The following is a 72,089-nucleotide window of genomic DNA, read 5'->3' as shown; positions in this document are numbered from 1 at the left end:
ATTAAGATCCTCCAGACCCTTTATTAGCTTTGTTGTTCCTTCCTGAGGACTGGTGCCCAGAACTGGACAGCATACTCCAGGTGAGGCCAGACCAGAGTCTTGTAGAGTGGGAGAATTTATGGCTTTATCCCTGAAGTTAATACCCTTTTAAATGCATGCCAATATTCTGATTGCTTTGTTAGCAGCTGCTTGGCATTGCATGCTATTGCTGAGCCTATCATCTACTAGGACCCCTAGGTCCCTTTCCATCCTAGATTCCCCCAGAGGTTCTCACCCTAGTGAGTAGATTGCATTCATATTTTTACAAATTTTCAGCTATGGTTAATAAACTTGTTACAGAAATCTGGCTCTGCATACAGAGTTCTATCAACAGAGAATTTTCCTGCATCCCTTAGGATGTGCATGCTAGCTTCTAATAAGCCAGAAAATTGCACATCTAAAGGCATGACAGAAATATTGTCTAAGTCCACTGAAAAAAAACTTGGATCTTCTGTCCTCCTGTTCTGTACACTAATGATGATTTGTGGGTCTGTCAGCCTGCGATCAAGTGGGAATGAAGGACACCATTTTTTTTTCTTATTCCAAAGCTGCATTTTTTTTTTAAATGTCCGGTGACTTTAATCAGGAAGGTAGAGAGAAGCTCAAGAGGATTTCTCACATTGGGAAGAGGGTCATATTGAATGTCTCTCTATAAATAAATGCATTAACAAGTATACAGTGATAATTTTTCTGTCCCCACAACTTGATCATATTACAAACATTTTTAATTTTTTTTTCCAGATGGCAGAGCCTCCATTATAGCATTATAGCCAAAGACGCAGACCTATGAACTTATAATTTAATCCATTGTGTTTCTATTCTCCTCTCTTAATTTTATTATTGTTTTTATATATATATATATATATATATATATATATATATATATATATATATATATATATATATATATATATAAAAGAAGCCCACCCCCGCAGAGCATTCAGTTATGTCCCATAGATCAGCAGAGATTTCTGCCAGTTATTGGTGTATTCCTGCTAGGGTAACATCTGTGCAAGAAATTCTTGTCGAACAATGGGCAAGGCGAGGACTAAGCATCTTCTACTAGTTAGTGTGTTCACCTTCTGAAGATTCTGGTGGAACATTTTCATTTCTTCCTCAAAGATATGACACATTCGCTTCATTTGTTTTATTCTAAAGTTTATTCCACCGCTATAGGCTTATACTCAACATTGAGCTATTATAGCGCTTTTCTCGCTGAGGGCTCAAAGTACTTGGAGATGGCATTGGCCAGGAATCAAACTGGGGTCAGCTGTTTGGAAAGCAGCTATGCTTGCCACTGCACCACTAACGCAAGGTAGCATGTCTTTGGAGTGTGGGAGGAAACCCATGCAAGCACAGGGAGAACATGCAATCTCCATGCAGATAGTGTTCTGATCAGGATTTGCACCGAGGACCCCAGTTCTACAAGGCTAACCACTAAGCCTCTGTGCTGCCCATATTTGGCCTCTGTTCTCTAAGACCCGGCCCCGCTGAATGGGGTAAGTCAGTTACATCCATTCAAAACGCATAGGAGGTGTAGGATGTCCAATAGAGCTTAGCAATGTTGCCTTCAACTATAAATTTTTTCATGGAGGGCTCAGTTGACATTGTCTATCCTATTCTCTCGCACACCTCCACAAGATATACAAACTTAACCTTGGATACAATATCCTGTATATAACTCCTATATACCACATGTATTGATTACAACTGTTGATTGTAAGCAGATATGTTATGTTATCTAAATAATACTGCCGGGGGAGGTTGAACGGGTCAGGAGTTTTCTTCCCGGCTCTGCCTAACCACTCCTCTATAAAGGAACACGCTCAATTCCCAGTTGTTTACTGGTGAGCATTTTAGCAAAATCTTGCTACTTGCCTTTGCTTGGACTGAGGTTACTACCTCTTATTGTGACCTCTTACATTTCTGGTCTATCTGATCTTCGCTACCACTTTCTATTTCTAGTCCCCCCCACCCCTCCTTGGTATTCCAACCCATGAACATGGACGTACTCAGAGTAGTATCACTTAATGCGAAGGGGCTTAATGTCCCTGAAAAAAGATAAATACTCCTACAGGACATGCACCGTTTCCACGCGGACATCATCTTTGTGCAGGAAACTTATTTCAGAGATGACAAACTATCAATACTTAAGAACAAGTTCTTCCCTTTGACATACCACTCTACATTCCCGACAGCAAAGACTAGGGGTGTATCCATCCTACTATCCGTGTGAGTACCATGGATACATCTAGACACAAAGACAGACCCAGAGGGACGCTTCCTATTCCTCAAAGGCATGATTGGTGGCGTCAAGGTGACACTGGCGAATCTTTATGTCCCTAATAGTCAACAAGACCTTTTCATTCGTTTACGACTTGGATCACTCCTCGAGTTCATAGAGGGCCACTTAATCCTTGGGGGGATTTCAACATTTCATTGATCCCAAATTCCCTTCATAACACACAACTGGTAGATGTCTGGCACCTATTTCACCCCAGTGAACTAGACTATACTTTTTTCTCCACACCACATCAAATATACCCAACTACACTCTGTATGAGACACCTCCATAGGTTCTATTACACGGTCAGACCATGCCCCGGTAATTCTTTCCTATGCCCTCTCTGGCAACCCCACAGCTCTGAGTAAGACATGGAGACTGAGTGAGAGTCTCCTACAGGAACAAGGCATGTTAGCAGAAATCACTAAAGAAATAGGGCACTACTTCCAAACCAACGACACCACTGACAGCGACACAGGCACTGTATGAGAGGCGCACAAGGCGGTAATCAGAGGGCTACTTATTAAACACGGAGCTAGGATTAAACACCAACGTACCATCCAACTGACCACCCTCTTAAATGACCTGCACTTGCTAGGCACAAACATGCCCCATCATAATCTTTAGAAAGAGGACTTGACGCCCTACGTAAACAAATTACAGACCTCCTACACAATAGAGCCAAGACGACAATCCAGGTCTGTCGCAAACGATTATACGAGTCAGGCAACAAGTGCGGAAGATTATATTTGAAAATGTTGGATAGAGATTAGCTCCCTAACTGAAAAATTTGGTACCAACATCCCAAAGTTTAAGATAAATAGAAAAGCTTGGAGATACGGGACTTTAAAGGTACCTGAATAGTATAAATATCACATAATAGTCAATTAAGATATCAAAAAGATTTTTTATTTACACAAAATTAAAAAAGAAGAGAAAGGCAAAAAAATGCCTGCAATCATGTCTACTAACATAGGCCTATACATATAACCTATTGCAAAGAGACAAAAAGTGACAGCATTTTAATGCATAAACCATTCTGTTCCCATTTTTCGACATGTTTCCCCTATGTGACTTCTTCAGGAAAGGGATACAGACTACTTTTACTGAATGCATGAGAAAATATGATCCATTTTAGATGTATATATCTTAAAAGAAAAACAGAAATTAATACATGAAAAAACAAGCAAAGACTATATACAAAGGAAAGGAGGGCGGGGTTCCGGGCACCCCGACGCCAGTCATAGGAGCCAATGCATAGAACGCCGTATCAGGGATAAGGAAGCCCCCCCCCCCCCGGTGGTAGCTATATAGGAGGCGGGGTCTCTCTCCACACCAACTCAGGGAATGCACTTCTCTCCCTCTCCAGGCAACTAGGGGGGAGAAAGAGGAACAACTGGAGTCCGTCCCGCGTCCTCCGTGGCTAAAATCTTTATATGCCTATTCTGAAAACTAACCCCTGCAGTACAACATGTAGTCAACATTATCAAGGAATCAGTAATGAGGTGAGAATGTTAGTCATCATATCCTGAAATACAGCTGTAGTGAGATAAAGTGACTGGGACAGTCAAAAATATTGAGGCACTAAGACCCCCGCTGAGCCTAAGGGTATAGGGGAGCGAGCAGCATGTCACCGACTTCCAGGCAGCGACTGCACTGCAAAGAGTCCTGGCAAGTAAATTCCTCACTGGTAAAGAAATGTGAATGAAATACACCTTCTCAAGGAAGGAAAAAACATGTGGGAAACCGGCCCACAAAAAAACATTGCTATGACAGCTGTCACATTGCTTCTAGTGCACCGACACTTACCCGCCACCAATGACGTCTGCTAGCAGGGCTCCGCGGCATGAATATGTGTCTCCAGGTACTGTGATGGCAGTTACATTAGGTAACAAGTGTAAGCCCTTGTACACACGGTCGGATATTCCGATGGACAATGTCCAATAGGACCGTGTTGTCTGATAATCCGACAGAGCGTGGGCTCCATTGGACTGTTTCCCTTGGAATATCCGACGGACCAAGTTTTACAGCTTGGCTATAAAATTTTCCGACAACATGATCCGATCACGTCAGTTCCCATCGTGTGTAGCCTAGTCCAACGGACAAGGTGCCACGCATGCTCACAATAAAATTCTGAGATGGAAGCGCTCGCTCAGGTAAAACTACCGCTCATAATTGATATAACACATTCGTTACGCTGCAATGTTAAAAATTCTTTCATGCAGCGCATTCTCTTTTTCTTTACAATGCTGCAAGAATGAAGTTGTTTTGATGCTCATATTCACACACACTTCTCCCAAACGTATTTATTCTTTTTACTCATTTCAGCAATACAATATTTTAATTTGTCACATCTACCCAATCCTTTTTTTTTTTTTTTTGTGGTTGTTTTTTTTTAATCAGCATCTCCTTTTTGACAGTTTGCTCATCTTTGCATTTTTTTGGTGTGTTTTGTGTGTCAACTTACCACAACACCATTATTATCTTTTTAATTTATTGTTTTCTTTTTTAATCTACAGGAGGTTGTTTGGTGTTGGTGCCCCTTGTTATTCATTTGACTTTGTATTTTTGAAATATACCTGCCTACTCACAAATAAACTGTCCTTTTTGAAGTAAAACACATACGCAAGTATTTCTTGAACCAAAAAAAACTTTATTTAGGTTTCAGTAACAAATAAAGAGGGAGGCAGCGCTGGAGAAACTGGGGAGATTAGCGAAGCCTTTGGCCCCCAGGGCACACATCAACTATTTAAACGCAAAAATTGGTGACCTGAGGAGTACATGTCTGAGGGAGAGCAGTCTGGTCCTGAAGTCCAAGAAACCCGGAACAGCAGCAGATGACATCTATGTTCCCAGGCTGTGGTACTACAAGAGGCTACATCTTCTGTCAGACCAGACTGAACCCAGGTTATCACACTCTGGTCTTCCTTACACGCTTCCTTCCAGGCTGTGGCTGTGGTGCTGGAGGTGTGGCAGAAGGAGGAGGAAGGGCATGGGCCAAATCACACAAGTGTGTTGCTTGTGTGATTTGGCCCAACAACCCCTGGTTGAGGGTGTGGATAATTAGCTCCTCACAGAAGATCTGTTGCCCCTCCTCCATTTTCTGGAGTTTGCAGGCAGCCAAGGCGGCAAAAGCCTCTTGATAGGTGGGGTGGCTTTGAGGGCCACTGAAGCCTCCCGATGAGCTTCAGAGCCTACTCCTCCACATTCCCCCCCTTTCTGGCCCTTTTGCGTGGAAGGTGGAGGGGAGGGACCTGTTATTGAGTCAGGCTCCTCCGCCCGCCCACCGCTTGGCTGCCGCTTACCCCTGCCTCCTCCTGGCTGCCACTTTCCACAGCCACCTCCTGGCTGCTGCATTCCACACCCTTCTCCTGGCTGATGTCTTCCTGTGTATGAAAAAGGGACATCGTTTTAGTTTTTGGTTCATCAAACACGCACACAGTTTTCAGCTCAAGACTGTTGAAAATTGTTAAAAAATAGAAAAGACTATCATTCTGAACCCAGCATTTTTCATTCTTGGCCCAAAGGTTTTGGCCACTACTGTCTATTGATATGTGAAACACTTTCTAAAATCAGCAATTAGAGAGAAAAAAGTTAACATCATTCATTTTTACTCCCAAAATATGTAGAACAATACTATACCTGGCTTAAGCTGGGCTCCCCCAGTTCTTCCTGAGTGGAAGGCCCAGGTTGGGCGTCGGAAGACTCAGCAGGTGTGGAATGTAGCATAGAAGGACGTGTGGAAGGAAGGGTAGAGAGTGATTCCCTAACATCAGCCTGGTCTGACAGAAACTGCATCCTGTCATAATACCACAGCCTGGGGACATAAACTTCATCTGCTGCAGCTCCAGTTTACATGGACTCCAGCACCTTCCTGCTCTCCCTCAGATATGTACTCCTGAGGCCACCAATTTTCACTTTTAAATAGTTGATGTCTGCCCTGGGGACCACCGGCTTCACAAACTCAACCAGTTTCTCCATCGCGGCCTGCCTCTTTAGTCTGTTACTGTAATGTGGATGCGTAGCTTGTCACAGACAGGGCAGCTCCCTGTACTTATCGATGAACAGAGGGAGGAAACTGTGGTCATTAAACCCGTCCATAATCTCTGCAAGACACAACACAAACCCTAATGTCAGGCTAAACTTGACTAAATCTTGTCCCAATGCAGGCTTCAATCTAGAAGCAGTATAGGCTAGTGATGTACAAAGTTAAAAATTGTACCTTTGTTTGCACGATCGGCACGTCAGCTCCTCCCTCTGTTCACAGATCGTACGTACGACACACATGTGTTGCGTTTTATATACAGTGCACATGTGTGAAACTCCGCCCGCCCCTGACGTTCTTTCTAGACTATTCCCCGCCCCTTCTCTTTCGGCGCGGTGGGGAGAGCACATGGCCGAGACAATGCAGGTGCGCAATCATAGTTCCACTAACGAGGAGGAGGGCGAGAAAAGCCCAGAGCCTGAAACATCCCGTTCCCGGGGTAGAAGATTTAAGGCCTCAAATATGTCTTTTGGAGAGATGTTGGAGATTAGGGATGGCCGAACGGTTCGCCCGGCGGTCGTTTCGCGGCAAATTTCGGCTGTTCGCCGTCCGCCCGATCGGCGGACTATTGCCGCCATTCGCCGGCGGACTTCCGTGTTTACTGTGTAAAAGAACTTTAACCTATGATGACACATCCATCATGGGGTACAGGACAGCCAATTGAGACATTACAGCACGTGGACACTTGGACATTCCCCCTAACTTATAAATAGACCCGATCCGGCGGCCATTTTACATTCTTTCTTTTGTCACTATAGGGAGAGGTTGCTGTGTGGAGCAGGGAGAGATTGCAGTGACCCAAATCGCTAGCTATTTGGTCCACAAAAGTTATTTTCAGGACTGGTATAGGTGTTAGGTGTAGTTCAGGATAGAGGTTTGAGGCACTGCTGTGCTACTGATTGTTGCAGCAGCCTGTCTCTTGTCAGTGTAGAGAGAGGGACAGTACGCTGTGTGCTGCAGGGACAGTCAGTTTAATCATTAGCTGTTACTATTAGGTCCACAAAAGTGCTATTCAAGTTATTGTTCCAGCAGCCTCTGTTTTGTCAGTTTAAATAGGGACAGGCAGGAAGGAAGCTGTGTGTGAGGCAGTGAGGGACAGTCAGTTTAATCAGTAGCTGTTACTATTAGGTCCACAAAGGTTCTTTTCAGGACTGGTATGGTAATAGTCTTGTACACGTATAATATTCTTTCTTCCAAATATAGAAAGAATATTATACTTGACTGCTGCCCTTCTGCTGCAGTAGTCCTTTATCAGTATAGGGACTGAGGTACAGTCTGCTAATCATTCACAACCTACTTGTTTCACAAAGGTCCTTATAAGGACTGGTAAGGTCTAGGGTGCTACAGTACATAGGGTTGAGTGAGGTACAGTCTGCTATTCCTTAAGGACTGGTATAGGTCCACAATACATAGGGTTGAGGTGCACTACTGCTGACTGCTGCCCTATACTGCAGCAGTCCTTTATCAGTATAGGGACTGAGAGTTTTGTCACAGGGTCATTTAAAAAATGACAGGCAGAGGAAGAGGCAGGCCCTTCCGCAGGGGTGGTAGGGGTAGGGCAGGAGCAACAGGCTTGAGCCAAAGTGGGAAGTTGCAGAAGGTGCGTTCAATTACTTTAAAGGACGCACCAGACTTGGTTGAGTGGCTCACTCAGCCTTACTCTTCTGCACCCATCTCATCCTCTCGATCTGCACCCTCTTCTTCACTCTCTGCTATGTGCACCCCCAAAGACACTACCACCAACAACACCACCACCACCACATACCTTCCGCTTGAGTCACAGGAATTATTTTCCGATCCATATCAAGACATTTCTGATGCGCAGCCACTCTTGGTATTGGATCAGGAAGAGGAGGTAGCAACAACCGCTACTCAGCAGTCTGACGACAGTACACAGATCAGCCCAAGGAGGAGGTTGGTCCCCGGTGTTGCTGCCTTCTCCGAGATCTCTACTTATAGCGGTGGGGAAGGTGACGTCGATGATGACGTGTCTAGTGATGTCACGTGGGTGCCCACAAGAGAGGAAGAGGGAGATATGGACCAGCAGATAGGGAGGAGAAGCAGGAATAACTTGCATTGCACAGAAGGGACAAAGCAGACTGCAAATGTATCGGGAGCGAGTCATCGACCATGTACAGTCACATCTGGCGCTCCCAGGACACCGGCACATGGCTCCGCAGTGTGGGCTTTTTTTAACGTGTCCGCTGCTGACAATAGCGTTGCCATCTGCAATCTTTGCAGTCAACGCATTAGTCGCGGTAAGCCCAACACTCACCTAGGGACAACCGCCTTAAGAAGGCACATGAGCAGCCATCACCGAGCCCAGTGGGAGCAACGGAACACACAAAGCCACACTCTAGGCTCTCACTGTCCAGCCTCGTCTTCTACTTCTCCTTCTCCTCTCTCCTCACAATTGTCCTCCACTCCACCTTCCATCACGCCAAGCTCACGTTTTTCTGACGGCTGGCTTGTCAGAACTGATAGCCCGCCAACTACTGCCATATAAACTGGTGGACTCGGAGGCCTTTCGAAAATTTGTGGCCATTGGAACACCACAATGGAAGGTCCTAGGAAGGAAGTATTTCTCAGAGAAGGGCATCCCAGAGCTATATGGCCATGTTCAGCGGCAAGTGAATGTATCTCTGGCACACAGTGTTGGTGCCAAGATGCATCTGACCACAGACACGTGGTCTAGCAAACACGGGCAGGGAAGATATATCACTTTTACTGCCCACTGGGTGAACCTTCTGACGGCCGTCAAGCAGGTAACCCGTGGCACCCGTGTATATTTGGTTTTACCGCCATGGATTGCATGCAGGCCTGGCTCTTCTTCTCCTCCTACTCCATCCTCCTCCCTCTCCTCCTTGGCTAACTCCTCCTTTTCCGCTGCTAGCGTCTCTTCCGCTGTGCCGCCCAAGCTCCCCAGAACCTATTCGACATGCCAGGTGAGACGTTGCCATGCCGTGCTGCGTCTGTTGTGCCTGGAAGCCAAGAGCCACACTGGCCCGGCACTCCTTTCAGCTTTGCGTTCACAGGCAGATCAGTGGCCAACACCGCTCAATTTGACAGTTGGTAAAGTGGTGTGTGACAACGGTGCCAATCTGCTTAGCGCATTGAAACAGGGCAAAATTACGCACGTGCCATGCAAGGCACACGTCTTAAACTTGGTCGTGCAGCGATTCGTTGTCAAATACCCTGGGGTCCAGGACATCTTGCGGCAGGCAAGGAAAATCTCGGCCCATTTCAGAAGATCTTACACGGCCATGGCTCGCCTTGCTGACATTCAGCGGTGACACAATCTGCCGGTCAGACGTCTTATTTGTGATTGCCCGACGCGATGGAACTCAACCTTCTATATGCTTGATAGGCTGCTCCAGCAGAAACGTGCAGTTAATGTCTACCTGTGTGAACTCTGTGGCAGAACAGATTCTGGGGAGCTGGGTTTTTTTTCACCGCGCTAGTGGCTGCTCATGCGCGACGCATGCAGACTTCTGCGGCCATTTGAGGAGATCACCAAACTGGTCAGTCGCAGCCAATGGCGCCATCAGTGACATGGTACCTTATGCCTTCTTTATGGAGCGTGCATTGCGTTGTGTCATTGATCAAGCTGTGGAGGAGCAGGAGCGGGAAGATGAGGAGGTCGCAATGCTGGATGAATTCCCAGGGGGGGCTACTCTATCTGAGACAAGTGAACAACAGGAGTCTGAAGAGGAGTCAGAGGAGGATGGTGCCGGGGCGGATGAGGAGGAGCAAGAAGAGCATGCTTTAAACCTTTCTGGGATCCCTGTTGTGCGTGGATGGGGAGAGGAGAATGAAGAGGACGACATTATCCTGTATGATGAGCAGGAGCCAGGCCACCACACCGCTTCCAGTTTAGTGCAAATGGGGGCATTCATGCTCCAGTGTTTTAATAGGGACCCCCGTATAAAAAGCATAAGGGTCAAGGACCAGTACTGGGTGGCAACGTACTTGGACCCCCGGTACAAACACAAAATGGCGGAAATGTTACCGCCGTCACAGAGGGCTGTCAGAATGGAGCACTTCCAGGCCTTGCTTCGAGAAATGCTGCATTCTGCTTTTGCATGCGCTGGCAGAGGAGCAATTCCCACTCCCACAGAAGGAGTTGCGGGTACCAATCCAACAGCGCCTGCAAGAAGAGGCCGGTTTGAAGATGTGTTGGTGACTTCGGATATGAGGTCATTCTTTCAGCCGACCCATCGACAGGTGTCACCCGGATCCAGCATCAGGGAACGCCTAGACCGTCAGGTGTCCGTCTACATCGGGTTAACGGCCGATGTGGACACTCTGAGGAGTGATGAACCCCTGGACAACTGGGTGGGCAGGCTTGACCTCTGGCCAGAGCTTGCCCAATTTGCAATCGAACTGTTGGCTTGCCCCTCGTCCAGTGTCCTGTCCGAAAGGACGTTCAGCGCAGCAGGGGGGATCGTGACCGATAGGCATACTCGCCTAGCTCATGACAGTGTTAACTACCTCACATTTCTAAAAATGAATTAGGCATGGATCTCTGAGGAATTCAACACATGTGACCAGTAGACCATGTATACGTCTATAAACAATTTTTTTAATCGAGCACACAGACCTTCTTTAATAATTTGGCTCACTTCCTTGTCCAAAAAAAGCACACCGTACTATATGCCCGTACCCTCCTGTTTGAAGAGGTTGAGCTGTGTCTTATTTTTACTGGGGCTGTTCATTATGAGGGGCTCCCACCATCCCTGTGCTGACTTCCTCCTGGGGCTGTACCTCTGCTGTGCCTATTATGAGGGGCTCCCACCATCCCTGTGCTATGCTCATTATGAGGGGCTCCCACCATCCCTGTGCTGTGCTGACTTCCTCCTGGGGCTGCTTATTATGAGGGGCTCCCACCATCCCTGTGCTATGCTGACATCCTCCTGGGGCTGTACCTCTGCTGTGCATATTATGAGGGGCTCCCACCATCCCTGTGCTATGCTGATTATGAGGGGCTCCCACCATCCCTGTGCTGTGCTGACTTTCTCCTGGGGCTGCTTACGGTGCAGGTGTCAGTGCTGTATATGACGGTGCTGGTGTCAGTGCTGTATATGACAGTGCTGATGTGAGTGCTTTATGTCACGCTGCTGATGTCAGTGCTCTCTATCATGGTGCTGGTGTCAGTGCTGTATATCACGGTGCTGGTGTCAGTGCTTTATGTCACGCTGCTGATGTCAGTGCTCTCTATCACAGTGCTGGTGTCAGATCACTCTCACGGTGCAGGTGTCATTGCTGTATGTCACGCTGCTGTCAGTGCTCTCTATCACGGTGCTGCTTTCAGTGCTCTCTATCACGGTGCTGCTGTCAGTGCTGTATATTGCGGTGCTGGTGTCAGATCACTCTATCACGGTGCAGGTGTCATTGCTGTATGTCAAGCTGCTGATGTAAGTGCTCTCTATCACGGTGCTGCTGTCAGTGCTGTATATCACGGTGCTGGTGTCAGTGCTCTCTATCACGGTGCTGGTGTCAGTGCTCTCTATCACGGTGCTGGTGTCAGATCACTCTATCACGGTGCAGGTGTCATTGCTGTATGTCACGCTGCTGATGTCAGTGCTCTCTATCACGGTGCTGGTGTCAGATCACTCTATCACGGTGCAGGTGTCATTGCTGTATGTCACGCTGCTGATGTCAGTGCTCTCTATCACAGTGCTGCTGTCAGATCACTCTATCACGGTGCAGGTGTCATTGCTGTATGTCACGCTGCTGATGTCAGTGCTCTCTATCACGGTGCTGGTGTCAGATCACTCTATCATGGTGCAGGTGTCATTGCTGTATGTCACGCTGCTGATGTCAGTGCTCTCTATCACGGTGCTGCTGTCAGTGCTGTATATCACGGTGCTGGTGTCAGTGCTTTATGTTACGCTGCTGATGTCAGTGCTTTATGTCACACTGCTGATGTCAGTGCTCTCTATCACGGTGCTGGTGTCAGATGACTCTATCACGGTGCAGGTGTCATTGCTGCTGGTGATCATCTCCTGCACCCTCTTCTTTGCCTACCCTGACCTTCCCTCTCCTCCATTGCCTTCATGCGCTCCACAGTCCTGAATTGTCACAACAATTTCACATATAAAAAAAGAATGCTGGTAGTTGTCGATCCCAGATTCACCTCATACTTGTGTTATGTCATTGGCCATGTGGTGGGACTATGTTTGCACAGCTAGTAATTATTTTATGGCTGCAAATGTGACCTGTAGGTTTGCAAAGTTCGCCTCCCATTGAAGTCAATGGGGCCCGCCGCGAACGTTACGGTTCGCAAACTATCGGCCGCGTTCGTGAAACGTCCCGTCGGAAGTTCGTCCATCACTATTGGAGATGGGGACATATTGAAGAGGACCGACTATGATGGGAAGTATGGACCTTACCCAAACCCAAAAATCAAAAAGGCCAAGATCATGACTAAAGTTGTGAAGAGTCTTCAGGAGAATTTTGGGGTACGACGATCCAAGGATCAACTGAGAAAACGCTGGTCAGAAACTGAGGGAGCACGATCAGTACAGAAGGATCAAGCGAGTTCTTCAAAAAAGTAAGTAGCTGTCTTGTGTTCATATGATTATTATTGCTTGCGTACTGCTCCATGTGCTTTGATTTAATGTTGTACAGTTTAAAATGGGCACTTTCAAGTTCATGGGTTCAATCGTTCGTAATAAACATTGTTCGTTAGCCCACTCCCAAAACGATGTTTTCCCAAATTACTGTTCACTACATTTGTTCACACTGCAGGGAAGTATTCCTGCTTTAGAAAGTGCCCAAAATAATGTTCTCACCTTTGAACTCGGCCAAAAAATACAATTGTACGACACTTTCAACAATGTTTCATATTCCTATTTCTGCCCTCTGTGTACTAAGTATTCCTTTTTTACATTCTCATAGGGGAGAGAAGACTCGGGACGTCTGAGGACACCAGGGACCCCACACCTCCCAAAGAAGGGGAAATTCCAACACCAGAAGCAGAGGAGGAGGAGGAAGGAGAGATTGTTGAAGTTGGACAAATTGTCACCACAACAGGTGAGTGTCGGAGACCACAGCTTCCGGTAAGCTAATCAATGTATGTTTGCCTATTTATAATACATGGTGTGTTTATTTTTGTTTTTTAGTTGATGTGGAAGAAGAATCATATTTTACCAGTGAAAGTGCCCAGATCCTCATTGGGGAGATAATGGGGTGCAATCGCGATTTAGAAAATATACAGAAAAACATCAATGATGTTCAACAGAAAAAGAAGAACATCATTGATGTTTTGGGGAGAGTCTGAAACACCCCAAACTAGCTAGCATAGTTTTTTATTTTTTCAAAAAACTTTTATATTTTCCAAAAGCCAAATTTGGAAGATGCACGCAGTGTGTCAACATGTACTATCTCCCATCATGGGGGATCAATGTACGTGTTTTGTGGCAAGTGGCTGAGATGAAGGGGTTGCACCCCCAAAACATGTACATTGATACCCCATGATAGGAGATAGCACATGTTGACATTAGGCATGGGATCAGGAGGAAAATGGCCACTTTTGTATTCTCAGTGTGTGCATCTTCCAAATTTGGCTTTTCCAGGAGTGACACCCCATCCGATGAAGGCAATATCAGCACAGTTTGTACATACTCATGTCTGATATTGTCTTCACTTTTCAAAGTTGAACTTTGTAAGTTCCTGTGTACTGTATGTTATGCTTTGATACATGCCTGTTTACACAAAAACGGAAAGTTATAAAAATGTTACCCAAAATAATGTTTTCTATATACCAAATATGTTGGTTTGTTAAAACCCTTTTCTAAACGCACATGTGAATGTGCTTTGAGTAAAAAGTGAAATTATCAACAATGTGTGGCTTCCTTTTTCAATGCGCAAAAGCAGGATTTGGACTAAAGTTGTTGGTTTCTGTGGCAATGGGTGTTATTTACTAAAGGCAAATCCACTTTGCACTCCAAGTGCAGTTTTGCTTATTTGGACGATCCACAGCCCAGATTGGCAATCACACCTGCCCCAAGTACAAGCAGTGGTAGATTCCTTTAGGGAAGCAGGTCTCACGGCCACCCCAAAAAAGCATTCTATAGGCCTGGAGGAGGCCAAATACCTTGGGTACATTATTGGCCAGGGACTGGTCAAGCCTCAGACCAATAAGGTTGAGGCAATTCAAAAATTGCCACAACTGGTAAACAAAAAACAATTTTGGGCCTTCCTGGGCATTACAGACGGTTTATACCCAACTTTGCAACCATTGCCGCCCCTCTGACCGACCTGACGAAGTGTAGAGGGTCAGTCATGGTTAAATGGAATCCTGAAGCCGAGGCGGCATTCTAGAAATTAAAGCAGCCACTTTGTGTATTACCGTGCTAGTGACCCTGGACTTCACAAAGGAGTTTGTGGTACAGACGGACGCCTCTGAGGTGGGACTAGGGGCTGTACTATCCCAGAACAGAGACGGTGAGGAACACCCAGTTGTATACCTAAGCCAGAAACTGAACAAGCATGGAAAAAAATATTAAATGGGTCTTAGACGCCCTGAAATATTATTTGTTGGGGAGGTCAGTTAGGCTGATCTCCGATCATGCTCCCCTGAAATGGATGTGTGACAACAGAGAGAAAATGGTTGCTTGACAAGGTGGTTCCAGGCTTTACAGCCCTTTAAATTTACAGTAGAGCATAGGCTGGGCAAGCTTCAAAACAATGCAGATGCCCTCTCCTGTATGTACTGTATATTTGGGACAATTGCTCAACTGCATGAGGCTTGAGCAAAGGGGGGATATATGTGATGGTATGCGAGCGGAGGCCATGGTTATATTTCACATCGCGTTTGTTCTATTTTCAGAGACTGAACCAGAATCCGGCCCAGATTTTTCCAACCTCTGTGGCAGGCTTGGTTCCGGTCTGGGTCTTGTGGTCTACTTGTGTCCATGCTCAGGTGGACTTTAAATGACCAGGAAGAGAGCACAGCAGTGCTCTGGCCTGAAACTCAGAAGGGAATCAGAGAGAGGAGCCCTGTTTGGACTGAAAACGTAGGTTTGCTTTACCTCATGTTTTGTGGGTGTTGGGGACCAGCCCCACACCGTATAGAGAGCAGTGTACTGTTTCGTTTAGCGATGGGCGGCAAGGATTTTGTTTTATTTTTATGACTTTGCAAGCCACCTGTAAATAAAGCTGGCAACCCGCCAGGTTTTAACCACTTGAGATCCGCGCTATAGCCAAATGACGGCTACAGCGCGGATCTCCTTTGCCTGGACTACGTCTATTGACGTCGTACCGTGCACGAGCGGCCTAAGGGGCGCGCGCGGCGCGCTCTGTGATCGGCGAGTCCATGAGACTCGCCTGATCACCGATCCGTGCAAGGGGTCGATCCCGACCCCTTATCACGTGATCAGCTGTCAGCCAATGACAGCTGATCATGTGATATAACGGAGCCGGTAATCGGCTATTATTCCTCCTCGCGCTGACAGCGCGAGGAGAAAAAAAAAAAGCCAAGCACCGGCGGCCGTGATCGGGACATCTGTCCCGATCACGCCCAGCCCTGCTAGTGCCCACCTGCCCCCTGCCAGTGCCCACCTGCCCCCTGCAGTGCCAAATTTTTAAAAAGTAAGTGCCCCCCGTCAGTGCCACCCAGCAGTGCCCACAGTGCCACCCAGCAGTGCCCACAGTGCCACCCAGCAGTGCCACCCAGCAGTGCCCAGAGTGCCACCCAGCAGTGCCACCCAGCAGTGCCCACAATCTGCCTCAAAGGTGCTGCACCCCAGTGCCACTTATCCGTGCCCATCAGTGTCATCTACCAGTGCCCAGCAGTGCCGCCCATCAGTGCCCAGCAGTGCCACCTATCAGTGCCCATCAGTCCCATCTATCAGTGGTACCTATCAGTGCCCATCCGTGCCACCCATCCGTGCCACCCATCCGTGCCGCCTTATCTGTGCCCATCGGTGCCGCCTTAACTGTGCCCACCAGTGCAGCCTATCAGTGCCCACCAATGCAGCCCATCAGTGCCCACCAATGCAGCCCATCAGTGCCCACCAATGCAGCCCATCAGTGCCCACCAGTGCAGCCCATCAGTGCCCACCAGTGCAGCCTATCAGTGCCGCCTAATCAGCGCACTTCAATGAAGGAGAAAAATTACCCGTTTGCAAAATTTTATAACAAACTATTAAACATGATTTTTTTTTTGCATCTTTTTTTGTTTGTTTAGCAAAAAATAAAACTCCGAGCTGTAACTAAATACCACCAAAAGAAAGCTGTATTTGTGGGAAAAAAATGATAAAAATTTCATTTGGGTACAGTGTTGTATGCCCGCGCAATTGTCATTCAAACTGCATCAGCGATGAAAGCTGAAAATTGGTCTGGGACTGAGGGGGGTTTAAGTGCCCAGTAAGCAAGTGGTTAAAGAAACTGCCTGTACGCTGACCTTCATTCTGAGAAAAGGTGATCCCCATGAGCTAATCTCCCCACAAAATATATTATATATACACTCACGCACACACACATATTACATGATGGCACAAAACAGTTGTAAATGGTTATAAACATGCAACGTCTACACTCTCTACTCCATATCAATAATAATTTAAGTAAAAATTGTATAGTTGCAAAAAGTTCATATAGGATCCTGTAAACACTATCATATATAAGAAATTGCATATGAAGTCTTGTAAACACATATTTGATTTGAACACGGCATCTAAATAGCTTGACGCATTTGGGGATTTAATCCACTCTTCAGGAGCAAACACGTGATGTATATCTGTAATGAAATGCATAAATTCCTATACAGTCTGGCATAGTTAAAGGGAAAAACAAAAAAGATAGGCTGAGGAAACCCCCCTATATAACTTACAAAGCAGCTGTGTATTGAAGGTATGGCACTGAGAGCTGGGATCCCCTTGTGGGCATCATTAACGGGAACTGTGGCAGTGTGATCCGCCACAACAACCCAACATGAAGCAACATCCAAAATGGATATATATCCATGAAATAGTAATCCTCTATGTGACCAGGGATATTGCCAAAACATTTCTCTGGTGGGCTTCTGTAAAAAGTATTTATATATTTTTTAGTCCATAGTGTGCAATATAACCCAATACTCCTTGTTAGTGTAGGGTAAGTGCAGGTATAGAGGTAGTGGCATTAGTGAAACCCGAAGTGAAGTGTGAAGGAAAGTGAGGTAAAGGGTGAAAGAATATGCCACCAAAAATAACTAGATAGACCAATTAAAATGAATGCCAAGAAAGGCAGATAGTAAAATTCATAAACTAAAGTAATACCTGATATTGAGACATAAAAACCGTGATCTGAAGTGGTGCATAGTGTCCAAAAGAAGAGAGAAAACAGGCAAGGTACCTGGGCCACCTGGGAAGGATATGGGCACAGCCAAAGCACACTCCCAACGTCACACAAGCATGCGGCATGAGAGGGAGGTGCCATCACCTGAGCGGCTATGCTACCCAGCAATTGGTGCCAAACCTTCTTCTCATGTTGCCCGCAGATGTAAAAAGCGCAGGCGTTGTGGCATCATGGAGGGTGACGCCGCACGTCCAGTGCATAGGACGTGGCGTCAATGCGCAACACATGGGCACTTACTCACCCCGTGTTAGATGAAGGCGGAGGACATGTGCACATCGCAGCTCCCGGAACAGAAGAGAACCCAGCCGGCTCACAAAACCAGACCACATGACACCAACAAACACAGCATGAGATAGTGGCTACATATCTATTCAGTAAATAAAATTGACTTCACACTCCCTAGCTTATGTCATAACCCTTGCAAAGAGGCAAGGGGGGAAACAGAAGGAAGCAATATTGGGCCAACTGTAAACATGATATGCATGCTCCTTATGTCAGACCTAACCAGGGTTTTTTTTCTCAGAGAATATGTGCAGGAACTTCCCCTTTTCCGAGTCACCCCTTGTCTCCGCCCCTACCCACCTCCGAGCCCTATTCCTAGGTTCCACCCCGTACCCACCTCCCAGTACTGCCTCTTTTAAAGAATACAAAACCACATATAATTTTGTGGTTCTCAGTCATTTGTATGGAATTTGGTAATGATAGCAAGAAAAGCAGTAAAATAGATCCCCTGCAGCCAGTAACAATAGGGCCCCCAGGTCAGCAACAACAGATCCCTCTAACAACAATGGACCATACGCAACAAAATTTCCCCGCAGCCAGCATCAATTGACTCTCCGTCAGCCAATAACAATAGATCCCTCCCTCAACAGTAGATCTCTCCCAGCAACATCTGATCCCCCCCCAGCAATATAAGACCCACCCTCAGCAACAATAGGTTCCTCACCAGCAACATTAGACCACATATTATCCGTGCTGGAGGTGCCGGAACTGCGTTCCCACTGAAAAAAAGCCCTGGACCTAACCAAACATAACCAATTACTTTCAACCCTAATTTGGCACTAAAAGAGGAGGATTTGGGGAATTTAAATGAAGCAGTGACCTAGTAAAGTCATATGCATCCATCCCTGTCTATGAGAAAAAGGAAAAAGGATACCATGGACTTTGGGCTCGTTCATACAAGTGCTTGTCTCTGAAGAACAAGTCAAGTTCTGATTGCTCTTCAGAGAGCATTAGATAGATGGTGACGAGGCGTTTTATTGCCTCCTTACCACCTGCTCAACACCCTGAATCCTGCACTAGTGCGCTGCAACCCTGTATATTGCACAGTGGTCCCAATCACTTAAATAGGTCACGTTCTGCAGGCACTATACTCACGGAAACTGATGGGGTATAATTCCCATGGTGGCCTTGAAGCAAAGCATAAAGATCTACATCTCCGCTACTTAACTTCAGAAAGATAACAGATTATTTGTGGTGCCTATTGGGGCAAGAAGAGAACAAGCAGCATTAAAGAGCACAATAGGCAGGTGGATTGTGCATATTATACATAAGGTTTACCAGTTTTAGTTTAGTGCTCTTCCTGACGCTCAGGAAGGGAATGCACACGACAAGAGGAATTTCATCATCGTAGGCGGCTCTGACAAAAGTCTCTCCAGAGATAATCTGCAGGGCAGAAAGCTGGTCTTCTTTCTCCACGTGTATGTCCCACTAGAGCTTGGATCCAGCCAGTCTCACCTCTCGAGATTTTGGGAGGAAGACCTTGCAACTTTCTGTTTCATAAAGGCTAATTCAACTTTTGATTTCAGCAGCATTTCCCTCCATAGTAGTGAGTTATTTACCATGTGTATGCTGTCATAAAGGCACCAGGAAATCAAAAAATGTAATACTTTTCCATAATTTTCCTTTCCTGGTGCCTATCCATGGCAGCATACTTCCATCCCCTGTTCTTGATCTTGTGGCTGATTTGAGTCTAATTATGGGAATTGCTTTCTTTTAGAGAGTTTTATAGAGTCCAGTAGGTTGGATGTGGACGAAGCAATCATGTATATGCTGCCATGGATAGCCTGCCTGCAGTTAAAGCAAAGCTCCGCCCAAAAGGTGAAGCTCTGCTTATTTTCATTCTCCCCACCTCAACTGCCACATTTGGCACCTTTTTTTGGGGGGGGGGGGGGGTCAAAACCAGGTACCTACTCCCTGTTCTGGCACAGATCAATTCTGCGACCTGAGCCAGAAGTTTGGCCCCCCCATTCCTTCCCCCACTGTCTTCTGGGACATCAGAAGTCCCTGAAGACCACGGGACCATTTGTAAGGTCCCTGAATCCAAAGCCGAATGAAGAATCAGTTTGGGTGAGGACAATGGTGGATCCCTGGAAAGGTAATTGTCCTTATATTAAAAGTCAGCGGCTACAGTATTTGTAGCTACTGATGTTTACTTTTTTGGGGGAGCCTGAAGCTCCTCTTTAAGCAGCAGCAAAGCCCATGTGAAGTGTGCACTGTCTGTCTGTCCTGTAGGGCTATATAAATCCAGTTCCTCATTTGGAGGGGCTATCTCTCTTTTGGAACCAAATCCTCTGTCCTCGGTTCCTCCTCATTTGTACCTCTGTTTGGTCTGGTGCTTATCCAGTCTCTAAATTGGCTTTTCTCAACATTTTTACCACAGAGGAACCTTTTGAAATAATTTTTGGGTCTTGAATTACCCCAACTAAAATCTATTTTTATGGGTCAGTGGGAAGATTGTCATTTCATTGGTGGTCAGTGGGAAAAATGCAACATTTACACACAGCTCAACAGATGTTTGGTGTCATGTTGCTGGTTCTGCCAAGTGGCATTGGAACCGGAACTATGTAGGTACCAACAGGTGAGAAGTCAATTAGCCACAGCTCAAGGACTCTGGGGAACCTTGTAGATCGATCCACAGAACCCTGGTTGATTGGTTCACCATTTCAGCAATCAATTTAGATCTTCATAATTCTAAATGAAATAATTGCTCAAATGATTGTGTTTGTCATTTTGAAAAGAAAATATAGAAGAATGTAGTGATGAAAAAACCCTTGTGCATTTAACCCGTTTTACATATTCATTCTTTGTGGTGTTCCTAACTGAGGGCATGATAACTTGTGTTCTGTACCTACAATTTTTGTACTTTAAAAAGGTATCTCTATTATTTCAAAAAGTTGAAAAGAATGAACATGGTAGTTGCATTACCAACAAACCGCTGAAATTTTAGTTATCTGGCCAACAATATTTTTAATACTTTGAGTTACTGACCCACAGCAAGCATGTAAAGTCAGGACTGATTTTCATGCTTGTTCCAAGTCAATAGCAAAAAGTTTTGAGGTTATTGCGTATTAGCAGTATTGTCAAAACACAGGTTCACTTTAAGCAGTACCTGCACTGAATGACTAAGACACCACTGCAGGTGTAAAGCTAGTCAGGTTTCAAAGCTTTTTAAAGCTACAGGTTTGCGGTGACCCTAAAAGAGCGACATATTTTGCCTCTCTGAGAGTGGAATCCTCTAGAAAGTGACTGCTACATGTGAGGAGGGGGGAACTAGCTGTACTCAAATGTCAGAAGCGTTTGCACAGCTGACACCAGTTGCTGAAAACAGAACATGGCAGCACTGTCATAAATTCTCTATGAAGCCTTGTGGCGGCTTAATATAGCTCTGGCCTCAGCTGGAGTGACTCTTGTCTGATGGTGAGGAGCTCTGTAAAGGTACCGTAGCATCTTATTTCCTTCACGTTCATTGTTCAGACAGCACTGATAACATGACAAAGTCCAGCCGCGATTCAGACTTGGACGAGTTCTTTGAGGACATTGATGAAGATGAAATCTTGGCTAATCTTTCCCCAGAAGAGCTGAAGGAGCTTCAGAATGAGATGGAGGTTCTGGCGACTGATACAGATTTACCAGGGGGAATGACACCAAAGAACCAAACAGATAATGCTTCATCGGGCCAGTCTGACCTCCAATCCCAGGAATCTTTTGGGGACATCGATGAAGATGAAATTTTGGCCAATCTCTCTCCAGAGGAGCTGAAGGAGCTCCAGAAAGAGATGGAAGTGTTGGCTCCAGATCCAAATTTACCAGTGGGTATGATACAGAAGGACCAGACTGAGAAAGCACCTACAGGACATTTTGACCACCGATCCCTCATTGATTACCTGCACTGGGAGAAGGAGTCAACACGAATGTTAGAGGAGGAGAGAGTTCCCGTTACGCTGCTGCCCTCTGAGGTAAATCATAACATAATAGAAGAAAATGACTAATAATGTGTCTCTGGGTGCTACATCAAAACAGGAGCAAACATTCCTGATCTGTAGCTATTCCTAAATAATTAGTGATGTGAATTGCTTGTCGACTCGAGTGTCCCAGGTTGTGTTCCTGTCAGTCTCACTCCTCCAGCTCCATTCTCTTTACTATGAAATGAATAAAAAATCCAGCAGGGGAATAGAATCCTCTTGCACTATCCATAAAAGGTGGGCAAATCAACTCAAGCACAGATCTTATCAATGAAAGTGTATGTCCAGCTAAATATTTTCTTAGTTTTGGGTAAAGTGGGGAAAGATTAAAATCCTGTTGGGTTTTTACTGCTATCCAGGCCTCCGAGAGATTTCACATCATTGCTGTCAAGGTGACGACTGTCTCACCAGGGAGGAAGTGAGGTCAAATCTCCAATAGCTACACAGACAAATAGAAATTATTTTTTAGTAGAGGAGGGATAGATCAAAATGTCCAATTTTTAATTCCGAAAGAACAAACCACAATCACTGAGTCTGCAGAGGGGGGGATCCCCTAATATAAGACACTAGGAACTCAGTCACCTATGCCACAATACACATAGAGGTTTTGGTCTCCACTACTTTATTTGACCTCTTAAAACTGTATAGATTGATTTGAGATACACTATCTGTCCTATATGTTTTATACACATATACAACATTGTATAGTGTTTGTCATTCATAATAAAGAACTCTTTCATTTCACTTAAATTTAAGGTGCTGAAAATTGTATAGAGGGGTCCTGCTTTTGTGTATCTCGATTTTTATTTCTTTCTTTGTCCCTACTGGAGATTTCCCCTCACTTCTTGTTAGGTGAATCTATTGTCAACAGAGCAGGAAGTGAGGATAACAGAACAGAAGTTCTGGGTGGGTTTAAGCCAAGTACTTACCCAAGTTACAGAAATAAAAGTGCTGCTTTACCACTTAAGATAAATCACAGGCAAACTCACATTTTGGTGCCTCCAATGTTAGATCGGTTCCTGGGTATATTTTATCCGCTGAATCCAAAAATGGCTCTTCGCTCTGGCTGCACTTCAAAAATCAGGATATTTTAATCTAGTGTTTTAGGTTTGGTTCACTCTGAAAATGTTTCTGTACTACTTCAAGGCGACTTCTATTCGACTTGTGCCCATAGACTTTAATGGAAGTTTCCTCCAAGTCAGATCCTCATCTTAATTGATGTGATTTGGATCCAACATTACTTGAAGATTACACAGGCAATCCCTGAAGTTGCTTCAAAGTCACACCAAAGTTGCCTGGCAAAGTCGCACTGTAAGTTACGTGGCTTTCAGGTCTTATTTAATCTCCTTGTAGCATGAAATAAATACAAAATATAGTCATAACCTCTACAGTGCTAGATCTGTAAAAATTAAATGATATAAGTTGCAATATACACGCACCTTCTATATATGATCATAAACTGTAATACCGTTAATAACTTGCACTTTAGAATCCAATATTACCAATGTAAAATTGCAGTTTAAAGTATGTAATCACTCTCACTATGTCTGCTAACTTGTATGCAAAAAAACACAGACTAGGTAACAGAAGAATAAGTTGATCAGCAAGATCTTTTCAAAAAACTGACTGAAAAATTATATAAATTCAACCATATCTAAGAAACTAGAGCTGATGCAGTCTAGCCAATGCAATTTACTGAATCTGTGCCACAAATAATCCCAAGAACAGGTCTAAAAAACAAGGCACCAAAAAAAAATTTTTTTTGTTGGGCTCTCTAATGAATGAGGAGGCATATAATGTTCCTCTTAAGTGACCCTTAGCCCCCGTTCACATTGACTGTGGCTTTGAAAACATGCGACTTCATCTGAAATTGCACGATTTCCAAGCCGCATTTCAGTGCAACTTTGAAGACATCTATGCAGCTTCATGCAGAGATGTCTATTCCAGTTACGCCCAAAATTGACAAAAGTAATGCATGTACTACTTTTTTAAACCAGTGCAGCTCCACAAAGTCGGCATCATGCCGATTTGAACAGTGCCATTGCCGGTAATAGGATGCAAATTGTCATGCGATTTGACCTATCATGACAAGTTTCTCCAATGTGAATGGGGGCTTAATGTGAATCTTAACCCAAGAACAAAATCGTAATATATTGCAGTTTACCATTCCTTGGCCTTCATGTGTTCCTGAATGCCTACAGCCCTAAATGCGAGTACCACTTAGTACAGTGTCCAGCCACCCTATATTTTAGTCTATTATAGGTGTTGACAGGCTGTAGTCAGCAGAGCTTGACGTTGGACCTGTGACTCCCGGGCACCTGAAAACACCGGGATTTACATGTGCTAAGCACCCAGTGTTCATTACACCTTAAAGAGGAAGTAAACCCTGATGAGTTTACTTCCTCTTTCATTCCCTGCAAAGGCAAAGCATAATGGACTACTATGCATCGCATAGTAGCCCATTATGTATCACTTACCTGACACAGGAGCCAGCGAAGTCGCCGCTGTCCCCCTGTAGTCCGCCGCATCCATCTTGCTGGTGGCGTCTCGCAGCTCCGCCGCTGCCATTGGGCGGAGCCGCGATGAAGTCACTCCCGCGCATGCGCACGGGAGCCGACACGCGCGGCAGATCCATTGCTGGAAATGCCGCGCTCAGTGCGCCTGCGCGTCGCTGTCTACGGCCCATGCGCCGTAGACAGCGGTGCCTGTCTTCAGGCAAATATCTCCTAAACCGTATAGGTTTAGGAGATATTTCTTGGACCTACAGGTAAGCCTTAATCTAGGCTTACCTGTAGGTCAAAGTGGTTTGTAAGGGTTTACAACCACTTTAAATGTGGTGGCTGCATAATTATATTTTTTTTCAGGATTGTTTTGTTTATGGTCACCTGACGATCTTGTGTGTAAACATTTCCTATGTAAAGTAACAGCGTTGACCTTGTGTAGTGTATTCATAATGGAGCAGCATTGTTATCCTGGGACAGTAAGCTAAAGTGGTTCTAAAGGCAGAAGGTTTTTTAGAGTGAATTTTATAGAATGCAAAAATAAATAGATAAAAAACCTTCAGTGTACAGCAGCCCCCCTCAGCCCCTTATATTTACTGAGCCCCATCTTGATCCAAGAATGTTGCATGAGAGCCTTGGCTGTACGGGACTCTCCCTCCTGATTGGCTGAGACACAGCAGCGGGCACCATTGGCTCCCGCTGCTGTCAATCAAAATCAGTGAGCCAATGGGGGGCGGGGCTGAGACACAGCTCTGTGTCTAAATTGACTGTGGCGGGGCCAGGAGCGCAGTCAAGGGCCCCCGAGAAGAGGAGGATCCAGGCTGCTCTGTGCAAAACCACTACACAGAGCAAGTAAGTATAGCATGTTTGTTATTAAAAAAAAAAAAAAAAATAAAAAAGAGACTATAATATCACTTTAAGACTACAGATGATCTCCCTTTCTACTCATCACTATTACATGTGAGGATGGGGGGGGGGGTTCTGTATTCCTAACACACTTCCTGAGAGCAATGAGGAAATACCGAAGAATGCACAGGATATAGAAAAACTCTTGCAATGGTATATATATATAATGGACCAAGAGGGAGCATATAAGAGAAGGTCATTTTTAGGGTTTACATACACTTTAAAATCTAACGTAAAAACGTATTTCTCTTTTTTCAGTTTTGGATAGAATAGGAAATAGTTGTCTTTTTTTTTTTTTTTCTTACGCCAAACTGCCAGTCCACAGTTTATCAAACTTTTGTGGGGTTCTCTTGTGAATCTAGACCAGTTTTTTTAGTTTGATAACGAATGAATCAGTGCCCACAAACCAAATGAATTGATAAATGTCTCCAGTGCCTTTAATTCATTTTATCCAGTGCAAAGTTTGCAGATTAAAGGGCTCCAAATAAAGTGTATGAATGGATCTTTATAATTTCTTCCAAAAATTCCTCTATGGTGTCAGTTTTGTGCTCCAATCACATATAAAGTGTTCTCAGTGCTCTTCCCCATGTCACACCATCATCACTGGAAATAAATGACCTATGTAAATAAAAAGATTTAAGATTGCTTTGTTCTGGTATCACACGCCAGTAGGGGAATCCTCCGCTTCACCATTCCAAATCTCCTTTAATCCACAGTATCTCTCACATACATACAAGTCAGATGGGGGGAGGGATCCCATAGTGTTAAACTGTACCAAACTTTATTTAAAATCACTGTTAGTTTTCTGCCAATAACACTTTTTGGGTAAGCAGCTAGACATATTTCTGCTTGAAACATAAGGCTAGTTTGTACACCTACACACAGGTGTTTTATTAAAAATAAGTCCATCAGGGGCATTGCTAGGTCTACAAAAGATCCGTGGGTTAGAGCCCATAGCAGCGTAGTAAAGAAAGTCATACGCTTAGGCAGGCATACACATGTATATACAGTAATATACGTGTGGGTGTGTGTGTATATATCCCCAGAGAGCACCCACTTACATCAGGGTCCCCAGAGAGCCCCTCCTTACATCAAGGTCCCCAGAGAGGCCCCCCTTAAATCAGGGTCCCCATAGAGCCTCCCCCTTAAAATCAGGGTCCCCATAGAGCCTCCCCCTTAAAATCAGGGTCCCCATAGAGCCTCCCCCTTAAAATCAGGGTCCCCATAGAGCCTCCCCCTTAAATCAGGGTCCCCATAGAGCCTCCCCCTTAAAATCAGGGTCCCCATAGAGCCTCCCCCTTAAATCAGGGTCCCCATAGAGCCTCCCCCTTAAAATCAGGGTCCCCATAGAGCCTCCCCCTTAAAATCAGGGTCCCCATAGAGCCTCCCCCTTAAATCAGGGTCCCCATAGAGCCTCCCCCTTAAAATCAGGGTCCCCATAGAGCCTCCCCCTTAAAATCAGGGTCCCCATAGAGCCTCCCCCTTAAAATCAGGGTCCCCATAGAGCCTCCCCCTTAAAATCAGGGTCCCCATAGAGCCTCCCCCTTAAAATCAGGGTCCCCATAGAGCCTCCCCCTTAAAATCAGGGTCCCCATAGAGCCTCCCCCTTAAAATCAGGGTCCCCATACAGCCTCCCCCTTAAAATCAGGGTCCCCATAGAGCCTCCCCCTTAAAATGATGGTCCCCATAGAGCCTCCCCCTTAAAATCAGGGTCCCCATAGAGATTCCCCCTTAAAATCAGGGTCCCTATAGAGCCTCCCCCTTAAAATCAGGGTCCCCATAGAGCCTCCCCCTTTAAATCAGGGTCCCCAGAGAGCCTCCCCTCCCCTTGTGGTCCCCTGCAGAGCCTCGGTGCTATGGGCCCCAGATTTGGGGCTATAGCCCCAATAGCCACCCCCTAGCAAGGCTACTGAAGTCCGTTATTATTATTTATTAAGACTTAATTCTAGTTTGATAGTTGTATTTACATGATTTAACCATTCTTGTAATAAGGGACTTTCAATGAACAAGGAGTAGCTTCCTGGCTTAATTCAGAAGGCTTAGCATCCACCTGGCTTATATGTATGTCTGTGTCCGAGGTGGTTAAAGATTGGCCTCAGTACCGGTGTTATTGAGCTAGGAAATGAGAAGAATTTCTCAAGTGGGGACACAGCCTAAAAAAATGAGTCCCCATTGGAGAGATTCTTCTCACTTCCTGTGTCCAAAACTAAACTTTGTTTGGCCAGACTTTTAATTAAAATTAAAGTTACTAGATCTTGTATGGATATAATAGGTACATTTTTGTTGTAGCATAACACAAGGTTTATAATATAACAGAATACATTCAAAAAAATAACATGAATATTTTTTACTGTGGTTAAGCTACTGTCCTCCGTTCAGTAGATTTTTATACTTGGGTTGGAATGGCAAAGTACCAGTCGATCAACAAAGCTGATCTAATGTGTGGGCAGGCTGAATGTACCAAGTTGATGGATTGACCAACTTGGGTACAACCAGCCCAGATGTAATTGCGATTATCACTAGCAGCTGCTAGCAATAAGCACGTTCTCCTGGTGGGGAAAGCTCCCCTCGCCACTCGCCATTCTCAGAACCCTCCATCCCCTTGCTGGGAGAACACAATGTTTCGGCAAGAGGGATTTCCCTGTCAACACTGCCTGTGTTGATGGAGGATTTGTGCAAATTTATTTCCGGAAATTGAACCATCTATGGCCTGCCTAAAAGAGTACCTCTAGTGTAAACAAGGCCTTATTGATTCATAGTTTTGGAAATCGCAAACATTTAAGGCTTTATGTAGACTCAGACTTTTGGTTGCTTTTGAGCTGCTTTGACTTTTTCTTTTTAAGATTATGTAAACCCTATGCACTTATTTATTTGCTTCCTTTGGGTCTGGTAATATACAATTGAAAGCATTGTGTTAGATCGCTTTAAAAAGTGTAAAAAATACTTGTTAATTCTAATAAATATCTTGTGAGCTGATAACTTCCTCTGCTGCGCTCTTACCTGTTAGCATCACTCCTATCTTTCTACGTGGACTACAGAACATCTTTCTATGGTATTATTAGGAGGGGAAAGTGTTTTGTAGTCCTAACCGACTTTTGGTCCTATGATGACAATACTGTTTTCCACAGATAGAGCACGAGTGAGCATTGTTACCACAATGCAGGAATTGTTACTGGCACGCTCACCATGTGAAGAACTAGCAAAATTCGATAAATAAACAGGTACATGGAGTGATCCCTCCTGCTTGGTGATTAAATAGTCTTCAGAATTTATCCAAATTCTGCTAGTTCAGAACACACGTTTTCAGCACTACTAAGTCCAGATAAAGGGGGACCCTTACAACCTCTTAAATCTGTTGGATTTCTATGGTACAAGATCTCAAGCAAGAGTATATCTGGATTTTACACAATCTACATCTGGTGCTCGTCTTCTTCTATATATCATATTTACATGAGATAGGAGCCAACCCTTGGCTACTACACCTAAGGATGATCGTTCCTTCCATGATGTGAGATACTCAACTGGAGCACCCCACATCTTCTTTCTACCTTCAGGTATATATTGCTTTCTGTGTAAAATACACCCTCTCTGTTTGGCCTTTTGACCGTCATCACTGGAACAGAAAGTAATGGGAAATCCTAAATTCTCCAGCTGTCTTCTGAACAGAAATAGAAGGGAATCCCTCCAACAGAGACACCTGTTCTGATGATGACAACTGTCTAATGGGGTAATTACTCCCACTTTGGAGCGATTTCCTCTCACTTCCTGTTTCATCTCCGGGACAAAAACAGAAAGGAAATTCCTCCAACTTGGTGGGTGGCGCGTTACTACCAGTTTAACTCTTACCCATTCTATCCAAAATAAAAAGTTGTCTATAGATACACAAAAAAAGGGAAATGTTCAGTGACTTTCTACTTGTTGTTTTATAATAGTATGCTTGATGTCAATTTTAAAGTGATATTAAAGGCTATTTTTTTTTTTTTTTTAATAACAAACATATCATACTTACCTGCTCTGTGCATGCCCCGATCCTCCACTTCTCGGGTCCCCTGCTGGTGCTCCTGGCTCGTCCCCCTTTCTGGGTGCTATTAAAGCCAACTACTTGCTATGAGGGCATTCGTGCATGCTCACTCCTGAGCCGCGTCTGTGTATCCATAAGACACATACAACGTGGTTTGGATTCACCCCCGCTCCCTCCTCACTGGTTGTGTTTGACTGCAGTGAGAGCCAATGGCTCCCGCTGCTGTGTCTCAGCCAATAAAAAGGGAGAGACCCGACAGAGCTGCTGCTCTTGTGCACATCACTGGGTCAAGATGGGGCTCAGGTAAGTATTGGGGGGGGGGGGTCTGGGGGGAGCTGCACACAGTCTTTACAACCACTTTAAAGCTGAAATACAGAAAATTTGCAACTACCATTGTAGTGGGGCTCCCCCCTCACCCTGCAATGGCTAATGGTCGAATTACAGGTTTTTTTGTGTCACTTTTAATATTTTTTGGGGGCCAAGTTGGCCTAATTTCTATTACTAAATGATGTTGCTGCTTAGTATGCTATTTTCTACTATAGTAGCATTAGATACATACAGTAGAGCATGTTCTGGAAACTTCCCTTCTGCTGCCGGACCTAAAGAGTTGGGTTTAGTGCTTCTCTGCCATTCAGTAGATGTAGCTGTGTATTTTTATCAACAAATACAAGGCTGTATTCATTTGGTGGAAATTGTGACTTTATCTGCCTGCCTCGCCACCTTGACCATTCAAAGGAAGCATTGTATTTATTGATAAAAATACAAAGCTTCTCCTGAACGGTGGAAAAAGCACTTAACCACCTTCAGACCGGACCATTTTGCTGGTAAATGACCAGAGGTCTTTTTACAATTTGGCACTGCGCTGCTTTAACTGGTAATTGCGCGGTCATGCAATGTTGTACCCAAACAAAATTTGCGTCCTTTTCTTCCCACAAATAGAGCTTTCTTTTGATGGTATTTGATTGCCTCTGCGATTTTTATTTTTTGCGATATAAACGTAAAAAGACCGCAAATTTTGAAAAAAAATGATATTTTCTACTTTTTGTTGTTAGAAAAATCCAATAAACTCAATTTTAGTCATACATTTAGGCCAAAATGTATTCAGCCACATGTCTTTGGTAAAAAAAAAGTCAATAATTGTATATTTATTGGTTTGCGCAAAAGTTGTCACATCTACAAACGAAGGTACGTTTTCTGGAATTTACGCAGCTTTTAGTTTACGACTGCCTATCTCATTTCTTGAGGTGCTAAAATGGCAGGGCAGTACAAAACCCCCCCAAATGACCCCATTTTGGAAAGTAGACCCCCTAAGGAAATTGATAAGAGGCATGTTGAGCCCATTGAATATTTTATTTTTTTGCCTCAAGCGATTGAATAATGACAAAAAAAAATTTTTATTTTTTTTTTTACACAAAGTTGTCACTAAATGATATATTGCTCACACATGCTATGGGCGTATGTAAAATGACACCCCAAAATAAATTCTGCTGCTTCTCCTGAGTACGGGGATACCACATATGTGGGACTTTTTGGGAGCCTAGCCGCGTACGGGGCCCCGAAAACCAAGCACCGCCTTCAGGCTTTCTAAGGGCGTAAATTTTTGAGTTCACTTCTCACTACCTATTACAGTTTTGAAGGCCATAAAATGCCAAGATGGCACAAAACCCCCACAAATGACCCCATTTTAGAAAGTAGACACCCCAAGCTATTTGCTGAGAGGCATGTTGAGTCCATGGAATATTTTATATTTTGCCACAAGTTGCGGGAAAATTACAAACTTTTTTTTTTTTTTTTTTTTTTCACAAAGTTGTCACTAAATGATATATTGCTCACGCATGCCATGGGCATATGTGAAATGACACCCCAAAATAAATTCTGCTGCTTCTCCTGAGTACGGGGATACCACATATGTGGGACTTTTTGGGAGCCTAGCCGCGTACGGGGCCCCGAAAACCAAGCACCGCCTTCAGGCTTTCTAAGGGCGTTACAGTTTTGAAGGCCATAAAATGCCAAGATGGCACAAACCCCCCCCAAATGACCCCATTTTGGAAAGTAGACACCCCTAAATTTAGGGGTACACTAGTGAGACTAGGTAATAAATGGCGGGTGCCCTGAAACTATAAAAAAATAACTAACCAACCAGCGTCACCTGTAACAGTTATATGGTGATCATTGGTGAAAGGGTTAACTAGGGGGCAATCAGGGGGCTTTATGCGGTAGTATATGGGGGTCACTGGCGCTATAAAAAGCTGCGGCGAACCTAAATACCTACCTGCCTAACTAGCGTCACCTGTGACACTAATACAGCGATCAGAAAAACGATCGTTTAGGCTGGGTTCACACTGGAGTGATGCGGGAACGCCACGAATGCGCGGCGGGTTCCCGCATCGCATGCCTCCCGGCGGCAGTTCACACTGCCCTATGCGAACTGCTGGGAGTGTCAGTGAAATGTTAATGACACCCCAGATCAGTTTGCATATCGCAGTGCGATCTGCAAACTCGGATCGCATGGTGTGAACACCCATGCGATCCGATTCTGCTGCGGACCAAAAAAAGGGTCCCGTGCGAGTTTGCGGCGGGTGCGGCGGGTGCGACACGAAGTCAGCCATACTATCTGTATGGCTGAACTCGAATCGCACAGAGATCGGATGTGATTTGCACTGCAGTGCGGTGCGAATCACATCCGTTCTCATAAACCACTGCAATGTGAACCCAGCCTTAGTGACACTGGCGACGGGGGGTGATCACGGGGTTAAACCTTTATTGGGGGGGTTAGGGGGGTACCTTAGAACTAAAGGGGGCTAACCCTAACTGCCCTAACAGTTATTAGTCACAAATGACACCCGCCGGGTGATCAGGGGGTTAAACCTTTATTAGGTAATAAATGGCGGGTGCCCTGAAACTATAAAAAAATAACTAACCAACCAGCGTCACCTGTAACAGTTATATGGTGATCACTGGTGAAAGGGTTAACTAGGGGGCAATCAGGGGGCTTTATGCGGTAGTATATGGGGGTCCCTGGCGCTATAAAAAGCTGCGGCGAACCTAAATACCTACCTGCCTAACTAGCGTCACCTGTGACACTAATATAGCGATCAGAAAAACTATCGCTCATTAGGCTGGGTTCACACTGGAGCGATGCGGGAACGCCACGAATCCGCGGCGGGTTCCCGCATCGCATGCCTCCCGGCGGCAGTTCGCACTGCCCTATGCGGACTGCTGGGAGTGTCAGTGAAATGTAATGACACCCCCAGATCAGTTTGCATATCGCAGTGCGATCTGCAAACTCGGATCGCATGGTGTGAACACCCATGCGATCCGATTCTGCTGCGGGCCAAAAAAAGGGTCCCGTGCGAATTTGCGGCGGGTGCGACATGAATTCAGCCATACTACCTGTATGGCTGAACTCGAATCGCAAAGAGATCGGATGTGATTTGCACTGCAGTGCGGTGCGAATCACATTCGTTCTCATAAACCGCTGCAATGTGAACCCAGCCTTATTGACACTGGCGAGGGGGGGTGATCACGGGGTTAAACCTTTATTGGGGGGGTTAGGGGGGCACATTAGAACTAAAGGGGGCTAACCCTAACTGCCCTAACAGTTATTACAGTCACAAATGACACCAATGCAAAAAAAAAAAAAAAAAAAAAAAAAAAAAAAAAAAAAAGCAATTGGTGTCACTGTGACTGGGGGGGCAGGGGTAATTGGGGGGTGATCGGGGGGTAAAGGGGGGGTGTGAGTGTGCCTGGCATGTTCTACTGAATGTGTGGTGTGTTAGTGCAACTCACCGAACCTCTCTCCTCGGTGCCGGAACGAAAAATACCGACACGGAGGAGAGATTACATCACTTCCTCTCCTGTGTTTACATTACAGGAGAGGAAATGATGTCACCGGACATTTTCATTCGTCGGGAGCGATCGCGAGGGGGTGGCCATGAATGAATGGCCGTCCCCTCGTCCGGGATCGCTCCCGAACGAATACCGACCGCCGCAGGCACCGGGCGGGGGCCCGATCGGGCCCCCGACCCGGGGGAAGGCAGGGACGTACATGTACGCCCATATGCCTGCCCGTGCCATTCTGAGGACGTACATCCTCGTGCGGCGGTCGGCAAGTGGTTAAGCTGGCCATAGATGGATCAAAATTTGGCTAGTTTTGCATGAACAGGCCAAATTTCGACCTATCTGTGGCCATTCAGAACAGAAATCTGTCAAACATTTGACTTTTGTTGAATGGGATGTTGGAAAATTTTTATTCCATCAGCGTCTGCAGCCAGTGTTGATCAGTGTATTCTGGCAGTGGAGGAGTCCCCACTTCGTTTAGTAACAGAAATACTTGGGCCAAATGAATGTAAAGTGACAATGGAATTCTACTTTGCTTGTCTAGGGTACCAATAAAATAATTTTTACTTACCTTATCTCTTGCTCCCCCAGAAGCTGCCATTCTCCTCTTCTCATCAACGCTCTGAGTTGTGGGAAGGTCCTTGATGTCCTCACAATTTAGGACTGCTGGTCCTGTATGATTTGTGATGACATCAGAGGGCAACCAACTGATGAAGCAACGAGTAGAAATGGCTTTAAGGGGCCAGTCACACAAAGAGGAGGAACCCATATGAGTAAAACCTCTTTTTACTAGTAGCCTATCCAAAAACAAGCATCTAATCTATGCACTGCAGTGGGAGCCCTACTAGTGGAATAGTTTTTAAATTTCCCAGAAATTCAGCTTTAAAAAGAATATACAGTGTTCTCTATGCATTTTTCTTTTTTATCTACCGTATTGGCGTATAACACGCAGTTTTTCTCCTTAAAATCAGGGGGAAATCGCAGGTGCGTGTTATACTCCAATCCTCCACTATTTTGGAGCCTCTGGGCGGCTTTTAGCCGCCTTCGGGCCTTCTCTGTGGCTTTCGGTCGCCTTCGGCCCTTCTCGGCTGCCTTCGGCCCTTCTTGGCGGCTTTCAGCCGCCTTCAGCCCTTCTCGGTGGCTTTCGGGCGCAAGCTGACAAGAATGGGCCGAAGGTGGCCGAAAGCCGATGAGAAGGGTCGAAGGTGGCCAAACGGCGCCCGAGAACTACCGAGCGCTGCCGAGATACACAGGACATCTCGGCGGCGCCATTTTTAAAAATAAAAGCTGAAAATAAAACTGACAAGGCTGAAAATGACACTGACAAGGGGACAACGATGAACAAGGCTGCATGACAAGGCTGCAGGACAAAGCTGCATATAACACTGACAAAGCTGCATATGACACTGACAAGGCTGCATTGATGGGCATTTAAATGTAAGGTTTTTTTTTCCCTAAACTTCCCTCCTAAAAGTTTTTTTTCCTTAAAATTCCCTCCTAAACTTGGGGTGTGTGTTATACGCCGGCACGTGTTATACGCTGATAAATACGGCAATTCAAGATTAAAACTATGTTTTGTGCCACTGACCAGAATCACACCTAAGCTGGCAGTATAAAAAAAAAATTATGCAATTTATAGAGGTGGTTTTACTTTTATGACTGAAATTTTGACCACAACAGAACTATTTGTGTGGGCGACAGAAAACAGATTATCACCTTCATCTTTCCAGTGTAGAATAGAGGATGGAAGGAATGATTTGACTTGTTCCTTTGGCCAACAGAGACGGTTCTTAGTTACAGACACTTTTATACATGAGGCCCTGTCTATAGGAGTACATGACACAAGAGAGATGGCATGTGTGCAAGGATTAATCCCTGCAACATCAGAACAGACGGAGTCACAGGACATTGCCAGCTGTTTCAGCTGTGATTGGTCATTAGAGAGCCACTCAACATACAAATGGCATTGATGCCAGTCACAGGTATATATTTATGTGTGTTTGTATATATATACAAACATACACACACAGACACACACAGACACACACAGACACACACAGACACACACAGACACACACAGACACACACACACACACACACAGACACAGTATCTCACAAATGTGAGTACACCCCACACATGTTTGTAAATATTTTATTATATCTTTTCGTTTGACAACACTGAAGAAATTACACTTTACTACAATGAAAAGTAGTGAGTGTATAGCTTGTATAACAGTATAAATTTGCTGTCCCCTCAAAATAACTCAACACAGAGCCATTAAAGTGGTTGTATACCCCAATGCGGAAGTTGTACCTATAGGTAAGCCTATAATAAGGCTTACCTATAGGTACTGTAAATATCTCCTAAACATGCGCTGTTTAGGAGATATTTACCTTGTAGTGCACTGATGATGTCCATGCTGTTTCTTCACTAGCAAGTGCCGTGGCTGACAGCTCCCGCTCGCATGCATGGGAGTGATGTCACGCGACTTCTGCCCAGTCACAGAGCCGGAGTCCGTGGCCCTGGAAGGAAGAGGGGCAAAGATGGATGCGGCCACCAGTGGGGATATCGCAGGCTTTGTTTGTTGGTAAGTGGCACATAATGGGCTAGTATGTGATGCATACTAGCCCATTATGCTTCTACTTTGCAGGGGAAAAAGGAGGAAGTAAAATCCATCAGGGTTTACTTCCTCTTTAATGTCTAAACCACTGGCAACAAAACTGAGTACACCCCTAAGTGAAAATGTCCAAACTGGGCCCAATTAGCCATTTTCCATCCCCGGTGTCATGTGACTCGTTAGTGTTATAAGGTCTCAGGTGTAAATTGGGAGAAGGTGTGTTAAATTTGGTGTTATCACTCTCACTCTCTCATAGTGGTCACTGGAAGTTCAACATGGCACTTTATGGCAAAGAACTCTTTGAGGATCTGAAAAAAAGAATTGTTGCTCTACATAAAGATAGCCTAGGCTATAAGCAGATTGCCAAGACCCTGAAAGTGAGCTGCAGCATGGTGGCCAAGACCATTAACAGGACAGGCTCCTGGGAAGCTATAGTTCATTGAGGGAACCATGAATGCCAACATGTACTATGACATACTGAAGCAGAGCGTGATCCCCTCCCTTCGGAGACTGGGCCGCAGGGCAGTATTACAACATGATAATGACCCCAAACACACCTTCAAGATGACTACTGCCTTGCTAAAGAAGCAGAAAGTAAAGTTGATGAACTGGCCAAGCATGTTTCCAGACCTAAACCCTATTGAGCATCTGTGGGGCATCCTCAAACGGAAGGTGGAGGAGCGCAGGGTCTCTAACATCCACCAGCTCCGTGATGTTGTCATGGAGGAGTTGAAGAGGACCCCAATGGCTACTTGTGAAGCTCTGGTGATCTCCATGCCCCCAGAGGATTAAGGCAGTGCTGGATAATAATGGTGGCCACACAAAATATTGACACTTTGGACCCAATTTGGACATTTTCACTTAGGGTTGTACTCCCTTTTGTTGCCTGCGGTTTAGACATTAATGGCTGTGTGTTGAGTTATTTTGGAGGGGACAGCAAATTTACACTGTTCACTCACTACTTTACATTGTAGCAAAGTGTCATTTCTTCAGTGTTGTCAAATGAAAAGATATAATAAAATATTTACAAAAATTTGAGGGGTGTACTCACTTTTGAGAGATACTGTATGTGTGAGTGTGTGTATATATATATATATATATATATATATATATATATATATATGTATATACATACACACTATATATAGTTGTATTCCGGTCCACAGCAATGATGCTAGAGAAAGTGCATTTAGACAGGAAGAGGTTAAAAGACCCTGATGGAAATCAGAAGCGCTAAAATGAATGGAAAAAAGGAAAAAAAGAGATTATAGTATTCTAAAACAAAAAAAAAAATGCTGATTGTTTATGGTACAAGTGTTTTGCTAACTAAATGTCATCCAATGAGGGTTTACATCTAAAGCAGATATGGAATATGATTATTTAACTTATTCTCAAAATTAACCTTAAGCTATTTATTACTGATAGAGAAAAATTGCTGCAGCAGAAAAAGAAAGACCAGAACGTCTGGACAGAGAGGAGAAACAACAACAAACAGAAGAGAGTAAAAAGGAAGTATTGGAGAAGGTCTGCAACAAGGACAACCATGTTGATGGCACAAAAGATGTGCAAGAGAAGGTACAAACAAAGCAAATCCCAGAAGCAGAGCCAAAAAAGGAATGTGCGAAAACTGCACTGGATAGTGAGGGTGAACAACCAACCCAACAGAAGGAAGAAGGAAATGAGTCTGTGGTTGAGAAGGCAAATGGTAGCACACTGACTGCTATCAATGATCTGGTGGACAACACAGAAAACATAAAGCCAGCAGGGATTTCCAAATTGAACATCCCGAAAAAACTAGCTATAGATTCCAGCTTCATCAAGATGAGTTCCAGGCCTTCTGGTAACCAAACTGACTTGGACAGAACATTGCAGAGCATCAGGAAAAATGATCCAAACATCAAAGAGGTCAACTTGAACAACATTGAGAATATTCCAAAGGAAATGCTGATTGACTTTGTAAATGCTCTGAAAAAGAACAGGCATGTAAAAACCTTCAGTATGACCAATGTGGGAGCTGATGAGAACGTTGCATTTGCTTTGGCCAACATGTTACGTGAAAATAGAAGCATCATCACCTTGAACATTGAGTCTAATTTTATCACAGGTAAAGGTATTGTGGCTATCATGAGGTGCCTTCAGTTTAACGAATACTTGACTGAATTGAGGTTCCACAATCAGAGACATATGTTGGGCCACCATGCTGAAATGGAAATCGGAAGGCTTCTAAAGGCTAATAACACTTTACTGAAGATGGGGTACCATTTTGAGCTGCCTGGTCCCCGAATGGTGGTTACCAATCTGCTGACCAGAAACCAAGACAAGCAAAGGCAGAAAAGGAAAGAAGACCAGAAACAGCAACAAGTACAAGATGAAGAGGAGATCATGTCTATGCTAGAGAATGGTCTGGAGTTGGGTATTCCTCCACAACTTTGGGCAATGATTAATCAAGCTTCACAAGCTCCTAACTCAAGGATGCCAACAATTCCTGAAGAGCCTAAGATTCCAATCCCACCGCTCCGAAAAAGTAAACAAAACAAGCCAGAAATTAGCTCAGAAAACAAGGTCAATGCTGAACCTCTACCTTTCAAAGATGTGAAACTAAAAAAATTCCAGCCAAAGTCTGTTGCCCAGAAGTTGAGAGAAGAGGCAGATAAAACCAGCCTGCGAGACATGATACAACTAAAGAGAGCAGCACCCAAGTCAAGCACGTCTCAAAATTCAGAGCTGTCAGAGAAAACCAATCTCAGGGATGTAATAAAAACTCTCAAGCCAGTGCCAAGAAACCGGCCACCACCTCGTGTTGAGCTGACGCCAAGGGATGAACTTTTGAAAGATATTCGCCAGAGTAACGTGGCTTATCTTAAAGCGGTGAGTCATTCCAATTTAAGCGGGTTTTCTATTTAACCAAGTTTATCCAGTCTTCTCATATACCATTGCATTCTTAAAAGATAAAGATGCACCCTTCTACAGGATAGCATAACCTTAGGCCAAACTTTTTTTCTATTGTTTAATACTGATTATTAGGGATGCACCGATACCAGACATTTTCGCGAGTATTGATACTGGCGAAAATGCTCCGATACCGGAAACCGATACCGCGCCATCTACTTGAGGGCTCTGTGCGCGCGCATTGTGACATTTGCGCGTGCACAGTTGGGAGAGACAGACCCGGTGACGTTGGCGCTTGACGCAGCCGCAGCACCTGCACGTACGTCTGGGTTGGGGGGCTTTTTAGGCGAACTTCTGCCCGCCTTCTGTGTGACTGCAGACACCTGGGATTTTCAATCATACATTCTGAGGAAGGTAAGCTCTCTACTACCCACAATCCATATTGGGTACCCTACCCCCCTCCCCTGCCCTGCCAGGTGTTGACCGGTCTATAGCTACTGCCCCCTTTCCTTGGGTGAGTGCTGTTTTACCCTACACCTCTGGCCAGGCATGGGAAGTTTTCTAGCCATTGCTGTCTTGGACTAAACTTATGTTAACTCATCTACTTTTTAGACCTTCTCATATAAATTTCTCCAGCAGGCACCTTCAAGTGGTGCTGATTATACCCTTGCAATACCTTTTCCTTGGACCGTTCCTGAGCATTTTAGCTTAATCCTGGGTGCCACATCAATCATACTATTGGGTGGGTTCTTTTTATTAGTCTTGCCCTTGCACTTTGTGTTTCCCAAGGGTGTGGGTTTCCTCTGTCCCCTGTTTCTCCTCCCTTTCTTGTTCCTTCCTTTTGTGTTGCCCCTCCCCTTCCCCTTTCCTCCCCTCCCCTTCTCCCCCCTTTATTTACCCCTTTCCCCTCTCCCCCCCCAGCGATCACAGCCTTTTCCATCTAAACTCTCCCACCCCACAATCCCCATTTCAACCCACCCTCAACTACCTTGCCCTCACTTACCACTCCCCTTCCACCCTGCCATCAACCGGCTCCCAAACAACAACCTCCCGCCACCTCCCAAACCACCCCTCTTCGTAGGCGATAGGTATTGGTAATTGGTATCGGCGAGTACATGATGTCAAAAAAGTGGCATTGGTGCATCCCTACTGATTATTATTATTTAAATCTGTACAGAAATACATGGAAAAGATATGAAAAAGAGTATGATGTAACATTCAAAACATAAATCACATATGAGTTGCAGAAAAAACAAAGTCATGAATCCATTAGAGCAAGCTTGAAAAGAAAAAACGGAAATTACCAACACAGGATGATAATGGTAGCTCAATGAATTGACAGCTAGTAAAGCCTCCGAATGGGAAGATTTGAAACAGAGGGGAATTACCTCGGAGGGGGCATATAACCTGAAATAAAAGGTGAAAGAGAGGCACACAATTGGGGATGAGAATGGAAGAACCAGAAACATTTTAGTAAGACATGTAAAGAGACTTGGGGGGACAAAAAATTTCAGACATTAGGGTTATTGAATCAAGATTAGTTACAGAATTATCTCACAGCTCCCAAATTTTTGAAAATTGAGGTAGAGAGTTGTGCACTGCGGCTATTCTGCGTATGTGAGCTAGGGCCTGCAATAGTTGGCTTAATGTGGGTGGGGAATGGGACAACCATCCCAAGGGGATTACCCTCTTTGCCACCAAAAGGACAAATGCAAGCAGTTTTTGGGTAGGCTTGGAGTTACCAGGGATAGGCAGGCCTAGGAGGAAATGAATTGGGTCCATGGGAACAGTTAAATCAAAGAGATTTTGTAGGAAGGTTTGGACCGAGGACCAAAATGGTTGGATAATGGGGCATTCCCAGAAGATGTGCTAGTGGGAGCCTACAGCAGCATGGCATCTCTAGCAAACCCGAGGGTTCTTAAAGTCATACCTGTGAAGGACCTCCGGGGTTCTATACCAGAAAAGGATTATTTTATAGGCCGTCTCTTTCTGCTCAACACATCTCAAAACCTTAGATACAGAGTCCCAATATTTTCTGCCATTGTGGAAGAGTAATCTGTTGGATGAGTTGGGACCATTTTTGCATATAGAGATGGCGTGAGTCAGTGGAGAAGCATCATGGAGAAATGTATAAATATATGATATAAGATGAGGTTGGTAAGGGCCTTGGGCACAGAGAAGTTCAAATGGGGTAGGTTTGTCTAATTTTAGGGTCGGTGACTTAGAAGAGAAATAGTGTTTAAACTGTAAGTAGGAGTAAAAGAATTGTTTGGGGATCTGGAATTTATGTTGAATCTCCACAAAAGTGAGAACTCTACGGGTAAGTGGGTCTACCATATTACGAAGTTGAAAAATGCCAGCTTGTGACCAAGGGGACATTCGACTATAGGATAGGCTATTGGGAATTTCTGGGTTAAATAGTATATTTAACAGAGGTGGGCATGGAGAAGTGAGGGAGAACCATTGGGAGCATTTTTTACATATACTAAGGGTGAACAGCATAGGATGTAAACATAAGCTTCTTAACTGGGTGATAGACGTGTCTAGAGCTGACCATAACATGGCACATGGGTGTACCTGGCAGGTGATGTTCATCTCAATTTCCGACCATCTGCTAGCTGCGAACCTGTGTGACCAAGACATAGTCGCCCTGAGGTGAGTTGCAGAATAGTATTTAAGGAGGTCTGGGGCACCCAGACCTCCTCTAGAACGGGGAGCAAACACCACTGAGCTGGCAATATGGTGGGTTTTGTTATGCCAGATAAAATTGAGAAATAGGCGATAAGTTGTTTCATTGGGATAGGGATTGGCAATGTTTCGAATAGGTATAGGAGTCTCGGTAAATTAGACATCTTGAGTACATTAATCCGCCCCAGGAGGGAGAGAGGGTATGTGTCATGGTTATGCAGTGATCTTCCTGTGTTTGCTTACCTTCCCTCATGTCTTCAGACTAAGAGGTCAGCCACTTCCACCTGGTGGTTTTTATAACCTCTCCTCTAAGCATGGCTCCACCCCAGGCCCTATCAGGGAGCCCTATATTAACCTGTGCACTGCAGGCCATCAGTGCTGATCAACCATTGTGTATTCCTCTGGGTGTTCGCTTCCTGTTTCCTGCTGTGTGCTCTGCTTCTGTTTTCCGTTACCGACTTTGGCATGTCTTGACTATCCCTGTTTGCCTGTGATCCTGACCTATTAGCGTGTACCCGACTATTCTTGTCTGCTTGTGGCCGCGACCTTGGCTTTGTCCCTCACCATCCCTATCCTCCTGTTGCCTACTGTGGGTGTGAGCTGGGGGACCCTGGGGGTCGCGACCTGGAGCCAGTTGCAGCCAAGTCCATCCTCACCACTGGAGGCGCTGGTGAACACCTGCTGCCTCTTAGACTCCGTGCCCCAGGGAATCTTACGCTCTAACCCCAGTGGGATCTGTCCCCCGTCTGCAGCAGTCAGCCGTAGGGTCCACAACCTTGCGGTGCACTCCTAATCCCTACGGTGTGCACCTGTCACCTCGCCTCAAGGTGACCTGACAGTATGGATCCCACTGGCGCAAGAGACAGTCAATATCCCTAACAGGGGGGGGGGATAGTTAGCCTGATAAAGGGTGTGGTATGTGGAAGTCAAATGGATCCCTAGGTATTTGAGAGAATGGGAGCACCAATGGTACAAGAAATTTTGTTGAAGTGTTGCGAGGGCAGGAGGGGAGATATGAATTGGTAAAGCCTCTGTTTTGCTAGGGTTGATCTTGTAGCCAGAAATTGAGCCAAAAGTTGTCAATAGATCATGAAGATTCGGGAGAGAGAGGTAAGGAGATTAGTCAATGTTAGGAGAATATTGTAAGCGAAGATAGGGACAGCTTGTATTCCCTCTGTCGCAATGAAACTCCACGAATATCGGGGTGGGAGCGAATGGCTGCAGCCAGGGGTTCTAAGCATTAAAAAAAGAGTAAAGGAGACCGGGGACACCCCTGTCTTGTGCCATTGCTCAGGGGGGATGATGGTGACAGATAGGAAGCTGTACTTGGGATGTCGGTTGTGAGTACAGGGCTTTGAGTGCTGCTATAAATGGACCAGAAAAGCCATATCTAGAAAGGGCAGCAAACATGAAGGGCCAGCTAAGTCTATCAAAAGCTTTCTGGGCATCTAGGCTTAGAACGAGGGCCAAGCGGGTAGTTCTGTTAAGTAAGTCTATGAGGTTGATGGTGCATCGTGTGTTGTCACCTGCGTGTCTTGTTGGTACGAATCCGACTTGGTCTTCATGAATAAGTCTAGGGAGGATTTGGGAACATCTATTGGCTAGAATTTTGGTGAAAATTTTGTAATAGGAGTTGAGTAGTGAGATAGGTCAGTAATTATCAGGGTTAGAAGAATCCTTCCCTGGTTTCGGGATCACCGTTATATGGGCATGAAGGAACTGAGGGTGAGGGACAGTTCCCTGCAGTAATGAGGTAAAAAGACATAATAAGTGCTGGCCCAAATTTGGGAGGAAGGTTTTATAGTAGGGGTACAGCAGCCCATCTGAGCCTGGGTACTTGTGAGTAGGGAGATTTTTAACAACCTCTGCTAGTTCTTCAGGGGTGATTTCAGTATTTAAGGAAGAAATATGGCAGGGGGACAATTTAGTCAAGTGTATTGAGTCAAAGATAGAGTCAAATTTTGGGTTGAGAAAACCAGTAATTCGGTTCAGAATTTAAACAGTTATATAATTTATGATAAAATTCCCCAAAAACTTTGGACATGGCATGGGGGCAGTAGGTAGGGGATCTATTAGCCTGTATAAGAAAATCTGGGAAGGAGTGAAAAGGGCGATGTTTCAATTCTGTTCATGAGCATCATGTGAGGTTTGTTGGAATATTCATAGAATTTCTGCTTGGACCACAAAAGGGATTTATCAATTTTTTGATTGTGGTGGAAGGTAACAGCATGGAGGCGGACCACCGTGGACAAAATTGAGGACTGTTGAAGAGCAGTGTCTCTTTTCAGATGTGCTCCAGCTGAGATATATTGGCCTCGAAAGTACGCTTTGTGTGTTTCCCACAAGGTGGAAGCCTCCAACACCGTACCCTCATTAAGCTGAAAAAACTAACAATCCCTATTTTCTGGGACACGGAGAAATGTTTCATTAAGGCGCCAATGACATGTTCTAGGAGAGGCGGTATGGAGGGCAATGTCTAAATGTACAGATGAGTGATCTGAGCATGTCATGGGGTTGATTTCTGAAAGCAAAGGGGAGGTTATAAAGTAATGGTCCAGTCTGGAGTACAATTTGTGGCGGGGGGAGTAAAATGTGTATTGCCTATGTGTAGTGTGTTTAATTCTCCAAATATCAAGTAGGATATGTGTTTGAACAAGTCTGCGAAGGTGGATAGGCAACACACTTTTTGACAGCTGTAGTAGTTGGGAATAGTACTTGTCTATCTTTCCCAGGTGACAGTCCCAGTCAGATTGAAATCTCCCCCTATAATCATAATGGGTTGAGAAAACTTCTCCAGTTGCTCAAATGTGTCAGAGAAATTGAATTTGGCCAGTGTTAGCAGCATAGACATTAACCAATGTAAGGGAATGCGTGAAATAATCACAATCCAGGAAATCAAATCGCCCATAAGGGTCTAAATACGAAGATTTAATTTGTAGGGGGCACGAATGTAAGATTAGGATTTCTACACCTGCTTTTTTGAAGGATCAGAGGCAATATAAGCAGTTGGGAATAGTTTACTGGCAAATTCAAAGAACCCTCCTGGGCGGAAGTGGGTCTCCTGGATCATGATCACATCAGCTGCCGAGTACTTAAACTCCTTCAACGCCATCCATCTCTTTCAAACTGACTTTAAGCCCTTGGCATTATAAGTAAGAAATCTTAACGCCATAAATAATAAAGAAAGAAAATTACTTAAGATGCTGTACAACAAAAGTAGAAATGAAAAGGGCCATGGTGTATAAGGTAGAGGAATAGCAGAAAAAGATGTCATTAGAATTGTATAGACAGAAGTATTACAGAAAACTTATATGGTGGACTGACCACAGGTCAAAAAAGGACCTGAAAAAAACAAAAAACAAAGAAAACCTGAAGGGTAAAAACCGGTTGGGAAGCCAGGGTTGCGGCCCTGGACTAAAGGAGGGCACATAAAGACCTCCAAACAGTGGCAGGGGTGGGGGGTCCTCGTCATCCTCCGGTATAAGAATGTAGGGAAGTAAACATTAGAACAAACAATACTAAGTCACAGAAAGAAAAATCAAATGGAATCAAGAGAGTCATCCCATGGATATGGAGAAAAGTTATCCCAACTCGTGGCTAAAGGAAAGGAGCGCACAGCCAGAGACCAAGAAAAAATGAAAAAAATTAAATAGGACCCGCGGATGTGGAGAGCTTCGTCAGATAGGGAGTCTGGAAAAACTATGCCTCTGAGGGGTGGAGATGGACTTGGGATGTCGTTGTCGAACCAGGGTCCAGATCCTGCTTGAAGCAACTGGCGCTTTTGGTATTTGAGGCAAGGGAAGGATATCCCCTTCAGAAAGGGGTGGTATGCCCAGGTTGTGGAGGAAGGCTTAACTCTCCTGGAGATCACGCATGGAGTGCTGTACTCCCTCCCGGGAGCCAGAAAGGCAGAATGGGAAGCCCCAGCGGTACATAATTTTAGGATTTTGCAGGCGGCTGGTTATAGGTTGAAAGCTCCAGGTAAGGAGGTAAGGGCACAGGTCCTGGTCACCCACTGTTTCAGGCACCCCTCTGAATCGTAGATTTTGTTTACATTCCCTACTCTCCGGGTCTTCTTGCTGCATCTGGATCTGGATGACAGTGTGTTTTAAACAAGCATTGTCCTCCTCCAGAACTTGAACATATTGTACCAACTTGTCAAATTTGGTTTCTAATGTCATTACTTTTACCTAGATGGTCAATTTCCCCTCTCAATTCTTGAGCAATCTTCCCCACCTCTAGTGAGATGTTGTGGGTGATATTTTCCAGCAGGGAGTTCAGTTTGGCATCTGCAGTTAGTTGGGTGAGTGACCCTGGTCGTTGGGAATGTGTAAAGGGTTACCTCTACCAGTCACGAGCAGGTCCATGGTGTCCAGAGGGTCGTCCTGTGTACTCGAGCCCGGGGATGCAGGCCTAAGCAGGAAGCGGTTCATAGTGAGTGTAGGCCACGGCTCAGGGAATGAAGAGTAGATGAGCTTTTGATCCCCAACTTTCACCATGGGATGCGCTGTGGTAGTGGGAATTCGGTGAGGTGACTCCCGAGGCTCGTGGAGCTGTGTATTGTGCAGCGGGAGTCCCGGAGGATCACACATCCATCATGGTCAGAAGCATGCGCTGCACCATTTTGTTTTTTTAAATCTCTGCTGCTATTGTCTTGGCAGCAACTGATTTAGGCTTGGTCAGTTTTGTAGTGATGAGCGAGCAGCCTAGGGTGACAATGCTGCTTTTCTATAGATATACAGTGTGTGAGTGTTGTCGCCCTAGGACAGGAAGTGTGTTACTGGCAGATTCGCCAGGTGAAAAAAGGAAAGCATGAAAAATAAAAAAGGAGTAGAGCCAACACACATATAATGACTGGTAATGTATAATATATGACTTTTTGTTCTTGTCTTTTTGTTGCTACTGGCACACTCTATAGTTTATACTTTAATTTTCTATAAGAAGCTACTAGTGGCAAATGCCGCTGTCAGAATACAATGTCCCATCAGGCAGTGGGGATGAATTACTTTTTTTCATCGTATTTGTGTGAATAGAAGAATCCGTTTGTTTTTTCCTTTTTTTGTTTGTTTGTTTTCTTCAGCCAAATAGCGGAGTGAAAAAATAGGATTTTTTTGTACTCACCGTAAAATCCTTTTCTCTGTAATTCACCGACCGACACAGCTCCTCTCAGCCATTGGGTTGTTTGCCCTATTACTAGGAGATACTAGACCTAAGTGCGTCAACAAGCAGTATAACGTAAAGAGAAAAAAGGAGGGGCGGGTCCTGTGTCGGTCGTTGAATTACAGAGAAAAGGATTTTACAGTGAGTACAAAAAATCCTATTGTCTCTTATATTCACCAACCGACAGCTCCTCTCTTAGCCATTGGGACGTCCCCAAGCAGTTCCAAACGAGGGGTGGGAAAAACAGCATAGAAACTTCATCCACCATGGCGAGTGGGAACTAGTGAAACTAAACCCACAAAAAAATAGCGGTGTGTGGAAAAACACCACCGTATAACCGGGTATCCTCAACAGGAGTGATCCCCAAGACCGCAACATTGCGGAAGTAATGCAACAGTGCATAAACATAACAGTACTGCGTTTTTATCGAAAAACCAGGAAAAACGAGCTTGCATATCCAATTGCAACTACACAGCCGCCTGCAAAACTTTGCGGCCAAAACAGGCATCAGCCGATGCACTACCTTGTAAAACCTGGTAAACGTGTGGACAGACGACCAGGTCGCCGCTTTACACACCTGAGTGACAGAGGCTTGGTGTTGGAAGGCCCAAGACATTCCGATTGCCCTTGTGGAGTGGGCCGTGACCGGAAAGGGGGGCACCTGCCCCTTCAAGGCGTAGGCTTGTACTACAATCTGTCTGATCCACCTGGAAATGGTGGCCGATGAGACCGATATGCCTTTCTTTGGACCAGCCACCGAAACAAACAGTGAGTCTGACTTCCGAAAGGTACCGGTGGCAGACAAATACACCTTCAAAGCCAGAACCACGTCCAGAGCGTGAAGGGCCATCTCCTTAGGGTGTTTCGGCTTAGGACAAAGAGATGGTAATACAATGTCCTCATTGATATGAAAAGCCAAGACCACTTTTGAAAGGAAAGACGGTTGCGGACGCAACATCACCTTATCCTTGTGGATAACCAGATAGGGCGACTTGCAGGACAAGGCCGCCAGTTCTGAAACCCTCCTGGCCGATGTGATGGCCACTAGAAAAAACACTTTCTGGGAAAGAGTCAACACAGGGAAATCTCCCTGATATTTTCAAACAGCGGTTTTTTGAAACGCAGACAATACCAGGTTCAAATACCATGGGGGTAACGGTGGACGCACTGGAGGGACTACATGTCGTACCCCCTGAACGAATGTACTCACTAAAGAGTGAGATGCCAGGGGTCGCTGAAAAAAGACAGCCAAGGCTGAAATTTGCCCTTTAATGGTGCTTAACGCCAATTTCTAGTCTACTCCCTGCTGAAGAAACAGCAGGATCCTGGATATAGAAAAAGAGCGTGGATGCCATCCTTTCTCCTCACATATGGAGATGTAGGCCTTCCAGGTACGATGATATATCTACCGGGAAGAACATTTTCGTGCTCTTAACATTGTTGGGATCACCGAGTCCGACAGACCCCGGTTCCTCAACACCTGGCACAGCCTGATTGCTCTCAATTCGGGCAGATTGATCGACAACTTGGATGCTTCCGTCGACCGGAGGCCCTGAGCCGACTGAACCCCCATCACTCCACCCCAGCCGGATAGACTGGCATCTGTTGTGATCAATGTCCACTTCAGAGGTAGGAGTGATTTCCCTGACTGAATCACCGGGGACCTCAACCACCAGATCAGTGAGTCTCTGACTGAGATTTGTCCCATTTTGACAAAATCTCCTGCAGGATTCTGGTGTGGAACTGGGCATAAGGCACTGTCTCGAAGGAGGCTACCATGAGACCCAGTACTCACATGCAAAAGCGGATCGACGGCCACTTGCGGTTCTTAAACAGTTTTACCATGGATCTGAGAATCTGCAGTTTGTCTGAAGGGAGAAACACTCTCGCTTCCATGGAGTCCAGCAGTAAGCCTAGGTACTCCAGACGCTGGGTCGGTACGATCACCGACCTTCTTTAGGTTCAACAGCCACCCAAATTCTTGCAGGGTCTGCATGGTGATCGCCACATCCTCCTCTAATTCTGAGGCAGAAGATGCTCTCAGGAGGAGATTGTCTAGGTATCCCACGATCGTGATCCCACATTGCCGTAGCAACGCCAAAACTAAAGCCAATACCTTGGTAAAGACTCGGGGGCTGATGCCAGACCAAAAGGAAGAGTCACAAACTGGTAGTGGGTTTCCCTGACTGCAAACCGCAGAAATTTTTAATGCCGAAGGCATATGGGTATGTGCAGGTACGCATCCTGGATGTCTAAGGATGCCAGGGAGCCCCATTGATGGAGTGCAGAGACTACTGAGCAAACTGATTCCATTCTGAACCTCTGCACTTTTACAAAGTGATTGAGGGCTTTCAGATACAAGATTGGACATACCCCTTCCTTCTTGGGAACCACAAACAGATTTGAGTAGAATCCCTGGAAGCGTTCCAATTCCGGAACCGGTACAATCACCCCGCGATTCAGCAGGTCCTTTACTGCCACCAAGAGGGCCTCCCGGCGAGCCAGGGATACGGGTATGCTGGAGGGGAAGAATCTGTTTGGCGGTCAAGAGAAACTCTATCTTGTAGCCTGTGGAAATCAGATCGCAGACCCATTGGTCGGCTAACCGAGAGGACCACCAGGCTGCAAACTCCCAAAGGCGACCCCCCCCACCCGAGATATGGGTGGGGGCAATCCTTCATGCAGTAGCTCTTTTATTCACAGGCTTGGTAGGCTTGCGGTTCCAGGGACGTTTTTGAATGTCCGTGGTCGTCTTGTCGGGCTGGGGGCGTTTTGAAGCTTCGGGCAGACGAAATACCCGTTTGTGAGCAGAAAAACAGGTTCCTTGCCTACGGTGTGGCTCCTTAGCTTTCCTGGCCTGTGGGAGTAAGGTACTCTTACCACCGGTAGCATTTTTAATAATGTCATCCAAAGAGGCTCCAAAGAGCTGGTCGCCAAGGAAGGGAAGATCCGTCCAGGCTTTCTTAGATGCCTGGTCAGCAGACCAGCATTTTAGCCAAATCAGGCGCCTCAGCACCACAGCTGACACTAAAGCCCTGGATAACAGAGGAAGAGTATCCAGGGCCACGTCACAAACGTACTTAAGGCCTTGCACTAGTTGGTCTGCTAGTTCCATGCAGACAGAAGCCTGTTGCTCTCCCAATTCGCGGTGCAAAAGTTTTGCCCACTCAGTCAGTGTCTGAGACACAAGTGCAGAGGCCAGTACTGGTCGCACGGCTGACCCCACAACCGTAAACGGGATGAGCCACTGCCGTGGGATCCTTGAATGTAGGAGTCCCTTCAACCGGGATCATGGTTACTTTATTTAACCTGGATATTGGGGGGTCCACGACCGGACGAGCCGACTATTTCTTGAGAAGGCGCTCCTCAAAAGGGTAAGGCACCGCCATGTATTTGGGGACCAAAAAGGTCCGTTGCAGGCGACCCCATTCCTTGTAAATGAACTTGTCAAAATAAGTCAGATACGGGAACACCTTAGGTGAACGCGCTGGCTTGCGGGACCCAAAAGGGGCCGGTACATCAGCAGAGGGATCTGCTGGCTCCTGAATCTTCAGGGTATCACGCACAGCTGTGATAAGTGCTCCAACAAGTGCTTTGTCGCGCCCGTATGGGGACTCATCCTCACTGTCCGAACGGTCCTGGTCAGCATTGTCTGACAAGACAGAGCAGGGGTCACCAGCTTCAGCAGGACCCGAGTCTGCGTCAGAGCTCTCCCCAGAGGAGGGGAGGGGGGCGCTTTAGTGCACTTTTCTTCCCATGTACTGCCTCCATCTTGGCAACGAATGAATTCAGGACCGCCGTCTGGGTGTCCATGGGCACTGCACAGTCCGCAGGTGACCCGGTTGCAATTGCCTGGATTTCGGGGGAAGAATCACCAGTTTCTGAAGCCATGCTGACCCTACCCTGTCTGCCATCCAAAGGGGACTTAGGACAGTGACAGTCCCACCCTCCTTGCTGTCGCTGGCTGAGGGGCTCTTTCCCACCGGACTCACCACCCTGAGGAGTTCTGCGCTGTCCCACAAGTATTGCCTGTAGTCCCTGTGCGCTCCCAGGTGCAGAGAAAACAGCTGTGTCGGTGGTAGCCTCTGCAATTAGCGCCAAACCGCTCTGAAGTGTGCTCAGGCTTCAATAAAATGACCGCCCAGCGTCCAGTACGAAGACAGAAAACACAGGGAAAATTTCTGAGAGAGCACATGAGCCATGCTGCTGCTAGAGAACACTGAAAACTTCAGTCTTCCAGAAAATGGGCACCAGTGTCCTGAATAGAAAAGCACTAGGAAAAGGGCCGCTGAAGCCCAGGAAAGCATGCTGCCCTCGCCCACACCTAAAATGGCCACCAGCAGCTCCATAAGGTACAGAAAGTAAAACGATGGCGGAGAACACAGCGCCGTACCAGACAACAGCAGACCCTCACAGGCACCTTCCAGGGGCATAAAACACAGGACGCCGTTAGACAGCCAGCCCCCATCCCAGGTGAGAGCCCACCAGGGAGCCCCTGTATATGCGCACACACACACCATTCAGCAGCCACATGCAGCATCCCCCGGGGGGGGGGGGGAGGAGGGAAGACAGGGACAGGGAGAGAAGAGAGGGAGGTGAGGGACCCTCAAATTGACCTCCCAGGGAATGCCCAGCTGCTCAGCCCCACCGAGGCAGGGAGAGCTGTACTTACCAGTCCTGAAGAGCTGGGAGACATTCCATTACATACCCACTCACTGATCAGTACAGGGTGGCTGCTGGCCTTGGCCCACTGTGACGCAGACATCAGTAGCCCGGTCATATGTGGGCCCCGGAGCATAAAAGCTCAACCGACCACCTCTGGAGCTGAGGTTTCGTCGTGGCCTGCTGAGCGCGTGGCTGCGGCCTGCACATGCTCGATGGCCGGAATGGGGAGACTACAAGGATAAGGGTATCCAGCCTGTCACCCAGCCGACTGTTGATAGCAGATCACAGGATCATTCATCTTGCGCAAAAAGCCAAGCTTCTGCATAAAAAAAGCACGGACCGATGGGCCCGCACGGTTCCTAGGTCCTTCTCCTTCACTAGGCAAAATAAAACTGAGGTCTGTTGGGCAGACTGGAGGGTTGTCACCCAAGGGACCACCCCCTGGGTGGAACTAACAGTTCTGTTACAACTAATGCCTGTGTTACAACTAATGCCTAGTATCTCCTAGTAATAGGGCAAACAACCCAATGGCTAAGAGAGAAGCTGTGTTGGTCGGTGAATATAAGAGAAAAAGTGTATAACCAGCTTAAAGAGGAAGTAAACCCTGATGAGTTTACTTCCTCTTTCATTCCCTGCAAAGGCAAAGCATAATGGACTACTATGCATCGCATAGTAGTCCATTATGTGTCACTTACCTGACACAGGAACCAGCGAAGTTGCCCCTGTCTCCTGTAGTCCGCCGCATCCATCTTCTTGGTGGGGTCTCGCAGCTCCGCCGCTGTCATTCGGCGAAGCCGCGATGACGTCACTCCCGCGCATGCGCATGGGAGCCGACACGCGTGGCAGCTCCGTCGTTGAGAATGTCGCGCTCAGTGCGCCTGCGCGCCGCTGTCTACGGCGCATGCGCCATAGACAGCGGTGCCTGTTTTTGGGCAAATATCTCCTAAACAATATAGGTTTAGGAGATATTTCTTGAACCTACAGGTAAGCCTTAATCTAGGCTTACCTGTAGGTCAAAGTGGTTTGTAAGGGTTTACAACCACTTTAAGGCTGGGCATACATTATACAATTTTCTTGTACAATTTTCCTTTAGATTACCAAAACCATATAATATAAGGGTCAAACCTAAACACTTTCAATTCGTATACAATCAGGCAGGCCCTTGTACTACATAGCTGAAGGTAAATCTAAAGGAAATTGAATAAGAACATTGAATAATGTATGGCCAGCTTTAGAGGTGGCAACACATTCTTAATTTAGGCCACACCTTTAACCAGATAGTATGCACAGGTAATGCCTTTGACACTCAGTGGCATCACTAGAGTTGGTGTCACCTGGTGCGGTAAAATATGGTGTCACCCGCCGTGTATCCTGCCCAGTGCCCTGCAGGCAGTGCATGGTCACGAGGCGCACCCCAAACCGGTCCCTGTAAATGATAGAGTAATAGAGTGGTATAATGGCAGGTTAGAGTAGTATAAGGTGGTATATTGGTAGGCTAGGGTGGTGTAGTGGGAGGTTGGGGTAGTACAGGGTGGTATAAGGCAGTTTAGGGATCTATGCAGTGACAGTTTGCAGTACCTTATAACATAGCTGCACTCAAGGCTGCTGTGTCCTTGCCTCTTTCTCCTCCTTCAGTGGGATCAGCTAGAGTAAAGAAGTCTGTAGGAGGACCACACTCACACCCCCAGCTCTGCCTACCAACCCCGACTCCAGGAAATATTGAAGATCCCTGAGGGTTAGCTTCACTGACTGGGGAGTATTATAGGCAGTCTAGCTTGCACGGCTATGTGTCTTGCTCTCACCACTCCGCTGCAGCACTGCAAGTGCACGCAATATAGTGCACGGTGTAGTGGAAGCCAATTCCCAATTTGCGGTGCAAAAGTACGCCCAATCTTTAATGCCGGCGGCGCGCTCGCGCGCTGGTCGGGACCCCCGTGAGTCCGGTCGCGGGTCCCGTGGACACGATCGCCGCAGGTATACCCGCGATCGTCTCACGGGGCGGCTGAATGGAGAGATGCCGTTGTAAACGGCATCTCCCCATTCTGCCTAGCAACTAGTGACGCTGATCTCTGCTCCATGTGATTGGAGCAGAGATCAGTGTTCACTAAATGAAAGCCCAGCCCCCAACAGTTAGTAACACACCCCTAGGAACATTTAACCCCTACACTGCCACCCACTGGTTAACCCCTTCACTGCCAGTGTCATTTACACAGGAATCACTGCATTTATATAGCAGTGATTGCTGTATAAATGACAATGGTCCCAAAAATGTGTCAAAAATGTCCTAAGTGTCCGCCATAATGTCGCAGTCGCAATAAAAATCGCTGATCGCCACCATTACTAGTAAAAAAAAAATTATTAATAAAAATGCCATGAAACTATCCCCTATTTTGTACACGCTATAACTTTTGCGCAAGCCAATCAATAATCGCTTATTGTGATTTTTTTTTTTTTTTTTACCAAAAATATGTAGAAGAATACGTATCGACCTAAACTGAGGGAAAACAATTTTTTTTATATATTTTTGGGGGATATTTATTATAACAAAAACTTAAAAAACTATGCATTTTTTTTCAAAATTGTCACTCTATTTTTGTATAGTGGTTTTTGGGAGGTTTCCACCATAATTTGTTTTAAATTCTCCTGAGCACCAGCAGAGATAATAGATCATCTCACACTCATATATGATTTTAGTATTCACAGTGCACAAAAAGGTTTTAGCGCCAAAGCTTAATTTATATTTCAGATTCCTATTTTTGTTTATAGCGCAAAAAAAAAAGCTCTATTTGTGGGGAAAAAAAGGACATCAATTTTGTTTGGGAGTCACGTGGCATGACCGCGCAATTGTCAGTTAAAGCGACGCAGTGCCGGATTGCAAAAAGTGGTCTGGTCTTTGGCCAGCAAAATGGTTCGGGGCTGAAGTGGTTTAAAGTGTTTGTAACCAAAAAAAAAAAAATGGATCCTGTTCCCTTATAGCAGGTTATGCAGCACAGTGCTTGTGCTTTCTAACCTTCCCCTCACTAAACTGTAAAAAAAACTGCCTAAGTAATTTTTTTTCAGATATCTTCAAGCTGGTGATGTGACTCCCGATCCCTCTGCTACTCTGCTCTGCCCCTCCCGCTGTAGCCCTGGATCAGCCAGAATGCCGGTCATGTGACCCCCTGGCTAACATCCGAGTGAGAGCTTGGCTCCTCCCGCTGTAGGCTGAGGATCGGAGTAGCAGGGAGTCATGTGACTGGCCTGACTATCTTTTAAAAAAAAAAAGAAAAAAGGAGGGAGGGCTTAGAGACATCTATTGCACCTGATAAAGGAGAGGGACTTACAGTGAATTGATTTATAAATGTAACAAACACTTTAAGCTTTGATAATAAAAACTAGAAGCTGATTGGTTTCTAGGCAGAGCTGCACCAACTTTCGCACTCTCCAGTTTAATTAAATCAGCCTGGGTATCTTCAGTGCTGCTCAGCATGACTGAACTTCCACCCAGTCAATATGCCTGACTCTTTTGTGGAATCGACTAGCTGGCAACGGACAGGTATGAGTGATTGGGCACTAGACCAGGGCTTGATAAACTGTCAGATTGTTTCCTGGGCTTGTTGGTAAGAGTGGTAAGCCAGAGAAACATCAGCTGGGGGGGATGCGTTCCCCCCCCCCCCATGCTGCATTTAAAAGTGATTCAGCAGCTAATCAGCTGCTTGGATCACTTTTATGGAAACAATGGACAACTGAAAAAAAAAATATATATTGGGGTTATACCAGTCATAACCTTGATAAACCAATTCAAATATATATTTACGTATATTAATGTATTGTGGCCGGTGAGTGGATAATGAATAAGATATCCAATAAAATGACACGCGGGGGCCTGCTGTATAGGCCAACTGCAATAACCCCCCACAATAAGAGATCCTGACCTTGGGGGTGGTGAGGTCCATAGTGCAAAACAGTACACACAGTAAAGTGGTTTTATATATATAAAGGAAAAGGTCACCTTTAGCAGCATGACACATATTGAGGGTGTAACACGTTCCTATGTACCCACCTCCCGCTGCCAATGCTTCCCGCTCTGTGACAGCTGTGACAATTTTTAAAACATCAACGGCCATGTGGGGGTTCCACCACTGGCATAGCGCTGCTGCAGGTTTTAACCTTTCCTCGGCTGTTATTGTGGGGGGCGCAAAAGCATCCCGCTAGTGGAGGAATAGTGCTGCAAAATTGGTGGTAAAGCACGCTAAAAATAGCAGCGTTTTACCACCGACGCACCCACTGCCCCAGTGTGAAAAGGGCATTGGGCTACTTTCACACTGAGGCACTATAGTGCTAAAAAATAGCGCCTACGATTCGCCCTGAAAGTGCATTCACACTGGAGCGGTGCGCTGGCAGGACGGTCAAAATAGTCCTGCAAACAGCATCTTTGCAGTGCTATAGGAGTGTGTATACCACCGCTCCTAAAACGCCCCTTCCCATTGAAAACAATGCAAGGCACCACTAGCGGGGTTTAAAACCACCTCGCTAGTGGCCGAATAGCACCACTAAAATGACGGTAAAGCGACGCTAAATATAGCGCCACTTTACCGCCGGCACCTGCCCAGTGTGAAAGTAGCCTAAGATATAGTAAAAACTGATACAAACTACTCCTCCTGTAGTATCTACATTCCACATCTGTCTTCTTATTAGTATAATAATGAATCTGAGCCCCCCTCCCCCAACCTGTGATCCCCTTTCCTGTGTGTTCTTTCAGTACCTAGAAATAAACTCACAGCCGTCACATAAATGTGAATGTACACAGCGGGTGTGAGGATCGAAGCCACCACAAGAGGGCGCAGTAAACTGTGTGACCGCTGAGGAGAAAAAAAGAATTCCGGAATTTCCAGCCCGAAATCCGCGAATGACCGCGATCGTACTGCGCATGCGCCGGCAGGAAATCCGGCGCATGTGCCGGTGTTCTGCCGTATAGTGTCCGGTGTTCTGGCGTATAGAGTCCGGGCATCACATAGTGTCCACTCAGTACTGCGCATGCGCAGTACGGAGCAGACGAAGCTTCGGAAAATCTCCGAAGCTGAACGGCGCCTGCGCCGGGAGTGGAGGTGGTAGCCCCACCATCCAAGCGGACATAGGGTTGTGAATTTTAGAGGGCCCCTCGCGGGCGAGCTTCGCTCGCCGCGCTTCGGGCTCGGCCTCGCTGCGCTCGGCTCTTTTTTATTCTAACTCTATGTCCACTTGGATAGTGGGGATAGAACCTGGACTCACGGCGCAGGCGCCGTTCATCCTCGGCAATTTTCGGAATCTGTGTTCCTGTGTACTGCGCATGCGCAGTACGCAGGGGACACTATCTGATGGAGGACGCTATTTGACAAGACACCGACCATGAAATAGTGTCCGCCCCTTGCGCAGTACGGAGCAGACGAAGCTTCGGAAAATTTCCGAAGCTGAACGGCGCCTGCGCCGTGAGTGGAGGTGGTAGCCCCACCATCCAAGCGGATTGTGAGTATTAAAGGGCCCCTCGGGGGCGAGCTTAGCTCGGCACGCTTCGGGCTCGGCCTCGCTGCGCTCGGCTCTTTTTTATTCCTACTCTATGTCCACTTGGATAGTGGGATAGAACCTGGACTCACGGCGCAGGCGCCGTTCATCCTCAGCAATTTTCGGAATCTGTGTTCTGCGCATGCGCAGTACACAGCGGACACTATCCGATGGAGGACATTATTAGACAAGACACCGGCAGGAAATCCGGCGCATGCGCACTAGAGGCCGGATTTTCCACGATCATACTGTGCATGCGCCGGACCGAAATTCCACGCATGCGCTGGCCCGAAATCTGGCGCATGCGCACTGGAGGCCGGATTTTCCGAGATCGTACTGCGCATGCGCCGGCCCGAAATTCCACGCACGCGCACTAGGGGCCGCATTTTCCGCGATGGTACTGCGCATGCGCACTAGGGGCTGGATTTTCTGCAATTGTATTTTCCGTCGCTGCCATCTTGCTACACCCCACACTCCGTAAGCATGCACTAAGAAAGGATAAAGCGGACATGTTGTTACACTCACCGGAGTGATTTACACGCATTTTACACGTATTGATAACAGTAAAGTCTGTTTCTGTAGGACTGCCGTCTGATTATTTAGATGTTGAATTTTAAAAGCAACGGCTACCCTGCTCAGATTTGCTAATCTGACAGAAGTTCGCTGCTTTTAAAATTCAACATCTGAAACCAGTCGGACACACTTTACTGTTATAAATACGTCTAAAATGCAAAACTCCGGTGGGTGTAACATGCCCACTTTCCCTCTTAGTGTATCCTTACTGTGGACGAGTGTGGGGTGTAGCAAGATGGCGGCGACGTACCGTCACTTCCATAACAAATTGTGATGGGTCATTACACCGGTTTTGCCGAGATCGTACTGTGCATGCGTACTATAAGAGGCTGTGAATCCAACGCATGTGCATGGGGAGACAGTTTTTTTGGAACAATCTCATTGGCTGGGATTTGTTTGGATGTTTCCGGGAAAAGTGAGAAGATACTCCATAATGACTCCACCGAGGTACAGAGGGGTCTATGTCTCTGTATGATATTATATGGAATGATAAAATGTGTATTGTGATGTGTGCTGAGGGGTCCATCCCCCCTCTCACCACCACACATCCACATTCAGCAGGTCTTTCCTAGAACATCACTGACTCCTCTACACTCCAATCCCACACCTGGGGGGCAGTAAAAGCAGGCCGCTGATTTCTGGATTTGTTGTGTTCCATTTTACATGGATTAGGCTCAGAGGAAGCAGAGATTTATCGGCTATGGGGGGGGGGAGAGAGGTCAGATCTCATTATAGAAACAATTCACTTCTTCTGGAGCTGGAGGCTCACCCAGGACACCCCTTCCCCACATGGAGCTCACCCGGAACCATCTGCAGCCTCTCTGGAATGAGGGTAGAGGAGAAACCTTTTTACTTACCTGATCCTCCACCCCTCCCCCAGCAGGAGACTGTTCTTTGTTGTCCTGACACCCAATACAGGACTATGGACCCTGCTCTGGTCACCAATAAACTTTGTAGTGTTGGGGTGCGGGGAGGAGGATCGGGTAAGTACTTCTCCTTTTATTCTTCCTCTGGACATATATGGACCCCCTTACAGGCAGAAAAGAATGATATCTGAATGATGGCTGTAGCTGCAGGCATCATTCAGATATCCCCACTGAAAGTCAATGACGTCATATGACATCCTTGGGCTGGAAGTGATTAATCAAAACTGGGGGGGGTTTATTTTTTGCTAAACAGATAAAAAGAAAGGACTGAACATTTTGAATAAAAAAAATAAAAAAATTTGTCATAAAATTTTGTAAACAGGTAATTTTTCTCCTCCACTGATGTACGCCGATAAGACTGATAGGCAGGTACTGAGCAGACAGCACAGCACTTTTATTTGCGTACAGCGTCGCACGACCTTGCAATTGTCAGTTAACCACTTAAGCCCCGGATCATTTGGCTGGCAAAAGACCAGAGGGCTTTTCGCAATTCGGCACTGTGTCGCTTTAACTGACAATTGCGCGGTCATGCGACGTGGCTCCCAAACAAAATTGACGTACTTTTTTCCCACAAATAGAGCTTTCTTTTTTGATCACATCTGCAGCTTTTATTTTTTGCACTATAAACAAACAAAAAAAGCGGCAATTTTGAAAAAAAAAAACATTCTTTTTTTTTTTACTTTTTGCTACAATAAATATCCCCAAAAAAATCTATAAAAAATTTTTTCCCCTCAGTTTAGGCCGATACGTATTCTTTTACATATTTTTGGTAAAAAATCAAAAAGAAAAAAAAATTGCAATAAGCGATTATTGATTGGTTTGCGCAAAAGTTATAGCGTCTACAAAATAGGGGATACTTTTATGGCATTTTTATTTTTAATTTTTTTTTTTTTTTTACTAGTAATGGCGACGATCTTTTTATCAGGACTGCGACATTATGGCGGATAATTTTGACACATTTTGGGGACCATTGGCATTAATACAGCAATCAGTGCATTGATTCCTGTGTAAATGACACTGGCAGTGAAGGGGTTAACCAATAGGGGGCAGTTAAGTGTGTCCCAGGGAGTAATTCTAACTGTAGGGGGAGGGGCTGTGTGTGACACGACAGTGATTACAGGAAGCTGTGATCAGTGACACTGTCATTAGGCAGAACGGGGGGATGCTTGTTTACATTACCATCACCCAATTCTTCCTCCCCGTGAGACGATCATGGGTATCCCCGCCAATATCAACCCACGATCACACTCATACTTCAATCTGCCTGTATGTGCCCTTCTGCCGACGTATGTATTGGCATGAGCCAGTCGGCAAGCGGTTAAAGTACAGCAGTGCCGTATGGTCATGAAGGGGGGTAAATCTTCCGGAGGTCAATTGGTTAAAAACCTTTATAGATTACCATATTAGAGGTACACAGGAAGTCTGGAGATGTAATCTTTGCAGTGATATCTCATATGTGTCCCATGGACCGGGGAAACTTGGACACCTGTCTCAAAAAATGCAACTGCAGGTGTGTTTTTGATGCGTTTTTCATTCATTTTAATAGGAAGGTGCATTTTTTTTTTAACACACACAAAAAATTCAGCAAACAGGACTCTTAAAAATGCAACTGACCAGTGTGAAGAGTTCCACAGATCTTCAATGCATTTTTTTTCACTTTTAATAGATGAAAAACTGCTTAGTGTGAAAGGGCCCCAAGGCCGACCATAGACGGGGTGATTTTCTTTCCTGCAACCTGTGGTTGCAGGAAAGAAAATCACTCAATTCCCCCATCCCCCAATCCCCCCATCAACACAGCTCCCTTGGAGCTATTGTGTTCTCTCCTGGGGAGCCGTCCCTGCCAGGAGGACACAATTAAGTTTCTCCACTAAAGCCAAATAGACTGAGCACTTTGCAGTTCCTCCAGAGCTTAGTAAATGAGGTAAAGGTTAAATTTGCAAAGAATACACATGCAAGGAAATAAATAAATAAATTAATTAATTAAAAATAAATAAAAATAAACATGAGTTGCAGGAGTCTGGAAAGCAATAATGATCAGCAGATCTCTGGTGCCATGCAGGTTTCCTGCAGACCTGTCAGTGCAGAGGCGTAGCTAGAACCTTTAGGGCCCCATGAAGGGAAATCATGAAGGGCCCCAACCTGAGCCATTCCCTCCGAGCCTAAAGCCCTTCCAACTGATCCTATGACCCTTTATGGCCCACAGCAGATCCCCTTTACATGTTGTGCAGTCTTCAGTCTTGGGCTTCACCATGGTGGCAGAAGGCCGGGGCCCAGTCACAAGTGCGACCTGACCTTTGCAACCCTAGTTCGGCCAGTGGTATCAGTGTAAACTGGGAATGCGGTCAGGCAGTAGGGTAGTGGACGGGGTCAGTAGGGCAGTGGATGGGGTCAGTAGGGCAGTGGACGTGGTCAGTAGTTTTTTTTTTTTTACCATTTTATAATTGCATTTAGCTGGAGCTAAAGAAAGAGATGGAGCGATTTAGATAGATAAGAAAGTTAGAAATAAAAAGGAAAGTGATAGATAGATACAGGACTAGATCAGCTAGATGGGTAAATAGTACTTGCACATAAGGACATGCCTGTGGACAAGAAAGAGATGGATGGATGGATGGATAGATGGATTCTTGCAAAGAAGGGAGTTTCACCAACTATTTTGTTCTTATTATTGCAAAATATTACCCAGAGACTTTATGTAAGAGGCACAAATGGATGAACTAAAACCTGTAGCATTAGAAAATACAGCAATTCCTAGAACATTAGACCTGTAACCCGCACCTTTCGTTATGTCACTTAATGCCCCTTTTGTGTCCAAAGGAAGGGTGAAATGATGCCCCTTTTGTGTCCAAAGGAAGGGTGAAATGATGCCCCCATTGCCCTATAACACCATAGGAACAAGTCCTAGCAACTAATACCTGCTGTCCTACTCAACTGTCTTTAGCTAATATATTTTAAAATGATAATATCATGTAACACATCAGATAAGTATATGTTTCCTAATTTAAATTTGTGTGTTTATTTGTATTTCCAGGTACCCCTACCCAAAGAGCTAGAAACCCCCCTGGATGAATTGTTGTGAAGATTTTTATACCTAGGCTGTACAAATATTGCTTACAATGAACTTACGGAAACAATGGAAAGTCTTTTTAGCTAGTTATATGGGAACAACGAAGCACATGGCATGAATAGTAGATTGAATGGTGTGAATTGATAACACGTATCTGTCAACAATCTATTCAGGCACGGCACACAGCAAGTGACAGACACGGAAAGTCGCTGGATACGGCGTAGAGTGCCATTAGGAGTGAACACACAAGTACTGCAATTCTGGAATAGATGTTTGTGCATCACTTCACTGATGTGTTTCAAGAGAAAATCCCAAAATTGTACATCAATGCATATCATACATCATTTACAGATAAAATGGAAATATTCTAATATCTGAATCCCCAAATGGAACACGAACAAAAAAAAAAAAAAATACTTCCGCTTATAGAGTTCTTTGTAATTGGTTGTCGCTAACTTACTTTTTATTATCAGGCCATCACAAATATATATATATATATATATATACACACACACACACACACACACAGTATCTCACAAAAGTACACCCCTCACATTTTTGTAAATATTTTATCTTTTCATGTGACAACACTGAAGAAATGTCACTTTGCTACAATGTAAAGTAGTGAGTGTACAGATTGTATAACAGTGTAAATTTGCTGTCCCCTCAAAATAACTCAACACACAGCCATTAATGTCTAAACCGCTGGCAACAAAAGTGAGTACACCCCTAAATGAAAATGTCCAAATTGGACCGAATTAACCATTTTCCCTACCCGGTGTCATGTGACTTGTTAGAATTACGATGTCTAAGGTATGAATGGGGAGCAGGTGTGATAAATTTGGTATTATCGCTCTCACTCTCTCATACTAGTCACTGGAGGTTCAACATGGTACCTCATGGCAAAGAATTCTCTGAGGAACTAAAAAAAAAAAAAAAAAAAAAAAAAGAATAATTGTTGCTCTACATAAAGATGTCCTAGGCTATAAGAAGATTGCCTAGACCAGTGATGGCGAACCTTGGCACTCCAGATGTTTTGGAACTACATTTCCCATGATGCTCATGCACTCTGCAGTGTAGTTGAGCATCATGAGAAATGTAGTTCCAAAACATCTGGGGTGCCAAGGTTCGCCATTACTGGCCTAGACCCTGAAACTGAGCTGCAGCACAGTGGCCAAAACCATACAGTGGTTTAACAGGACAGGTTCCACTCAGAACAGACCTAGCCATGGTCAACCAAAAAAGTTAAGTGCAAGTGCTGAGCCTCATATCCAGAGGTTGTCTTTGGGAAATAGATGTATAAGCGCTGCCAGCATTGCTGCAGACGTTGAAGGGGTTGTGGGTCAGCCTGTCAATGCTCAGACCATACGCCGCACACCGCATCAAATTGGTCTGTATGGCTGTTGTCCCAGAAGGAAGCCTCTTCTAAAGATGATGCACAGGAAAGCCCACAAATAGTTTGCTGAAGCCAAGCAGACTAAGGATATGAATTACTGGAACCATGTCCTGTGGTCTGATGAGATCAAGATAAACGTATTTGGCTTAGATGGTGTCAAGCGTATGTGGCGGCAACCAGATGAGGAGTACAAAGACAAGTGTGTCTTGCCTACAGTCAAGCATGGTGGTGGGAGTGTCATGGTCTGGGGCTGCATGAGTGCTGCCGGCACTGGGGAGCTACAGTTCACGGAGGGAACCATGAATGCCAACATGTACTGTGACATACTGAAGCAGAGCATGATCCCCTCCCCTCATAGACTGGGCCGCAGGGAAGCATTCCAACATGATAAGCAAACCAATTATACCTCCAAGACAACCACTGCCTTGCTAAAGAAGCTGAGGGTAAAGGTGATGGACTGGACAAGCATGTCTCCAGCCTTAAATCCTATTGAGCATCTGTGAGGCATCCTCAAACGGAAGGTGGAGGAGCGCAAGGTCTCTAACATCCACCAGCTCTGTGATGTCGTCATGGAGGAGTGGAAGAGGACTCCAGTGGCAACCTGTGAAGCTCTGGTGAACTCCATGCCCAAGAGGGTTAAGGCAGTGCTGGAAAATAATGGTGGCCACACAAAATATTGACACTTTGGGCATAATTTGGACATTTTCACTTAGGGGTGTACTCACTTTTGTTGCCAGCGGTTTAGACATTAATGGCTGTGAGTTGAGTTATTTTGACAGCAAATTTACACTGTTATACAAGCTGTACATTCACTACTTTACATTGTAGCAAAGTGTCATTTCTTCAGTGTTGTCACATGAAAAGATATTTGTAAATATTTTCAAATATGTAAGGGGTGTACTTACTTTTGTGAGATATATATATATATATATATATATTTTTTTTTTTTTTTTTAATTTAACAAGGATGTCTGTGAATATTAAAGTCTAACTCCAGCAAAAATGTTTTTATGGCTTTAAACTGCACTGTGCTGTTTTGTAATTTGGAATAGAGTTCCCTGTGGCACAGCATGACAGTATGGCAAATGTTGAATCAACGTAAGGCCTCTTGAAAAAGCTCAGAACAGCATTTTTTTTTTTTGCTGAGCAAAAATACAGCCCATTAATTGTAATGTAAGCAATAGGAAAAAAATACTGCGCTAAAGTGCATACGTGAATAAATAAGCTGCTACTGTAACTATGAAATACACATAGATCAAATACCATACACTAAAACAGCAGTGCTGCTGTTTTAGTGTATGTATATGAATTGTAATTAATAATATAATAGTAATGTGCCTATGCACACAGGCGCGTAAACAAGCGCCGTGCATTCTTCAAGTAGAAAAATCTGCATTTTTGATGAGTAATTTACACCTAGAGTGTGTATAAAAACACACAAATTACCATTTTCATATTATGCAGAAGGAGAACACGAGAATAAATTTGCATATATATGCACAAGTGCTGGTGGGAATGCACGAACATTTATATGCGAAAAAGTAGATACTCAGAGGCGTATCATGTGCAAGAGGCCTTACATTAGTGTGTGACCCTCCCTGGAAGTTATGTTAAACCCTGGGCAAAGACACCATATGACAGGTGTTCTGAGAAACAAAAGAAAGTTACAAATCTTCAAAAGTTGGTGACCGGTTTGATGTGAACAAAGTTTTAGAAGAAATAATGGAAAGTTTGCAGAAGGACTTAAGGAGCTCATATTTGAACGGAGCCATGTCTGCATTTTGGATAGGTTTATGACATGTCACTATGCTGAAAGGAAAACTGAGTGCTGCAAATTAAATCAAACTAACTTGATTGTGAAGGATAATAGGAGGTATCTAGTCAATTTTGCTGCCTGATCAATAGAAAAGGATCTTTACCCCCTCTAGTGGCAGAAAAACATAACACTTTGAAAATTGCCTAGGTTCTCACTCCTGTGTCTTCCATTTTCACGTTGTTTTGTTTTTTTTGTTTTTTGTTTTTTAAATGCATTTTTTCATACACTTCCATTGAAGTATATGGACAAAGAACAAACATTGTCACACCAAAAAAGCACCAGTACTTCTTTCCAAGACATACAGAAGAAATACGCACAAGTGTGAATGGGTATTATAGAAAAAAAATGGCAATCCTCTGGTTGTGCATTGACCAAACGCATTTAGGACCCATGTGAGACCCCAGGGTGAACTGGAGCCACAGTATGCATTACTAGGGCAAAGAGTTTTATTCTATTTGTGTACTGTCATCAGAAGATAAAGGTATGTGTAAACCCAATCCATAAAATCTGAGCATTTCTGTTAGAATAATATTTGGTGATCCTGCCATAAAGAGGCCGGTTACGGCACTTTCTGCTAAAAGGTGACAATGCTCTGTCCCTGTCTCTTCATAAGGAACCTTTCTTGAGAAATGCCATGCAGCCTTCACTGGAGTGTATATTGTAGACAGGAAGATCAGCAGCGCTAAGATGCAACAAAGGTGAAAAATATCATATTTAAATCTAATTAATAATTGATGAGCAGATGGGAAGCAGTATGATGGCTCAGTGGTGAACACTACTGGTACCTTTCAGCATCTTAGTCTTTAGATTTATTTCTAGCTGAGGACAATGTTTGTGTGGGTCTCTTCCATAATCCAAATAGCAAGTGGTTTTTGCTGTGATTGGCCATAATGTGCATATTACATTTTGAGGATGCTAGACTGTAAGCTCTTTTCTGGCAGGGACTTAGGTGAATGGTTGTCTGTAAAGTTCTGTGGAAAAAGTGTCAGTGCTATATAAATGACTAAAATCAATAAACTGGATTTTTTTTTTTAAATTATATTATAAATGTATATTCTCTTCTGATTTAAATGTGTTTCATGTGATGTGATTTGTGACTTTAACCTGCAGATGGCACTACTGCTATTGCTCCCTGTAAAGTGATTGCGGTCAATAGCTATAGGCATAACATTTATCTCTAAATTCTGTAAAATCCTTTAACTACAACCACAATGGCAAGACCTTATATTTAATTTGTGATGGTGACATCAGGGCTATAAAAAAAAACAAACACAGGCATGGCACATACGTGGCATATTGATGTATTATGTTGTTCAGAAGACTGATAATGACATATTGTACAAATGATGTTCCTTTCCTATGGGATTATACTTGCAATAAGCAAAAAAAATAAAAATGTGCAGAGCTACCGTGTTTCCCTGAAAATAAGACCTACTGTGAATTTCCAGGAGGGCTTCAATATAAGCTCTACCCTGAAAATAAGCCCTAGTTTAAAGTGGTTGTAAAATCTACTCTATTACAGTATTATATAATGTACATTGTGTGTTTCTGTAATATAATTTTGCCAAATACCATCGTTACAGCGCCACTCTGTGCTCACCTGACCTCTCACTGCTCTCCTCCTCTTCTTCCAGCTGTCAGCAGGGGATCTAGGCCCTCCCTCTGCAGTGCTTGGAGTGGGAAAGAGAGCTCCAACGGGAAACGGAAGCGCTGAGTGGCGCTGTAACAAAGGTATTTGCACAATTATATTACAGAAACCTATACATTGTACATTATATACTGTATTTTTCGGACTATAAGAAGCACTTTTTCCCCCCAGAAATATGGGGGGAAATGTGCCTGCGTCATATGGTGTGAATATACGATTGGCACCAAAATCCCCCCCCCCTCCGCCGCCGCCGCCGCGATCCGGAGCGCTCCGCGGCCTCGGCCTAGCTCTGGAGCGGTGGCCATCTTGGTGCACCCGCCGTTTGCAATGTGATCGCTCCGTCAAATGACGGAGCAATCACTTGTAAACAAACCGGCGTCATGATGATGCTGGTTCCTCTCTCCCCTCTCTGTAACTGTTGTACAGTGAAGGGGAGAGATCGGATGGCAGCAGCGCTGTGGGCTGCATCTGTAGTGCCCACAGCGCTGCTCTGTGACAAGTGCAGTCACAGCCATCCCTCCATACCCTGCCAATACTCTGCCATACCCTGCCAATACTCTGCCATACCCTGCCCATCCCTGCCAAAACTCTGCCATACCCTGCCAATGCTCATCAAGCCGCCTTGGACTCGCAGGATAATTCTGATGACATGCACCATTGAAGACATGCAACCAGCCAAAAGACACTTGAAAACTTGTTACGTATAAAGACTGAGGGGAGGAGGCACAGCGATGCTTCAAGGTGGGTAAGGGCCTGGAAGGGGAGTAAAATAACCGTAGTTTGGCTTCACTGGTTCATTTAATGATTACGTTTTAGGGCTCAGGTTAAGTGTGAAAGATGAAAACCAGGAAAGATACAAATTGAATGCTTTTGTTGTCTAGGGGGAATGGAAAAAAATGGTTATACTTACCTTATCTTTCTCCCCAACAGCTAGTGCTCTTATCTTCTCAGCTTCCTTATTCATATTTTATGTAGCTGCCCACAAATTGAACATTATTAGAAGAACATGCACAACTTGCTACAATGTTTATTTGAGTTACAATCCCATTTACTCCTAAACTATGTTAGGTATACCGCCATTGAACCTTTCCAAAGTGAGCAAAAAACTCTTAAGGCATATCCTCACAGGGACAAGGTGTTTAATTCCATTGGCAGTCCATTTGAAACCAAAAGATTTCCCCCTGCCAGACAGCATTATATATGCAAGAATTAAAGATGTAGAATTAATGGAAATAATAATTTGGCTTAACAATACCCTGGAGAAACATAACACTGTATGGGAACCGTGGCATCTTCAGAATAGTCCACACTTCTGGTTTCATGACCACAGGAGACATTTAGAGGCTAGAGATGAGGTGGGCTGGGGGCTATTGTCTTCCTCTACTTTTGTTTTTCTATTTTCTATATTGTTTCATAAGTATACAGAATTACTGCCCTTTAACACTGATGTACCATGTATATTGGCAAAATGTTAGCTAATTTAGGATGTCAGCTTGTTCTGGAATATACTGTTATAGGGCATGATTTTCAGACATGTAACTGTAGTTTTTAAATTTCCTTGGGCTTGAATGAAAATAACTGTCACTTTTTTGAAACTTAGGTTGGACATTCATTTACCAAAAACCATATATGAGGACATACAAACTAAACAACTTTCAATTGTATCCAATTGGGTAGGCCCTTTCAGATTTACTCTAAACTATAGTTTAGAGTAAATCTAAAGGAAAATAGTACAAGATTAGCCAGCCTAAGGATACATATCCTATTGTGTTAAAGAGGAACTAAACCCTCCTCTCTTTTACAGTCAAGGAAGCTGCAATCTTAGCCTCTGTTTGATCTGTAGGTGGCATGGTACTGCACATGTGATCAGTTAGGACACCAGCTATTGATGGCTAGGCAGGTGTAAACAGACACAAATCAGTTTATATCTGCTGCTCCATAGAGGTGAACAGAGGTCCGATTGGTCTGCCTGAACAGACAGACGGCCCCGATTGGATTAATCATGTGAAAGGGCCTAAGGCTGCTTTCACCCAGATGCGCTGCAGTCTACCCAAGCCACGGGTGCAACGCATGTACCTGTGGCTTTCCTGCAGGTTAGCTGCACTTTGCCATAGAATTCTATCATATCTTGCAGGTGTGGTGCACTTTCTGAAAGCGCACCAAACCCGCAGGTAACAGAAGTCTATAACTCAGTGCTGGTAACTCACAAGTGCACAGCCCTACACCTACGGATCAGTTTGAAAGCAGCACAGTGTAGCTAGTGTACCAGTGTAAAAAAACAGATATGCCCAAAGCTGTTTGATTTTAATTAAAAACTGACCTGTCTGCACTTCTTCCTTCCAGGCATCGCTGGCTGCTGTAGTCCCCCAGGGCGGGTATGGCTGGTGGCTGCTATTGTCCCTCAGGTGGGCGTGGCTGGCGGCTGTTGCTAGCTGTCCCCCAGGGTGGAGGTGACTGCTGCTGGCTGTCTTCCAGGGCAGATGTTCCCGGTGGCTGCTGCTGCTGTCCCCAAGGGTGGATGTGGCTGGCGAATGCTGCTGGCTGTCCCCCAGGGTGAGTGTGGCTGGAGGCCCCTGCTGGTTGTCCCCCAGGGCGGGTATATCTGGCAGGTACTGCTGGCTGTCCCTCAGGTGGGTATGTCTGGTGGCTGCTGTTGTCCCCAGGGCAGGTATGACTGGCGGCTGCTGCTGTTGTCCCCAGGGCGGGTATGACTGGCAGCTGCTACTGGCTGTCTGCCAGAGTGGGTATAGCTGACAGCTACTGCTGGCTGTCCCCCAGGGTGAGTATCGCTCGTGGCTGCTGTCCCAGGGTGCGGAGTGCATTTAGTATCACTCTGCCTGTGACAGGAGCCGGCGCGATACCACAAGCATTGGCTCTGCTCTCTACTGCAGCCACATGCCTCCTATACTGCTGGCTCCATTCTTCACACTGATGCTCTGGGATGGTGAGTCAGGAACCCGCAATCTGAGCTTGCCAACCTGCCATTTTAAAGCAAGAGGTGGCGGGCCACATCAGAGGGCGCCACGGGCCAGCAGTTGAGCATCACTGATCTAAAGTGCACTGCTGGAGAATTATGATGCATGTGCTATCAGAGGAAACATCCAACATGCACAGTCCTTGTCATAAATAATTAACTGGAGGACCTAACGGGTGATAATAATTCTAAGTCACTATTTAATTGCATGAAAGCAAGAAAGTGGTTTTGGCCCAATTCCCAATTTTGCTGCTTAGAGAGCGAACTGGTAGGATCAACAGGTTATTACAAGGGAAGGAAGAAATTGGCTGTGGCCAGGGCATTCCCACCCTTTGTATGTGCACCCGTGGGGTGGAGAATGTCCTTGCTGCAGCTGATTGGGCCAGTGCCGACACCTTGTTTCCAGGTTTGGGCAAGCATGAGTTTACACCGATGCCAAGCTCATACCTAGAAATTACTAGGGAATTGCAAAGGCATGTAACATAAATCCAGCATGAAAACTTTCTATTTTATTAAATACTAAAGACTTGCTTAGAAGGCACTTGAAGGTGGAAGGAGCGAAAGGGAAGTAAGGGACCACTCTGTGCAACAATATTACACAGAGTGGTCCCTTACCTCCCATTCACTCCTTCCACCTTCAAGTGCCCTCTAAGCAAGCCATGTGCTATGGGGGCACTTGCATGCCCCCGAGCCAGCTGTGTGCGCCCATACACACACAGCGCGGTTAAGTGTGCTGGAACAGGTAGTTGAGCGTTTTTTTTTTTTTTTTCCCCTAATGCAATGTATGCATTAAGGTTAAAAAAGAAAAAGAAAAAAATTTTTGAACCACTTTCTGTATACACCAACACATTGTAGTTTTGGTAAATGGGGTGAAGATTTGTTCACTTCGCATACCCAATTTTGCAAGAGGGAAATAAAGTTGGTCCTTTTTTGCACATAATTGGAAACTTAAACATGTGTAGCCAAGTCCTGGGCCTCTCCAGGCCTAATGGTGACCTCCAGAGTTAGGAACAGCTGACATCCTTCTGTATAGAGTGGGTTACGAGGCAGGGTAGGTGCCATGCAAGGGAGATTAATGGGCGCCAGACACTTCTTGAATGCAAAGAGATTTATTGTCTCTTAAAACAGAACTGTGGGGAGAGAGGTTTTAGGGCCAGGACACCCTTTAGTAGGTGCAATGTTAATTTTGGCAGATAGCCATGCAGGGAAAGGCATCCAGCAAGACACCACATCTGCATGCGTAGGACCGCTGTCTCCTAGGGCAACAATCTTGAAACAGTTTCTAACAAAGGTTGAAATTCACTCACCAGTCTTTCACTAGACTTGCTGATCCACTGCCACTGGATCCCCTGAGCTCTTTTCAATCTTCTCACTCAATATCTTCCACAAGCATCATCCCCGCGTCCCTACTGGGTCTCTAGCTTGGTACTCACAGATACTTCTCAAACATGATCCCACAGGCCTGCTCGGCCCCTGGCTTGGCACACAATACTGCTCTGCAAGCATCCCCTCCACTGGGTGGGTCCCTGGCTTGAAAATTGCTGAGGTTTCCCCAATTCTTCACTGTCCCCTATTGATAAGAATACTGCTCTGGTACTTGCTTCAGCTACTCACAGAGGTCTCCAGTAGTAAGGTGGATGGTCCTTCAGTGGCTACAGCTTCCCCTCTACCTCCGACCACAACAGGTTCTCTGGGAGGGCAGAACCCTCACTTCTGGTTTGACCGCAAGCCGCAATCCTAAACCTACACTGCTCTCTTGCTTCTGGATAGGCCCTAAGACAACCTAGCAGCCAGATATCCCTAGGATAGGCCTCAGGCCTAGCAGCCCGGGGCAGCACAACACGTCCACCCAGACAGCCGTCGAGGTGGCACAGAACCCCGATCGCCTGACCTCACCCAAATAAATAGGCTCTCCCAGCAGACCAAGGGACCTAGCCCATTGGCTATAGACACCCAATTAATTCCAGTCTGTCCTTGCAATGCCCTTGTTTTATCTAATACCACCAGATACCTGGCCATCTAGTGGCAGAAAAGACAAGTGCAGCAATTCCAGAATTAGGGCAAAATCAATTGACCTATCAATTGGCCAAGGAAACTATCACTTGGTAAATAATTTTACTATCAACCCTGCCTAAACATAAGGGTGCTGCACATGGTTTTACCTTATTTACGAAGCCAAGTAAACCACTGGAATGTGAACACTTTGCTAATTGAACAGTCTTGGTTACTTTAGTAAGTCAACCCCATTAATACTAAACAACTACAATAATTTAGTAATACAGTATGTGTCGGGTACTGGATTTACTTTACGCCAGACAAAACCTACCCAAGCTTAAATCTACTCCCATCCCCATTTTAACCTTATTCTATCTACCCTGCAAAAGGAAGGATAACTATGACTCCCAGCACTGGCTTCAGTGTAGAGGAGAGATCAGCTTATTTTTAACACGAACATATATGAAATAAAATGCCTGGACTGTTCAGTTTCATCAGTTTATTGGTAATTAGCTTCTCAATTCTAAAGAATCCATACAGATTTGTGAAATACCACATGAATACGATGCTCTAACCCATACATTATAATCAGAACATTCCAAGGTTCCCTTAAGGCCCATACACACGATTGGACTTTGACAACGGTCCGATGTACCTGTTTTATCAGACAACTCGACTGTCTGTATGGACAATTGTTGCTTTTTCAATGGACAAACGTTCGCTATGCATGCTCTCAAACTTTGACAACAAATGTCCTATGGAGGATAATCCGATTGTGTGTACACAAGTCCAAAGTACAAACACGCATGCTCAGAACCAATGCTCAACATCAGCCAACAATAGCAGAAGTTGCCCAAAGGGTGGCAGTAAATAGCTAAAAAAACATGATTTGGTGAAAGTTGGCTGAAAATGTTCTGCCGTGTGTAACGCTGAAC

At 45.3% G+C, this 72,089-nt stretch overlaps 1 protein-coding gene across 1 annotated transcript; it reads left to right on the top strand.

The window, feature by feature from the left end:
• Positions 1-21,320: 21,320 nt before the first annotated feature.
• Positions 21,321-65,576, top strand: LMOD3 (leiomodin 3). Its single transcript, XM_077451984.1, has 3 exons — positions 21,321-21,949; positions 37,267-38,709; positions 61,291-65,576. The coding sequence occupies exons 1-3, from the start codon at positions 21,482-21,484 to the stop codon at positions 61,336-61,338; spliced, it is 1,959 nt and encodes a 652-aa protein (XP_077308110.1). The 5' UTR covers positions 21,321-21,481; the 3' UTR covers positions 61,339-65,576.
• Positions 65,577-72,089: the final 6,513 nt, after the last annotated feature.

Source organism: Lithobates pipiens, unplaced genomic scaffold (assembly GCF_037356315.1).
Source record: "Lithobates pipiens isolate NorthernLeopardFrog02 unplaced genomic scaffold, aLitPip1_a1.2 Scaffold_23, whole genome shotgun sequence".
Taxonomy (NCBI): domain Eukaryota; kingdom Metazoa; phylum Chordata; class Amphibia; order Anura; family Ranidae; genus Lithobates; species Lithobates pipiens.
This window is presented reverse-complemented; position numbering and strand designations above follow the sequence as displayed.

Excerpts from the sequence above, each read along its gene's own strand:
- LMOD3 (XM_077451984.1), top strand. The coding sequence starts at position 21,482 with ATGACAAAGTCCAGCCGCGATTCAGACTTGGACGAGTTCTTTGAGGAC. Across the intron at positions 21,950-37,266 it reads TTACGCTGCTGCCCTCTGAG|AGAAAAATTGCTGCAGCAGA; the intron begins GTAAATCATAAC and ends TATTACTGATAG. Across the intron at positions 38,710-61,290 it reads ACGTGGCTTATCTTAAAGCG|GTACCCCTACCCAAAGAGCT; the intron begins GTGAGTCATTCC and ends TTGTATTTCCAG.